The following is a 72,089-nucleotide window of genomic DNA, read 5'->3' as shown; positions in this document are numbered from 1 at the left end:
AAATTCCTTCAGAGTGATCAAGCTGTGTAGAACAGTTGTATTTTATACCAATCTGCCAATCATATTATGCAAATTTGATACAACACATTGACAATAAAGATAAACTTAACTATATTTGTATCCTTGTCCTACTCCCATGATCACAAATCATATCATTTCAAGGGAATCTGGTCAAGTAAATTGAATTATAAATTATGTTTACACTAATATCAGATGGGTGGCATTAGTATAACTAAGACATGGAGTGTACACAATACATTAAGATTATCCTAAAATAGCATCATTTTAAATAATGACTAATATTTAGGGGCATATGCATGTGTGTATATGTATAAACATGTATATTTTATATATAATATTTATATATTTGTTTTAATAAAATATATATACCACTTATTGTATATATAATAATTTTTCTACCAATTAAATTATGTTCTTTAAAGAAGATTCATTAAAATCTAAACTCTAGTGTCTCATAATGTGCTCTTATTCCAAACTAAGGACATTACAGAGGTCATCAAGTTAAAATGAGATCATTAGAGTGAGCCCTAATTCAATTTGGTATCCTTATGAAGAGGAATACTTTAGCACAGAAATTGATACAGATAGAAGGGAGATGATGATTGCCATGTAAAGATGAGACAGACCTTGGAATTATGTTGCCACAAACCAAACAATCTCTTGGGTTTCCAGAAATCAGCATTGAAATCAAGATAATAAAAATATTTACTACCAACAGACATTTTTTCATGTTACTTTGCAAACCTCTATTTAACTCCTTACCCCTTTACCCCTTCCTCAGGCAATTACTGGGCTACTCACAGGCATCACAGAATTGTCTATACTTCCTAGTATTCTGTAAAAACAAAATCATAAACTCAGGCACCAGTGTATACATATATGAAAATGAATCTAATTATGTACTTTAAACATGTAAAGCAAATTTTATTTCAATACATCTATTTAAAAAATCTTGAAGAAGCATTCATACAAGTGTAAAAACACACTTTGGCAAAAGTGGTTAGGGGTTCGAAGGTGGGCTTTGAAACCAGGCAGCCTTCATATTTAATGCCCGACTCTACCACACTGTCGGATGTGCCACACTGTCGGAATGTGAGTTCAAGCAGAGCCTATTACCTAAACTCACTGAGTTTCGATTAAAACGAGTAACTAAAATCTAAAAAAATTATTGTGATAATTTTTATATTAAGAATGTAATGAATACAAAGTTAGATAAATGTAAATATGTAGACTATATTTTTGAAGTAGACATTATCTTTCAGAGCACTTTTTAGGTTTACAGCAAAATTAAAGAAAGAAGATACAGACATATTTTTTCCAAACAAGAAAAAACTGACATTCAATTGTCTACACGCATTCAATTCCTATCCGCTCTTCTTTGATTATTTTACCTCCTGGCTCAAAGTCACTTTCTCTATCACTCATGCTCTCATAATTCTTGGTGAATTAAATCTTCATATAAATGAGACTTCTATATCTTGGCCTTCTTGATCTGGTGTTTTCTCTTATCTCAGTCATTTGTTACTATAATCATACCTTTTTTTAATTAGGCAGAATAAACCAGATTGTGCTAGGGTGACAAGGTCAACAAAATCTCAGTGACTTAACACAAGATTATATCCTTGCTCATAAAATGCCCCTTCAATTTAATATCTCCAGGGAAGCTTTCTCCATGTTAGTGAAACGACACTCCAGACCACTTCATTTTGCTGCAAATCTTTTTCAACATAATCTTTCACATTGTGCTGCATCAAGGAAAAAGAGCATGGAAGAATCATTTATAACTGTGTTTGCCTAAAAGTCAAGCTACTACATCCAAAGGGAAACATTTCTTTTAATAATATTTTCTTGGTCAAAACCACAAGCAGTTTTAAGTTCAATTGTTAGTCTACTATGCACCTAACTGTATCACTATAGTAGAACATGGAAAATGGGTCCTATATTAAATCCATCACTATTAACCTCTAGCAGATTCTCAGTGCCAACTGCCAGCCTTACTACATATTTATAGTTCCATGATCCTAAACTCTGTTAGACAATACCTTCAGACCTCTTCTCTTCTCAAACCTACGGCACATCCTGTCAGTACTCATTCTCAGCTGAGAAAATGTCCCATCCCCCAGCACAATAATTTTTCTTTTTCTTTTTTGAAAAAATAACACATACAACTATGTAAAAAGACTAAAGAGGTTTTCTTTTTTTCCACATGAAAAATAGAATCTATCAGAAAAAAAAAATATTCCATGAGAACCCACCACCACATCCACACTATTGTCTCCCTCATTAACTGCACCATTACATTCTCTTTTACAGAATTTCCCTCATCTCCCCTACCTCTGTCATCCTTCTGATTTTTGTGATCTTTTCTTTCTATGCTGACTCTTATCTATTGTAGTGGTTACAAATGAGACATATATGAAGAAGCATTAAAAATTTAGATTTCCATTCTGAACCTCACTCCTGATTTCCAGGCTTATGGAAGCAACTACCTATCTACTCCAATCGAATTTCTAATTGGCTTCATAAACCTAATGTGTACAAAATTAAACTCTTGATATCTGCCCCAGATCTCCACCTTGATCCATACTTCTACATCTTAGTGTGAAACAACTATATCCTTCCAGTTCCTCAGGATGAACAAACTTCGGAGTCCTCCTTGGTATGTAATATTCTCTAAACACTTTGAATCCAATCAATAAGGAAATCCTGCTGGCTTGACCCTAAAATTCGACCCCAGAATCTGATCATTTATCATGAGTTCTTTGAAGAGCAGTCTTTTTGATCTTGTGTTTTCTCTTAGTCATTTGTTACTATAATCACACCTTTTTTAAATTCGGCAGAATAAACTACATTGTGCTAACCCTAATATGCAAACCTTAATACTCTCTCAATTCTATTACTGTCGTAAACTCCTAACTAGTTTTGTTCCAACCTTATGATTCTGCAGTCTAATATCCATAGAGAAGGCAAAGTGATCTTTATAAACATCAACCAGATGTTACTCAGAACTTTCTAGTGACATGCTTCCCTCTCATTTTAAGTCCTCATAATGGCCATACAATTAAGCTCACATATTGCTACTCCCCATATTTCTACCTCTGCTTTGAGAACACCAGCCTTCATGTTATTTCTTAAATGCTCCAGTCTTTTTATAGATTTTTCTACAGATTCCTTCCCTCATAGATTCCCATATGATGCATGCTAAGAATACTGGAAATAGGAAGCATATATTTCAACATCAAAAAGGCTATCTATGACAAACCCAAAGCCAACATGATACTGAATGGAGAAAAACTGAAACACTTCCACTAAAATCAGGAACAAAACAAGGATGTTCCATGTAACTCAGATGCCTTGCTTTCTCTAGTGCTTTGTTCTAATATTACTTTCTCAACTCAGCTTTTTGTTCCTCTATTTAGGTATATTCTAACAAATGCCACATCCTATGGTGATCACGTTTTCTGTTGGAACATCCTTTCCCTCCCTGCTGTATTTTTATGTATAAAACCTTTGCTGCTATATTTTATTTATCATTTTTTTCAATATCTGGTCTAGACTGTCAGCAGCAGAATACTGGAAAATAAGGGAAAAAATTATGAATATATCACTACCACATAGGGAGTTTAGGTTAATGAGCCCCTGGTATTAAAGGATATGAGACAGAAATGGGGCTGTAGAACATGAAGAAAATACTGCATTGGTGTTTTGGCTCAATATTTCTCTACTGAAATTCATTCTTTAAAGTTGTAGATAATGCACAAAAGTTGGAAAAAAATAGAGCCTAAAAATTGCTACCATAGTATAGTAGTACGTAGTTTATATTATACAATTACCTCTGTTTTCCAGTATTTGGACACAAGAAAAAATTGAGAAAAAGCTTTCCAACATTGTAAAAAGAATGTAAGTTTGGGGAAAAGAAAATGACATTTTCTGTATCTGCCTTCATTAACAATCCTAAAAGTAGTCTTTCATCTGAATTATTTTTATAAATTGCTACTGGGAGAAGTATTTGCAATTGTGAGTATGACTGGCAAGCAAGCACCTCCCTAGACACTGTACAAATAAACAAAGCTGATAATAAAACAGAGGTGTTATGACTCAAATGTGCCAACAGTTATGTTCAGCAGAAGCAGCTTTCATTCATGCAGTGCAACCCGGCCATCATTTGGTAGGGGAAACCTCACATTCCTCCACACCTGGCTTTTGCTAATGATAATAAGCCAGATTCTCCTCAGCAGGATGGTGGCTTGTCATGCAACTAGAAAAAACAATTGTGTACTAGGTAAATTCATCTTTGGGATTTCTAAAATATCTCAATGAGCTTCATCACTACTTGGCATTACTGTGATGATTTTTTTTCAACTACAAGAAATCCAACTCCCTCATTGTTACACAAAATTACATATAAGAGGTTGTGAGAGGAAAGGGGGGGAAAAACAAGGGAGATAATTGAATAACAGCAGATGGGGTAGAGAGGGAAGATGGGAGGGGAGGGGAGGGGGGATAGTAGGGGATAGGAAAGGTAGCAGAATACAAGAGTCACTAATATGGCATTATGTAAAAACATGGATGTGTAATCGATGTGATTCTGCAATTTGTATTTAGGGTAAAAATGGGAGTTCATAACCCACTTGAATCAAATGTATGAAAGATGATACGTTATGAGCTTTGTAATGTTTTGAACAACCAATAAAAAAAAAAGAAATCCAACTCCTAAATTGTCCATATTTGTGAGGTATAATAATGTATTTAGCACAGTGTTTTGTTTATAAATACAGGTGTTTAAGACATAGTTATTAGTATGCTTTAGCGAATATTAGTAATGACATTCATTTGTGATTTTTAGTATTAAAGCAAAAATACTAAATGGCTTGACTGCAAATTACTTTAATGAGTAAGTATTTACTGGATAAATGAGACCTAAGAAGATAAGAAGGAATATGATAGTAAGTAATCTGGAAGCTCCCCACAGGAAGCATACATTTATGGGTCCTTATTCTAGACCCTTACCATGGTCTCAGTTTCCCATGTCCTCCAGCTTATCTTTCTCTTAACACCACAAGTCTCTTACAAATGCTTCTTATTCATCTAATTTGTAAGAGATTTTTTTGCATTTCAGTTGCATGGTACTTTCATTTATGAATGTTTGCATTTAACTCATAATGCAACCACAAATAAAAATTTTGGCCTTGCTTTTGTATGTCTGAATTTTTTTTTTAAATTTGAGACTGTGCTTTTAAATAAATTAATTGCAATGACTCTGACAAACTAAAGGGAATATGAATTCTCAAAAGATAAACCCTAAAATATCATATTTAAGAAAATATCACCTGAGATATTTTTATTGTTAGGTAGAAATCTTATCCTGAAGAGTAAACTGTTTATATAAAGACTTTGGGGAAATTATACTGATCTAACTATATCTTTCATTTCTCACAACTGACTAAGAAGAATTTGGGCTAGCAAAAATTCTCTATTCAATATACTTAGTGTGAATTGACTTACTTCACATTTTACTTCTCTACCATCACCATAGTCCCTAATAAAGGGAAAAGAAAAGAAGAAAAATGATTTGGAAATGTTTATTATGAATTTCCTGGTGACTTAAGTTTTCTAGAATAGTGAAAATTTTGATGATTGTGACTTATTTTGAACTAATCTCACAAGTATGCTGAAATTTTCAGTTAGACATATTTTACATTAAAAGAAAAGAGAAAGAGTGAAATGTGAAACTACAATTTCAGATACCTAACCAAATCAGAGGCATGAAGGCTCTTCTCATCAATAGAAATAACAAACTCTATGAATAACTTGTGTATCCTGGTATTGAGAATGAAATTCAATCCTCAAAGCTTTCTATCTACAACTCTTGCTTGATTAAATCTTTACAAAATCAAAATTGACTGTTAAAAGGAAAGGCCAGCTCTGCCAGTAAAGCTGGTCTCAGCTCTGTCTCCACTTGACTTTATTGTTATAGATGATTGTCTTTAACATTTGTATCTTAGTTGTTTTTTTAAATCTATTCAATGTATTAGTAAACTTTCAGACATTTCTTGGCACTTAAATTCTAGAATTTTCTAATCCAAGTATTTGAACAGTTCAGTGTCAAGGACAAATATCCCTTGAGGAATCTGATATGCCAGTGAGAACAGCTGCCTACACACTGATGAGTACAGATGTGAGGAGATGACCTCCATCTGGAAGTTCAGCAGGTCCTCTCTCCAGCAGAGCCCCATCTAAATGGCTGTCTATTTGCATTTCTCACCAGTCTCCCTTAGCAAACCTTGAACATCAAGGTTGAGCAAAGACACACTTGATCACAGACCCATCAAATTCTACTGCCAGTAACTAAGACAAGGGATTGCTAGAAAATGAGGGGAAGTAGGTTGCCCTAGGCTGGAGGAGCTTCTTATTCAGGAAAGTATCTATTGTTTCTTCTTGTCAGCTCTTTTATCTCATCACATTTGAATACTTTGGATAAGATACCTGGTGTGGTGGGTACCAAACCACTGCCTAGATAAATTCCAGCAGAGCCATAGCAGAACTCCAGTTCACAACACAATATTAATATGGCTATGTTCATGTCAGGAATCTGGGAGAAGCACCATATGTTGGCTCTTTTCTTATCTATCTGACCATTTATCACCATCTCCACTGTCCTAATTCAAGCCAGTATCATCTGTTGCCCTCCCTACACACATTTTTCCTTCAGGTAGCAGCTTTATGTTCTTTTAAAGTATAAGTCATCGTGTGCCACTCCCTTATTCAAAGTACTTGCAAGCTTCCTAACTCATTCAAAATAAAATCAGAATTCTTCACCATGGACTATAACCCCGCACATGGTCTGGCTCTGCTCTTCCTTCAGATATTATTCAATGCTTCTCAACTTCCTCACTGATTTAGCCCTTGCCATCTTGTAACTATTCCACAGAGACATGAAGCACTCTCCTATCCTAGGCCCTTGGTTTAATACTTCCTCCTTTCGTCCTTTCCGGACACTGTCTCCTCATTGAGTAGGGTTTCTGCCATTTTTGTCCTTGTGTATGTTCAAATGTCTCCCTGCAAGTTTTAAGTACTACCTAATATAAAGGTCCTTTCACTATGTTCCAAGTTGTCAGCATGATGATGCCCATCAAAGCAGTTTCCATCCAAAGACAGTCCAGTTTCCTCATACTTCAGGTGGGAGAACACCATCTTCACCAGTTCTCAAAAGGATTTGAGAATCCTTTGTCCCAGGAGGTCACAGGTCACTAGCATACTTGCACCCTATTCCAACAACAGAATTCCTTAAAGTGTTTGTTGAGATCGCTTCCCAAATAAACTTCTTGTACTCAAATATATGTTTCAGGGTCACCTTGGATGGGACACAAACTAATACAGTTGGTGACACATGTAGCTCTAAAAATCAGATTTTTACTTTGGGATTTTGGAATCTTTCAAACACATGCTAACACAATTACGATTGCAAATGGCAAAGTGTATTATGTTATCTCATGTCATGCCATACCAAAGAGGTTCTAAGACTTACTGATAGTAACCTGGGATGACAAATAGTAGAAGGGCTGTGTTCACTTTTATGGCATTTCTGGAGTTTATGATATTTTAAATTATAGGTAATTATAAGTCAGAGAAGTCCTGAAAACAAGGCAAAACAAAACAAACAACCAAAAAAACAGAAACAGGCTTAAGCCTTATAACTCAGTGTAAGTTTTATAACACAGAAATCCTCTTTGATAACATTTATTTCAGCCAGAATAGAAGGTGTGGAAATTCAAGATTGAGTAAAGCATATATTCACCAAGAGAATTTAAAAGAGCAGAGAATAAACAGATTTTCATATACCTTGGGTTAAATACCTCTTTTCAACTGTCAATTTTTAATTGTGATCAAGGTTAAATATCTAGATTACTTTGCTGATTAAGAGATATAGATTATGTGTTGATGGAGGTTGAAGAAAATCTAGAATGTGTAGTAAACTGCCTTATAAATATGTATGAACAATTATGTATGTAAAATTGTACCTGACTATGGTATTGAAAATTCAATGATAATAACCAGAGATCGTGTGAGATACACATTAATCTGAGGAGTGAAAGTGATTGACTGTAAAAGGAACTGTTAGCATCCCATTCATGTCTTTTGTTATTAATTTGTCCTTGCCTCAATCTGTTAGCTTTCTCTGATTAGAATATCATGTACTACCTCACTCTATACCAGGAATCTCACACCTCTGGAAAGCAACCCTGAAGCTTGACACCTAGAAAATGTTAGATATTTTTCTCAGCTTTTTGAACACTAAGTTGAGACAACCCTGAAGCATGTTTGATATCATCACTCAGAGATCACAGTGGGTGCGTATCCCAATTACCTGTAACAGTAAGGTTCTCATTAAACAGTATGTGGGCTCCCTTTCTTTTTTTTCTCTTACTTCACTCTCAAATCCAAAACTTCTAGAATCACCTTCCCAAGATCTTCACAGTAATTTGAACCAAAGATGACAAACGTTATGAAATTCTGATGTGACTTAGATTCCTTTATAACTTTAGTTATTCCTTTATTACTTTATTCCTTTATTAATAAATATTTCAAATACTTAGGGAATATTTGAAATATGAGACAGGCATAACATTACAGTGTTAGGAAATAAAATTAACAAAACATAACACTGATGCTTTATTTCTCTTTCTAAACAGGTATTCCAGAATTCTAGTTTTACTTGTCTCTCGTACTAAATATCCAAATATTTCTGAACCTTCTCAGAAGACTCTGAAATCTGTAATTACTCACAACCCACCAGCATTTACCCTTCTTGAATCCCCCTCCCTACTTACCCCTATAGGTCCTTAGTTATCAAGTTTTTTTGTTTTTGTTTTCCTTTTAGGGAACTCATAGGCTGCACAATAACAATTTTCTTTTTGCTATAATTTCACCTGGAAATTAACATGACTAAAAATTATCTCCACTATTGTTAGAGGGAGTTGGTTCTAGATGTTTTTCATAGGTTCTTCAAGTTTTTTCTATTCATTTTTTTTTCTGTCTAGGCCATAAAATTATCTATTGTACAATTTTTTTTTTCTCTAGGAACTATCACTTTCAGCCCTCCAATTCTGAAACTTCATTTCATTTCATCGCCATGACATCATATTTCAAATAAAATATATAGAATTATGGAACTTTAGAATTTGAGACAATTGATCTCCCTAAGTTATAGAGACTGCAGTTTGATGAGTTTATAAAAAAGGGGATTTATGCTAAAATAGTTTCTGTGATTTGCCTAAAGAAAAATAGTAAATTATGGACACAGCAAAGATACAAAACAGTGTTTCACTATGTTTACTGTGTTTACTATGGTGGGGAAAAGATAAACATGTTAAAATAAAAAAAGGAATGGTAACATAGCCTCTATAGGATTTTATTCATTCTGAGACAATCTAGAAAAATAGCTGTAAGTTAAATTAAGATGTAATAAATGTAATTGCATTGACCATAATAAGACTCAGGCTGATTTTAAAGATTGCAGTACAAAAATGAGCATTTTAGAATAGGAAACCATAAAGATAATAGTAAGAATGACATTTGACATTTATAATGTTTTGTTCATTGTGACACACATGTATTATTTAATTACCACAATTCTCTTCAATCTGTCCTATTACAAAATTGATTTTTTGCCCATACCAGAACTCAGTACCAAAATACATGGGAATTTTTTATTATCTTAAAGAACCAAAAAACAAAGTCTTTTCTATTGTTTTGCTACAGAAAAAAAATTAACTCACTAGTTCACACATTTCACTTTGCATAAGCATCATCTGGAGTACTTACTAAAACACAGATTCTTGGATTTCCCTCCAGAGTTTCTGACTTAGTAAAAACAAAACAAAAACAAAAACAAACAAACAAAAAAACCCATGGTATGCTTTTCTGAAAACACTAGTATTGTTGCTGATCTTCAGATTATGCTTTAATTAAATCGATTAAAACTGTTCTTTTTTCATATTTTCCTCTCCCCTGTGTTAGCATTTTTAAGAGTTAAAAACTCATTGCATGAAAGGTTTGTCTACTTTGCATGTTCTTTAATTTGAATTGGGAGACATATACATCAGTGCTTTCTCTTGGAATGGAAACTAAAAGTTATGACATGGTCTAGAGTCACAGGATAAGACTCATAATAGTCAACCAAGCTTGAGTATCAAGTACAGAAGCAGGACAAATTTCTGAAACAGAAACTTGATGTAATTTCAATCATCATAAATGTATTATGATTTACATTGTAGCCTGTGAAATGCCTAACCTGAAGAATGCTCATATGTAGTTGAGAAGACTGTGTATTCTACAGGTGTTGGAATGAATGCTCTGTTAGGTTAATTTGATCTAGAGTGCAATTTAGGTCCAAAGTTTTCATTTAGATTTTCTGTCTGAATGATTTGTCCATTACTAAAACTGGGGTGTTAAAGTCCCACTGAAGCCAGATTTAAAGATAGGTAGTTAGTGTAGTTAGTAAATCAGGTCTAATATCAAGTAAGATAAATAAAATGGAGGCCATTATAGAGAATGGAGTCCTGGAAACCAGAGCAGCACTTGGGGAAATTGATTGTCCCCAAGGCCTGGAACCCATTCTAAGGAACTGTTAAGGAAACAGCTCCCAGCAAACAGGGAAATGCTGATCAAAGCTGCCTCAGGCCCTTCCTGCCCAGATTATTCCTTCAGCCCACCTATCCCCCTCCTTTTGGGTCTTCCCACCTGCATTCTATCACAGAAAACAAAGGACAGGAGTGTGGGAAAGCTGAAAGAAGACCTCAGCTGTAAAAAAGGGAAGACCTCCCTCTTCCAGGATTCCACCTTTTGGGTCCCCTTCTTCCTCCAGAGAGAGGTCCTTTCTGCTGTCCTTTAATAAAGCTTCTACTTTCCACTCTAAACTTGCCAAGGCGTGCTTCTCTGGTGTTATACTTCAGCATTCAGGGAAGCAGGACTCCTCAATGGTAAACAACGGTAACACCACTATTATTGTATTGCTGTCTCTTTCCCTTTAGATCCATGACTATTTGCTCTATATATTTAGGAGCCTTAATGTTGGGCATGCATAAATAATTTTCACATCTTCTTGCTGAACTGGCCACCTTATTAAATGGCCCTCTTGGCCTCTGTTTTTTAGTATTTGACCAAAAGTCTCTTATCTGATATTAATATGACCTTTTCTTTCCATTGTACTTAATTTCATTGTCATGGAATACCTTATTCCATTCCTTCATTTTTGTCCTAAGGGTGAAGTCTCTTGTAGGTGAATATGGTTGGGTCTTTTTTACTTATCCTTTTGGTTACTCCATGTCTTTCAACATGAGCATTTAACCTATTCTTGTTTAAGATAATTATTGGTAGGTAAGGAGTGACTACCAATATTTTATTCATTGTTTTATCCTTGTTTTGTAGATCCTTTGGCCCTTTGTTCCCTTCTTGCTATTTTCCTTTGCAGTTATAATATTTTCTCTGGTACTTCATTTTGGTTCCTCTTTCTACTTGCAGTTATCAACTATAAGTTTTCATTTTGTGGTTGCCATGAAGTTTACAAAAGTAAATTTTGTAGTTCTGATACTTTTTTTTTCTAACCTACCTGATACCTCATACTTCTACACCAGTTTCCTTCCTAGCTTTCTTAACTTTTATTTGTTTAGGAAAGCCTGGGTTTTACTGTGTTGGGACCAGTGTTACCCACCAAGGCAAAATCCAGTGCTTATTTCCACTTCCTCCAAGGGATTGAATTTCTTTTTCTATTGTGATGTTTAGGGTTGGGAGGATTATGAAATATTATTAATCTGTTCTTTCTAGCCACTTAGTTTCTTTTCTTACTACTGTGCTACAAATTCTATGACATCTCCCTTAATTTCTTTAACCCTTGTAAAGATAATTTTCTGTATGGATAATAGTTCAAATTTGTTTTTGTATGGGGGATAACACTGGGGAATTGTATTTTGCCATCTTGTTCTACTTTTCTTCAAGTTTACTCATTTTTTACATCGGGGTCTTTGTTTCTGAGCTGTACTTCTCTATACAGCTAGATATTATCAGATATAGGTGTGCCTTCCACAGATTGCCTTTTCATTCTGTTTGATAGTACCCTGTGTTGTACAATAGTGTTTCTGTGAAGTCTAGTTTGTATATTTTCTTTTTGTTATCTTTGCTTTTAGTGTTTCCTTTCTTTCTCTTTTTCTTTTCTTTTGAGAAAAAGGAAAAAGAAGGTTTATTGCTTTGCAAACAAAGGAGAAACATCCTGTCCCAAAGGCTATGATTCTGCCCATCAGCTGAACAGGGGTCTTTTAAAGAGGTGATTCAAAGGCTACATTCCACATGTTCTCTGTAGTTGTAATTCACATATTAATTTGGCAGGCAGTCATTTCTGAGATCTGGTGGTACCATCCCCAAAGTCTAGATTAAGTCATTCCTATGGTGGGTGTGTACGCAAGGACAGAGAACTCTGCCTAGGATGGATAAGAAAGGTAATCCTGCTTCCCCTGAGATTAGTAATGTGGAGAGATTAGGGAGAAGTGCTGAGAGAGAGAGAGAGAGAGAGAGAGAGAGAGAGAGAGAGAGAGAGAGAGAGAGAGAGAGAGAGGAGAGGGAGAGATCCATTTAAAAAATAAGTTGTAGTGGCAGTGTTTTGTTTTCTACAAGAAATTATTGCTGAATCCAATGTTGAGCTTTTGCCCTATGTATTCTTCTAAGGTTTTTATAATGTTAGCTCTTACATTTAGATTTTTGTAGTTTGAGCCATGTCTCTTCTCATAACCTAATTGTTCATTACTGTTGATTATCTCAAGTACCGATATTTAGTTGCACTGATTTTCTTCATTTTTAAAAATATTTTCCATTTTGGTTATTATAAGGTCCTTGCTTAGCATCTGGATGGCCATCTTAAGTGACAACTGCCATTTTAAGAAAAAAGTTTCACTTCCCGCCCAAAGGCCTTTCTGAGAAAGGCTCCCCACTTCCTCATACCAACCCTTAACCTCTTGCATTAGGACCCGCCCAGCTCTGATTCCTGAGCCCCACCCCCCCATAAAAGTCCCAGAACTTAAGCCTGTTTGCCTCTCTCTCCTATAGAGAGATGACCTTTATTTGTCAGATCTGACAAATAAACTCTCCTTGGTATCTCTGCCTGGTCTCCATCTTTCATTTTTCGTTTACCAGTCTCTCTTTCCTCACTTTCCCTTCAGTTATTTTTACATTTTCATCCTTCTGCTAGAATTGGTTTAGTTTGTTCTTTCTCTAGTTCCTTAAGTTCTAAAGTTAGGTTGATTTTATCTAAGTATTTTATAATCTCCTTTGATTTCTTCTTTGAACCATGTTTGATTTTCACAAATATGTGAACTTTCTAGCTTTCTTTCCTATTATTGATTTCTAACTTCATCTTGTGCTCAGAGAAGATACTTTGTATATTTATTAAAGTATATTTAAAAAAGATTTAATTTGTGGTCTATCCTAAACCATGTACTATGTGCAGTTGAGGATGATGTGTATTCTGTGATTGTTGGGTACAGGGCCTGTTAGATGTAGTTTTACTGTAGAACTACCTATTCACATTCCAGATTTGCTTCTGATATTTTGATGGTCTTATTGGCTACATAAATGTTTATCGTTAGTGCTGTATTTTAATGTTTGAATATATAATGTCCTTTTTCTTCTATAAACTTCTTTTGGTTTAGTCAAAATTTGATATAAGTGCCCCCTGCTTTCTTTTTGTTGCTATTTATATGGAATATATTCCCCCATCATTTCACTTTTAACCTATCTTTCGACCCCATTTAATTTCTTTGTCACAGTATATAGTGAACCTTGGTTTTTGGTTTTGCTTTTAATCCACCTTATCAATTTTTGCTTTTAAGAGTTTTAATCTATTTTCTTTTAAAATAATTACTGGTGATAGAAACTTAATTCTGTCATTTTGCTATTTGTTTTCCAAATTACTGTCTTGTGTGTTTTGTTGATTTTCACAGGAAATATTTTCTTGCCCTTTTTATTTCCTTTTATGTATAGTCTACAACCAATTTCTTTTTGATTATCATGATAACATTTAATACCCTATTTATAACACTGTGACTAGAATTTATACCAAGCTAACTTTAATAACATTCCACAATTTTGTATGTTGAGAGCTTAGTCCCCATTGCTTACAGTTCTTGATATCAGAAATTTACATCTCTACACATTGTTTCCAAAAACATCAACTAATCATTGTCTTTTGAATTAATTCATAAATTGTGTAGGAAGAAACATGGAGTTACACTGTAGACTGAGAAGTGAAAATTCTGGCTAATAATTCTTAGTTTTTAATTCACACTGATGAACTATTTAAAAATACTCATTGCAAAATTAATATTTTACTTGTTTTCCAATTTTCATTCACACTTTTCATTATTCAACTATTTTTTCTACTGATACTGAGCAGAAGGTGACATAAATTAACTCTTTTATGTATGAAAATATTGGACAGGAGGAAAGCTAATGGCAATTTATAATATTGTAAATAAATGGTAGAGCTCATTAGACATTTATAAAATGTAAGAACAGGCTTGATGGCACACACCTGTAATCCCAGTTATTCTAGAGGCTAAAGCAAGAGGACTACAAATTCAAGGCCAATGTGGGCAACTTGATGAGACTCTGTCTCAAAATTAAAAAAAAAAAAAAAAAATGGGCTGGGGCCATAGTTTAGTGGAAGAATGCTTCTGGATTCAATTCCCACTAGCAATGAACATTCTCTCCAGGGAAAAGTCCCAGAGATGTGATCCATTTTACCTTCAGGATAAGTTTGCAGACAGAAACCTATAACATTCTCAAAGGCTTGAGCATGCATGTTTCAGAGTCCAATTCTGTTGTCTTAAGTTCTAACACTTTATCTTAATGCCTTCTTTGCTATTTTTACAGGAGCTTCTTTGTAACCTAATCCAAGATTCTTAAGGTACTGTGATTTTAAGCTAAATACAAATAAAAATATTCTAGATGTTTATGTTATTGTATGTAGGTTGAATTACTATTGCAATATAGAATCACAGAGGATTAAATATATAAGGACCATTAAAAATATTTATTCTAACATTCTTTATTTTACAGTTGAGCCAATGGAGTCCCAATGATATGAGTGTTGGTTTTCATCAGGTTTGGAACATATGAATCCATGTTCCTCAAAAGTCAAGTAGTAACTCTCTTCCCTAAAACACATTGCCTTCAATGTGAAACGCTTACTTTATTCATAGAAAGATAAGAACTATATATTAATGACTGACTTAGTGGAGTAATCATATATACCCAGTGCTGAAAAATGTAGAAGATATCACTTGGCTCTGGGAAAAAAAAGAAAAGTCAGTTCTTCTTACTGGATTAACTATTGTGTCCTTTTATCATCAATTACGTACAGGACATGTCCAAAGGCATTTACATTTGAAATTTTCCTTGGCATCTGTAGAAGTCCCTGAGGAAAAACATGTTGACTTTACATTTTAACAGAAGTAAACTATATTGGTGAACAAAGGCACTTATCCAGAGTATTTTAATATTCTATGTGTGTACAGTTTTTTATTTTTCCTCATAGTGGTAGTGGGGCAAAGTTTACAGAATACTATAATTCAAGAATACCCTCAGTAATAACATTCCAATTACAATTTTTCAAGTTGTACACCTAAAAAAGTATGTGGTTTTGGATACGTTGTGGTATGTATCACTCATGAAAAAATGTACAAAATGCCTCTGATACTCATTAATTGCATATGAAAGCACCATGTACCTAGTATATTTAAATATCATTTTATCCACTAAGTGATTAGATGATTTTATAATCATTGACCTTTTTTGCAAGATAAAAAGGAAAGCATACTTAAAGAATTGGAATATAATTTTGTCACATATCTCCTCACTGATTTCTGACTTGCAAATGCATGTTTTCTTTGATGATGGCTTTCTAACAATACAGCTAAGAAGAGTATTCAGTCTTGGGATACACTTTTATAGGAAAGCAATTCTGGCCCCTCAGGCAGTGATAGACTGTGGTCAGAAGTTGCTGAGAGAATTGATCACAAGTGATCTATTTATACAAATAAATTTATATAAATAAAAACTAAAAAATGGGGAAAGGTAGAAGTTATGTTAATAACACAGAAGCAAAAATAATGAAAGAGTGACATCGGCAAGATGGTGGATTGAGAAGTTCCCTATCCCCATTTCCCTCCCTTAAACATTAAAACTTACTAAGTTAGAACACGAAGAAATAGAAAATGTAAATAGTTACATAACTATCAGGGTGATTTTATCAGTCATCAAAATCTTCAAACAGAGAAAAGCCTAGGAAAAATGACTCCACTACTAAATGATAGCAAACATTCAAAGGAAAATTAATATCAATCCTGAAACTCTTCCAAGAAAGTTGAAGAGAGAAGAGTCCCTAATTTATTTGATGAGGCAAGCATTACCCTGACACAAAGTCAGGCAAAGACATTAAAAGAAAATAAACCTAAGACCACAGACTCATATACCTTATAAATATTAATGAGAACTCACTGAGGTCCTGCAAGAATTACATTATCTCTTCTGAGAGTGATGCTCCATGACCTAATTATCTTGCACCAGATACTACCTCTTAAAGATTCTACACTCTCTCCCCCCATCTCTACTGGAGATTGAACTTCCAGCACACAAACCCTTAGAAGACACAATAAACAATATACAAACTACAGGAACAACTGCGAGGGATTAATGCCTAGAGTGCAGCATGGTGTGGCATATGAAAACTAATTAATAAAATGTACCACATTAAAGGAATGAAGCAGGGAAATACTACACAATCTTCTCAATTTGTAGAGAAAAAGCATTTGACATGACATCATTTCATGATGAAAACAATAAATAAGGAACAGAAAATATCTTAACACAATTGGGATCCTTATACAAAAAGCATTCAGTTAACAAAATACTTAATGCTGAAAAACTAAGAGCTTTTCCTCTACAATCAGGCAAGGATGCCCACTCTGACACATCTAATTCAACAAAATATTAGAAGACCTATCCAGAACAATTATGTAAAAGAAAGACAAAAAAGGCATTCAAATTGTAATGGAAGAAAAAATAATTTGTGTTCATACATGGCATAGTTTTAGAAAGAAACTTAAAGATGCTACAGGAAAAAAAATCTTAGAAATAATATATGAATACAGCAAAATTGCAGGATACAAAATCAAACCAATCAGTTGTACTTCTATACACTGTTTGATTTGAAAAGGAAATTAAGAAAACAATTCTATTTATAATAGCATCAAAAATAATTAAATACTTTTAAAAAAACATGGAGGAGAAAATTCATTTGATTTTATTTGGCACTGCCTTCTTGGATATGACACCAAAAGCGAGGTGACATGAGAAACATATATACTGATTTTCATCAAATTTTGAAAATTGGTGCATCAATGCCATAATCAACAGTGAATAGGTACATTGTAGAATGGGAAAAAATATTTGTGATTATACATCTGGTAAGAAATTTATATCTGGAACATAGAGAGAGCTACTATAACTTTAAAACAAATCCAATGAAAAATAAGCAAAAAACTTTTTAATTGACATCTCTCCAAAGAAATCAATTTCATAGAAAGGCAAATACAAATCAAACTTACTTCTTACCTATCAAGCTTGATATTATCAAAATAACAGAAAATAACATATGTTGGTAAGGATGTGAATTAATTGGAACTCTCCTGCATTACAAATGGGAATGTAAAAAATGGTACTCATTATGAAAACAGTATGGTGACTTCTTCAAAAATTAAACACAGAATTACCATATAATTCAACAATTCCATTCTAGATTCTGTGATCAAAAAAAGTGAAAGCAGGGACTCAGATATTATATACTAATATGCACGAAGTAGCATTGTTCACCACAGTAAAAAGGTAAAGCAACACAAGTGTCCATTAGATGAATGAATATTAAAAATGTGGTATATACATACAGGAATATTTTTCAGTTTAAAGGAAGGAAATTCTGATACATTCTACACTATGGATGAACCTTGTAGATGTTATACTAGGAGAAATAATCAAATCTCAAAAGAACAAATAGTATATGATCCCACTAATGAGGCACCTAAAGCAGTCAATACAGACATTAGAATGGTGGTTTCAGAAAAGAATGGTATGCTATCGTTTAATGAATATGGGTGTTTGTGTAGAAGAAAAGATTCTAAGATTGATGTCGATAGCTATATAATAATATAAATACACTGTTACTGAATTGTACAGTTAAAGTGATTAAAATGGTATATTTTGTTATATCTTTCCACAATAAAAATACAGCATCTAGATATTTCAGGATGTCACACTGTGATTTGGAATAAACATCCCTGAATCATTTGGAAATTACCACGAAGGTTCATCTATCTGTCCCTGTTTTTTTTTTTTTTTTCAATTATGAATGTATCCTCACACAGTCTGATGTATTCAATCCTAGCCACCGGAATATAAGATTCAAGTGTATAAGAACAAATATCATATAATGCAAAGAAACAACTATCATGTTACAGACATTGTACCTGGTAGCAATAACAACAGGGGAAACAAACTAAAACTGAAGTAGAAATATAAATAGTAATTTCTATAAAATGTGATGCATGCCAGCTGGATTCCATGCTCAGAGTACAAGAAAAGTACAAATGAACAAACCTTGACTCTTTACTCTGAAATATGTTCAACATAGCTGTGATAAATGTATTGCATTTTAATGATCTGTCAAGATATTAAAAAATATTTCATACTCAATATAAAAACTATGTTGCAATAATTCTATCCACAAAACAATTTCCAATTGATGGTAAACTTCTCATTGTTATTAAAAAAACTAATAAAATCATGGCAATGAGAAATTATATATCAGGAACAGAATCAATAAAGAAATTTCTTAGCTAAAGTTTTGGCATTTGTACTTCTAACAGGTATTGCGATGGCAAGTCATCTTGAGATATTCAGATTATACGAAAAAATCATACTGTTGGAAAATCAACATTTATTTTAATTATTAATCCTACTATTAATATAAAGATGACATTTGAGATTTCATTTTATTTGACTAAAAATAAGAAGGCAGAAAAAGATGTCATTCATAAAGCCTTCAAGAACAATGAGTTCAGGGTCAAAAATGAGGAAAACAATCTTGTGAACTTTGTGATCTTACAGTTCTCATGAATATGTGTTTGCATGTGTGTGCTTTCATGAGAGAGTAGATATCACGGTAGTCTTTTTTTTAAAAAAAAAAAGCTTCCCATTTAAGCATAAAATTTTCAACAGTAGGATCCAAAATAGTTAATTATGGTATTTCTTAATATTTTCAAAGCAGATTTTAAGAACTATTTATGATGGTGACTAACTCACCTTTTCAACAGTTCTTTAGGCTACAGTAAGATGACATATAAATAAAAGATAGTCATATAATGATGTGAAAAGCAAAAATTGGAGCACAAATACTGATATGAATGTACATAATTAAATGACCTAAAAGCAAAGAAAATGCAGCAATAGAAAAAAAAATTTCTAAAAAAAAATCTAGAAAAATTATTTCAGACTGAGAAATAACATTAAGAAGTGTCCCTGATTTCACTGCTTGAAATTGGATGTGTTATAAAACCACCAACCAAAATTTTGGTCTGGTCAGGGGTAAGGAAGAATTCATTAGTCACTCTAAAATTGTTGAGGATTTATTAACTTTGGATATCTTTCCAAACATGAGGCAAAAAGGATTCAAACTTTTCAGTGTACCTAGGAACATGGGGATATTTTATGACTTATCATACATTTTAAGCTATAAGCATCTCAGCAATTGTTTCTTCAAATCTGATATATCTTGGGGCTGAAGTCGAGAATAAAACTGGTTGAAGGAATAGTGGTGGAGCACTATGTGGAAGCATATTTACATCTTTGGTATAAGAAATAAGAGAACTTAATGTAACTAGATTCTGTGCCTTTAACCAAAATTCCACTAAGCCTACAATTATTTATTTTACTGGTGATGAAGATCCTTCAAGAAGCAGTTTTTCAAATTCAACCAATATTTCTCTTCATTCTTTTCAAGATGCACATCTGTCATTCCAGTCTTAAAAACTATTCCAGTGAGTTAGTTGAAAATCTAAAGTCTTAATGGGAAATAGTGTAGTGCTCGTCACAAAATGGTCACTAAATCCACTGCATCAGAATCCCAAGACATTTGATAAGTTTTCAAAATCTAAACCTGGAATCTCCAAGAGGAAGAAATCTCCACTTTAAAAATCACCAGCTACTGCACATTAAATTTTGAGATCTAAAGGCTTAGTCTTTTTAGATAACACGTTTTGATTACTATAGTGACTTTATAGAAAAAAATATAAATTTAAATTGTGGTAATCATGGCATATAAAGGAAACTTTGAACATAATGTCCTTGAATCTGAATATCACAGCAACTGATAAAATTTTATTTTCCTTAGAAAAAGCATCTGATCCTGTTATTCTGTAAATGCAAAAAAAATTTAATTACTTAATGCCTGAGAGCACAAAAAATGTTCAATACTTATGAGCTATTAATTTGTTCAAAAATTGTGAGCTGACAAAAATTTGTTACTTTCACACTGAGAAGACAATGAAATAAGCAACAAATCAATATTAAGATAAACAGGTAAAATCTTAAGTTTCAAAAAGTATTTGCTTTTGCTGCTTTCTCCAAACTTCTTACTTAGGGAATCATTTGCCGTAACTTTCCAACTAAGTGCCTTACAGTCAATCCACAATTCTCTCCCAGCCACACAACCACATACAGTATAGCCTTGTTTTCACTCACATCACTATTTACTGTTGCTGGGAACACTGACATTCTCTCTCTTAAATTAGGGATTTTTCTCAGTTTAACTTTTTTAGAATATACTTTAATAATTCCCTGAAGAAACATAGTCTCTACCAAGGTTTATTTCAATACCTTTGTTTCTATTTTCTGAATCTACTCTATCTTATATGAATTTAAAGCCACTCCCTCAAATTTCCATATAATTTGTTGATTCTAACCTATTTCAATAGGTTTCACAAAGATTTTTTATATGAAAAATATGTAATATATAGTAGTGGCTGAATGGGGTAGTGCAGTGAGATGAAGCAATCTTTCACTTAATATCCTTAGAAAAGATGGACAGGATTGAGTAGTGATGTCTGCTATGGGAATGGGAGATGAGAATGGACTTTTAATATGGAACAATTTAGATGAATGGGATCAAAGCCAATCAGAATTTGGCACAATATGATACTGCAACCTTTCATCTAAACTTAAATTACAAAACCCTGCCATAGGTATTCAAAGATGTTTGTGATCAAAGGACACATGAATTGTTTGATTATACCACAAGTGGTTAACTTGCTTCTCTCAGATCTTCATTGGACTAGTCCATGAATGCCAAGTGTATATTTGAAGGGCCATTTCATGAAGGGAAATATGATGCTCAAAGAGTCTCTGATCACCTCCAAAGGATTATTCTCATGTCTGCTATATTTAGGATAATATAGGTTAAATAATTAGAAAAAATTAGCAAGTTCAGCTTTCACTTTATTCTCCAAGGTATAGGTTGTTTAACAAAACAATCATAAAAGTAACCAGTGCCCAGCATCATATGAGAAATATTAAGAGCTTCCTATTAAATAGCACAAGAAAGATAAAATCAGTGAGGTATCTGGCCAATCCAAGAGGGATAAATATGTAACATAAAATGGCTCAAAGGGTTAAAGAAATTTCAAATGAAGAATATATTTTTTCTGTGAAGACAGTGATGCCTAGAGAAAAAAATCAAATGTTTAATTTTCTAATAATTTATATATTATGAATCACATATATAAATTCATAAACTATATAGGAAATATTAGAGACTTCAATGTGCCTGAAGAAAACAAGTACATCTTCTCCTTGCAAACTTATAATACTCTTATTATTAAACTAATACACATATCCAATAAGCAAACATTTCTTTAATTCTAAGACAGCATTAAATGCAAAAACTGTTCCTGATAATAAAATTCTAAAATGAATGAGGCTATCACTTAGCCTTTTTATAAATAAACAGGAAATGCAGGTAAAAATATAGCAAACTGTTGATAGCAATCAGTACTGCAACAAAGTTAGATGAGATTCCTGTAGCTTCCAGGTGTCTTCGTGATTGAAATAAATGACTCCTTAAGAAATAAAGCAAAACAAATTAAAGTATGAGTAGATGCCTAACTTCACCATACAATATATATGTAAATGCACATGTATATTTGACACCTAGATACGTAGCTAGATAAAACCAAAAAACATCAAACAGTTCAATAAGTTAAATTTAAAAACTAGTCTCACAGTTTTAAACGAAAAAAATTATTTCATGGAAAACTTATTTATCGCCCGTATTTCTCTTAAATGACATCCCACTTATTGAGAATTAAGCTTCCAGGGATATATAAATGTAATGAAAAAGGCCAAGTAATTTAATTAGATATAAAACTTACACTTTCAGGTATATGAATCTCTATGGCTTTAGTTTTTCTCCTACACAAAAGATAAATATATAATGATTATTAGAATGATCTTAATATTTACTATCACTTTCTGTTATAACATTTTTTATCAATTTTTCAGATCACCACTACCATACCACCACCACACTAAGAGTTAAAAACTCCTGAGGTAAGAAGAGTGATAACAGTGGAAGGGGCAAAAGAGAAAACTGTTTGATTTCAACCAAACCTTTTATAAATCAAATTAAGTTTTTTACTATTTACTATTATTAAATTTAGAAGAGCCCAGTGCTAGTGCCAAGGATGATATAAGTACCTAATATATAGTTCCTCTTGCCTTTAAATTCCAGGCATCTATAAATATTGTTGCACATAATTGTTAGTTTTTGATAGTAATAGGGTGTTGTTGACAAACCACTCATTTTGTCAATTAATGTAAAATATATCACTATTTTTATTAATATAAACATTTTATATTACAAGTGATTTTTCATTCTTGTTTTCAATAGTTTGTCCCTAAAACCTTGATAAGTTAAATATTATTCAGGCATAATGATTTTTCATTGCAGAAATGCTTTCCAATGTTCTCTGAAAGTCATGAGCCCTTGGTGACTGTTAACAAAAAGTAGTAAACTGTAGGATAGATGATTCATTATTTTCCAGTAAGTTTGCTCTTGTTTTGATTGGTAACTGTCACCATTTAGGGATACGAATGCCAATGAATTCCTTTGGTGTTTATTTCTGTGGGTGTAATATGCAGTAGTTCATAATTACAATGACTGCATTTTACCTATTTTTATGGAACATTCCAAGAGTTCCATCTTGGTGCCACACCACCATTGCTTTAATAAGATACATAATGGCTTTAATGGATTTCAGCTCTTTAGTTGTCACTTATAGCAAGTTCCAATAATACACAGTAAGGAAGAATTTGTACTACCTTCTAAAGATGTTTTCTGCTGAGAACTCAGGATGTGCTCACAAATGGCATGATTTCCCTGGTAGTTTTATTTCAATGTATTGAAGTGCACTTGGAGATTTTTTTTTTCCCAAAGAAAGAAAGAAAACATCAATCGTTTTCCATGGCTTCCAGGTGAAGGCATTGACTCTCAATAGCTATCAGGGTAAAGGTAAAAAGCCCTTGTGAACTCAGCACTTTTGTATCTTCTGTAACAAGCTCTGCTTTGGCTACTTGTACTCTTGATTTCAGGAGTCTCTCATTTCCTATACTTCACCCAGGATGCTTCTTTTGACTAGTAAACATGATCATCTTTGCTGCTGACATAATATTCTCTTAGTCTTTAGAAATAGCAAAATATTTTTGTTACAAATAGCCTTTCACATTTTATTTTCCTTAATTTCTCCACTTAGAAAGGGCAGGGCTACTGTCTTTTTATTTATTTATTTATGATTCTTAGGTCTTATGTTTAGCATATAGCTGACATTCAATAAATATTTGATGAACTCTGTCTCTGGATAATTGCATATATTTAAAATGACATTCAAAAGGCAGCTTTTGGGAAAGCCTTCCATTAGTATTATCCAACAAATGTTTAGTAAACAATTTTCAAGTATGAAGGAACTAGTATACACTCATTAGTGGATGCAATGGTAAGTATGTTCCTGTACTGAGGAATTTACAAAGCAAATGTTTGATGACAGGATCTATATATGATAAAATAAAAAGTCATTAATACATATCAAGCAGTCACTATTTTCATTAGGTCATTATTGTTATATCTAATATAGGGAGGGGTTCACCAGGTTAATAACCATGGAATATAATACGTTCCAATTCAGTCCATAGTACTTCTTTCCTTCCTTTTCCTGATGTTCCTTCTATTTTCAATAGTGCACGTGTGTATATATATATATATATAAAATGAGAAATTCATTGTGACATATTCATACATGTATATAGGAAAGTTCGGTCAGATTCATTCCACTTTTCTCCATGTTCCTAACAATCCCCTTCCTCTACTCCACTGGTCCTTCTTCTATTTTCTTGGAATCCCCACTCATCCGTTTTCTTTCCCCATCTTATTTCCATTCTCCCTACCAGTTTTTTTTTTTTGTGTGTGTGTGTGTGTGTCTAGATACATACCACAAACATGTACATGTATTACGTATTTTTTGGTTGAATTTCTATAGTGAATTTACCATTTCTTTCCTTTTCCTCCTTTTTTCTCATGTTGAAAATGACATACTGGAAGAAAGGCACTGTAATCATTACTAACAGAGTTTTCAAGCTAGAAACAGTACATTTTACCTCAGCAAACGATTATCTTCATTTGAGTAACCAAATGAACAAATCAGAAATAATGCCATATTTCAGTAAACAGATATTTCAAATTAGTCCTTCATTTCTGACTATCTGGGCAGGGCAACCCAGGCCTTACATATATGGAGATATGGAAAGTATATTTTCCCTCAAATATACACATAAAGCATAAATTATTTAATGATTAGTTATAATATATTGAATTTCAATATAATTACTTAAAAAAAAAAAAACAACATTTTGTGATGCTGGGAATGGAACCCAGGGCATCACACATGCTAGGCAGGTGCTTTACCTCTGAGCTATAGTCCTAGCACCAACATAACTATTTTTTAACTAGTTCAAGTCCCCCTGGCAATTTAATATTTAGAAATGCATATTAAATAAGCATCTAAAAATCTAATGTTTATATACTGTAGAGTGTCTTGAAGATTCTTATTATTTTTTAAATGCCTTTTTTTTAAAATGTGGTGCTGAGGATCGAACCCAGTGACTCACACATGTGAGGCAAGTGCTCTACTGCTTAGTCACAGCACCAGCCATTGAAGATTATTTTTAAAACTTTGTTAAAAGATTTATGTTTAACTTAACAACATAAGCTGAAGAATTTATACTGCTTAAAAACAATAGTTTAAAAAGTCCTCAACACAAATATAAAATATGTTAATTCTAGAACCAGGTCATTCAAGGTTTCAAGAGCAAGGTATTTCAGAGAAGCACATTAATTAATGGGTTACAAATCCAAACACTAAGTTTCTCAGTGCCTGATAATTCTAAGTATCAAAGGGTTATTTAAAGACTGAACTACAAATAATAATAAAGTGAATTTATTTAATTTCACACTCAGTATTAATTTTTTTTGCACAAAAAAGGCATAAAGAGGTTCAAAAGGGAGAGAAATATTTTACAAGTTGTGTTGATTCTATAACATAGGATTAAGATGTGTCAACCTCAGAAATACTCTAAAATAGGAGAAAATTTAACGTGTGAATCATTTTCAAACTTAACAGAAATTTCTCAGATATTATGACTGGTAATTCCATATACTTTATAGATATTTGTTTTAATCCTCTTTGGAAGAATATGCTCATGAAAATGATAAAATACACAGACCATTTTCATATAAATATGAATTCATGACAAAGGGGGGAAAAAAGGCATTTGTTTTTAGGGGACGGTCAACACATTCACTGATTGCCATTTCCATAAAACACAAAATTTTAGTAATGTAAAAAAGAGAAGCAGAAAACAGCCTTTTTTATTAAATTATAAACAAGGTAAAATATTAGAAGTGGCTTGGTTTTATAAATTTTTAAGTTGTAAAGATAGAAGGAGAGGGATTACCTTTGCCAGAAATATCCAGAATATCAAGAATATTTACCTGACAAAAATCACACAAATAAAGAATATTTAATAAACTGTTCCATTTCTTGCACCAGGCCCAGGCAGGCCTACAGAACAGTTTATTGACATTGTGACATCACCTGGAATTTTAAAAAAATGTTTATTATCTTTTTAATATTAAAAAAAAAAACAACTTGAAAAATAGTACCTTAAAAAAGTTTTATCTTTTTTGTACGGTTCCTTTGGGAATTAATACTCCTGACTGGTGGGATGGACGAGGTCAGTATGAAAATGATGTGTTAAGAGAATATTTTAATATTTAGACCTCTGTCAGAAAAAAGGAATAGTTTAGAAAAGGTGGATGGAACAGAAGTTGAAACATGTAAGTAAAATGCCTTTTCTGGTGTAACTTCTGTGAAACATCGTACAAATTCTTTTTTTTTTTTTAAAGAGAGAGAATTTTTTAATATTTATTTTTTAGTTTTCGGCGGACACAACATCTTTATTTTATTTTTATGTGGTGCTGAGGATCGAACCCAGTGCCCCGTGCATGCAAGGCAAGCGCGTGGTTACTGCTTGAGCCACATCCCCAGCCCCATACAAATTCTTAAAACCTCATGTATGTGTTATGTTCCTTTTTCATTTTTTTTAAACTATTTATATTTTCAACAAATATTTGTGTATCTTTCCTCTTCAAGCACTATAATTACATATGCACATACAAAATGCATACATAGGTGTGTGTGTGTGTGTGTATATATATATATATAAAACTAATAAATATATAATAAACGGGTTATAGGTTTCATCATTTAATACAAATGAAATAAAAATTAACAGTAAAAATCACAAAAATTAGTGGAAGAAAAATGATAAATAATTCTCTCAAATTCATTTAGAAACTAAACAGTATTCTAAAGACACTTGAAAAGTAAAAGCAATATAAGAAACTTCCTTGAGTTAACACTAAAATTACAATCTATTTAGTAATAATGTATAGATCATGTATTAAAATATGAGATACTCTTAGCATGGTACTCAAATAAAAATGGGCATGCTAAAATGTATTTATCAGAAGAAAGGGGCATTAATCAAATATTATTTCTATTATTTTTTAATTATACAAATATTGAAAAAGAAACCAAAGAAAGCATAAGAAAACAAGACAATAGGAAAATAATTAAAGAACACAGTGAAAGCAGTATTAAAGCCATTTTGTGCTTTTTAAATGAAGTAGTAAAAAAGGCAAAAGTCCTCAATAGAAATAAAAAGTGGGAAAACATACAGATATAAAGAACAATAAAACTACATATTTTATAATTTTTCTAAATGTTTCTAAATAGTATCAATGAGTAGATAGAAGTGAACAAATTCCTCCTGTTTTATATGAGAGTTCAATATATACTTATAAAGTTTAGAAAACAATGAACAGTTCATTGTAAGACTACAACATACAAATACAAAAAGTACGTGATATTGGCCCACAAAATTCTAAATTATAAACTCTTCCACCAAGTAGAACAAAGTGTTTACATATATTCGGTCTAAGGTAATAAAATGCTGGCTCAAAATATGATCCTTGAGCCACAACTAAAAATATAACCCCCACCCCTGCTCAAAAAAAAGACTCAGGTCTAACTTCTTGAAATTAAAAAAAAAAAAGAAATTAAAACTTAAGTTAATGATTCAACAATTAGATTAATTACAGGCAATTAACATAACGAATTTAAGGAAACTAGAATGCAACCTAGAGAAAAAGAATAACGATAAACACAAAAGACAGTTAATATGAAAAAAAAAAAAGAAAATCTCATTGAGGTCTTAGAGGAAGGTAATATGAAAGGGTGATAAGAGCACATTTTAAAGCCAATCTGAAAATACATTTTATTTCTTAAAAGACTGACAATTGCAGACTTAGAAATTCCAGTTAATGCCAAAAGAGAAAAATGAAAAAGCACACCTCAAACTATTCATAAACACAATACTATACTCTTAGTACAACTCCAGTAAAGCACCAAAAATAGAAGAGTTGTTTAAGTAGCCAGTGGATAAAAAAAATATCACAGAACATTAAAACTGATAGCTAATTTGTCATCAGCAAAAATGAAAGTCAGATCAACATGGGAACATATATTTCATGTTAAGTGAAAGTGCCTGACTCCAATCATTTTTTATATAATGAAAGTATTTTCAAGAATTAGGGTGAAATCACTTATTTTTAGGTACTGGGAATTGAATTTAGGGACATTCTACCACTGAGCTACACTCTCAACCCTTTTCATTTTTTAGTTTGAGACAGCATTCCATTAAGTTGCCAAGACTGGTCTTGAACTTAACAGTCATGCCTCTTCAGCCTCCCACAATGCTGGGATTACAGGAGTGTGCCACCACTAGCAGCGAAAATATTTTCATATTAAAAACTAAAGTGTTATATAGGCTACAAACACTAAAGGAAAATCTCCACAAGGTGATATTATTTCATATGAAAAGTTCAAAAATGCAAAAATAAAACAGACAAGAATGGTAAATAAATGAATAAATTAAGCAGTGACTAAATAAAACAAGTCTAATTTGTGAAAACAGGCTACAAATAATACACTAGGCAAAAACAGCAGTTAATAATGGGATGATCCGTCAATAGTAATGGCCTTCTAGACTCCATTTATCAGTGAAGAAGATCAATATTCTTTACACTTAAGATTTTGTTAAGTATGAAAACTAAACTAGTGGAGAAAAGCTTCTAAATAAGAATAAGGGTAAGAATAATAGGATACAAAAAAACCAAGATATAAATAAAAGCACATGAAAAAATGACACAAATATAAAAACCAAGATATAAATAAAAGCACATGAAAAAATGACACAAATATAAAATCGAAAAGACAAATATTATAGAACCTTATTTTTTTATAAAATAGTCTTTTAAATGCTGCATGAAATGGTAAATTTAAGGATGAAGAAAGATTGAAACAAAAATGTTCTACTTGAAAAGTAGGAAAAGATATGCCAGACAAAGAATAACCAAAAGAGAATCAGCAAAGTTATATTGATATTAAAAGTATTTAATTTCAAGTCTAAAACCATTGGCTTAAAGATTAGAGAGCAATGGCACAATAAAGGTAAAGTTCTGGCACAATTAAGGTTCAGTTCTGAAGAAAGATATAAATGTCAACATTTATGTACCTTAACAAAGCAGCTATAAATCACAATAAGCAAACTTATCTACTAAAAGAAATAAACAAAGCCACTATCATAGCTGGAGACTTGAACACACCTCTCACAGAAGATAATACTCAGACCACAAAAATCTAAGTATATAGAAAATTATAACCAAACAAACACATACACAAACATAATCTAACAATTCTAAGAGAAACATTCTTTTCTCATATCAGACATTAAAAAAATAAAATAAAAATCGAGGCTTCTGTTTTCAAATTTAATTATGCGGGTAACATTCTCTAGCCAAATCAGAATTTATGAAGATTATCTTCCCACAAAGATATAGCAGAAAACTTCAAAATTATTATTCAAAGAAATTCAGGAAGAAGAAAAAAAGAGAAAATTTAAAATGGCATGAATTGGATGATTGTGAAAACTTAGAGGAAGAAATTATAATATTAAGTGTTTATTTGGGAAAACAAATACTGAGAGTTATTATCTGATAAAAATGAGAATTTACAAAAGTAGTATTCTCCACCCAAAGTTACAAGCGAGGAAATGATCCAGAAACCACAAGTCAATGAAACATAACATTCAATGCCGGACTATAAAAACCAATCTTTCAACGTAATAAAATGAACAAGCATCTGAAGAGTAACCAAGGAAAGTATTAGATAACACACAAAGGGGTATCAGGAATGTAAAATTAGGCCATTCTTAAAAAAGTTAAATGAGCTCATCACTGTAGCTCCTCCAGTTCACATCATGGGTCCTTAGCACAACACAGGAACTCAACAAACATTTGGGTTAATGAAAAACAATATCTTCCCAAATTTATCCACCTGTGTAAATAGTCTTCCCCTTGAATTAAGCTCAGCATGTTTGCTTCATGTGGATTTTGGCAAAAAACTCAAGGCCCTGGCCATCTACACGATCTAGTTCACACCTGTCCCAGCACCTATCATGTTATTAGCCTTTGAAAATCTGTAGTTCTTTCTATCAGCTGTGAAGATGAACAAACAGGTAACTGAGATAGCCAGGACTTTTAATTGACAGACTTCAACCTAGGTCACGGTCAGAAATCAGGCTGTACTCAAGCATTCATAATCCAATCTGCTGGGGAAGATGGAGAGAGGGTTAGACCAGATGGGTCTGGCATAGGGATGATGTACCAAGCTTCACCATAACATCTCTTTCCTTCTTCCCACTTCCAATCCCATCAATGGGTAGCAGAGCTCAAATGCAGTAAAAGGCACACCAGGGGTTCACCTTTCTTCCACACCTGCAGTTCAGGGACACCAAAGTCTGAGATGAGCTGTTGACCTGTTCTAGGATCTTGCCCAGACTGCTTTCAGCCAGGCAGGCAGAGCAAGTTCATGTCTACAGCAGATAGAGGGCTACTGGCCTTGGAGAAGTATGGTATGGAAAGTGAGGTATGGTATGTCAAGTTAGCAGCTCCTCTACTGCCTTCCCATTTGTTACAATTCTCATTCACTTTGGAGGACATACCAATCTCTTCCATGATGTCCCCAGTGTTTACCCTCTGTCCAGGGGTTGGGACAACTGCTGGGGCTTACCCTTAAGCAGTTACATGTGGAAGGGTAGCTCCTGTAGTAGCTCTGCTCTCAGCCTCTGCCTCAGGGACCAGCTGCTTACCCTGCAGGGTATACAGGAGCTGAAGGAAGGTCTGGTGCCTGGAAGGAAGTATGTGTAAGGGGAGAGAATCTCAGCTGGATTACATCGATTTTCAGCCAATGTTCCCATCTCACCTCTGCAGTTTATCCTGTTCCCATTCTGCCTGCTTTTTCAAGGTTCCAAGTTCCTGATGTAGCTGCTCAAGCTTCTGCTGAATTCCCTTCTGACGTTCCTTCAGCCCTGCAGAGACTTCTGCCAGACTCTGCAGATGTTTCTCCTATTGGGAATGAAGGTGTAGACAAAGCTCATCCAATGTGGAAGTCTTGGTGCCATCTCTCCAATCCCACCAGCCTAGAACTAGTTCACTGATGAAAACAGAGACCTAGTCACTTCCAATTAGAAACAGGAACCTAGAGAAAAGGAAGGACTCACCTGTTGTAGTTTCCGCTGCTTCTGGGCGGCTTTGAATTTCTCCATTACTGCTTGCTTCTGCAGATAAGCAAGAGAGATGTAAAGAAAATATTTTTTCAGATAGGGTTTTTGGAGATAGCAATCAGGTTTAGTTTACTCATTCTTTTCCTCTTCATCTCTTCCTTCCCTTCCCTCCCTCGAGTTTCCTCATAGCACCTTGGCTTGGAGCTGCTCAAAGGCCTCCTGGAGCTGAACACGCTTCCTTTGGACCTCCTCCATCTGGGGCAGGGCCTGGGTCGTGATGCTTGTTATGGCGTCTACATGCTCTTGATAGGTAGCCTTCAGCTCTTTCCATTGTTCTTTGGCTTCAGTTGCCTTCTGTCCTGAGATGAGCCACCAAGAATGAAGGTATGAGCGAAGTTGGCCTGCAGCCTCCCTCCCTGAAATAGTGGGCCTCAGTCTTCTCTATAGTCAGTTAGCTGACCCAATCCACTTCTTCTCTCCTTGCCCCTCAGGCCAGCCCCTACCCGAATCCTGAATCCCTTGGCTACTCACGGCTCAAGTCTTCAGAAGCCAAGGGGCCCAGGTCCTGGGCAATGTCCTCCTGAGCCAGGAAATTCTGTAGGAAGTATACTACCTGAAGTTGGCTGCAGAGCAGCTTGTCTTTCTTTCGGGAATTCTGTTCAGAAGAAGGGTAGAGGCAGGGAACAGTCATACCTACTTGCAACATAGGCCAACAAAACTGCCTTCCACTTCAGTCTTCATCAATGCTGCCCAGCATCTCAAGAGAAAGCTCTAGAACCAGACCCTGCCTTCTGAAAAGTTGGCTCCCATCAGTGTACATACGCTCAAAAACTCAGCCAGGATCCGAGCTGGCAGCTCCGCCTCTTCCTGTAAGCCTATAGGTTCCACAATGTCTGCCACTTCAGCCAGGACCCTGAAGGCAAGGAGGCCAGGAAATGGGTGTTTGCAGTTTTCTGGGCTGCCAGCTCTACAGTTCACATACACAGGTAGAGGAGCTATCAATGCTGAGTCTCACCCTGACCAACATCTACACAAAGGCCTGAAGAGTCTATAGCCTAAGACCGCTCCTGGGGTGTGTGTGTGTGTGTAGAACATAGGGTGGTAATTAAGTGCGTGAAGCAAATCTACAGAGCAAAGGGGATAAAGGAATATGGGAAGAGGGCTGAAACTTTAATGAAAAGTCTCACTAAGAAACTGAGTCAAGAGCTGGGGATGTGGCTCAAGCGGTAGCGCGCCCACCTGCCATGCGCAGGGCGCTCGTGTCCACCTAAAGCTAAAAAATAAATATTTTTAAAAAAAAAAGGAAAAAGAAATTGAGTCAAGATGTGAAAGCAGCCAGGGAGAAAGGCAGGGAAAGTTAAGAATATGGGCAGAGCTCTGATGGCCCTTGGAAGCCCTCCTTGCAGGGAGCACTAGTCTTAGAAGAGGGTATGAGAATACCTGAGGAAGGTCTAAAGACATAGGGCAGGGCATCTTGGTCTTGGGTCTCAGGTTTTTCCTGGCTAGGGACTGAAGGAGGCCACCAGGGAGCAGAGACGGGGAAAATACCACATGGGAAAATGGTTATTTAGGGAGAGTAGACTGACTAGGCTGTCTCAAGAGAGTGGAAATTCAGTTAGAATGGCTAATAGGAGTGAGGGGATTTGGAGGACGGGGATGGAACTGTCCTCCTTCTAAGGCACACCTCTGGGGAGAGGGCGAGGCAGGGTGATGATGGATGGTTTTAGTCCCTCAGAAGCCGCACTCCTGGAGCCTGCCAAGAGGCACTTCAGGAAACTGAAACTGAGAACTGGGATCAGGACCAATTCGTAGAGGAGTCGAACTCCAACAGCTGTTCGGAATCCAAAGAACCAAACATGTAGATGGGGACCTACAGGTTCTCCTCCACCCGGCTCCCAGAGGCGAAATGCTAGCGAATACTTACTCTAAAACTCGAGCTTCCGCCTGCGTCTCTACCGCCTCCATGACGGGGCCGCGCCGCACCACGCTGCGCCTAGTTTTCTTTGGTTTTGGATTCACCGCGGACTGCGCGCCAGAGCAGGCGATTGAAGGCTGAATCCGTGGGCGGAAATTAAGAACACAGCGCGCTCTAATTGGCTGGTGCGAATTCGCGCCGCGCGGTTGACGCAGGCGCAGTTGTGGCCAGGCCGCGGAGAGCGCGCAGGGTTTATGCGCCTGCGCAAGAGGTCGTGGGCGGTGGAGGACCAAGTGCGGGTGAGTTTGTTTGGCAGGTCGGGCTTTTCTTATTTTAGCAGGAAAGCGGAAAAGCCTTGTCTTCACTTTCGGTTTCAGGAAAAATAAAATTCACGCTTTATTTTAAAAATGTACGATTTCAGTAGAAAGAAAACAATGGGGCTGTGTTCCAAGACACGGAAGACTTGATCAGGGAGCAAGTGATATAGACTCAGAGAGCTTACTGCCTTCAAAGCCTTTTGAAAGATGCAGTGCAAGCAGAGCCCAGAGGATCATCTGTTGACAAGATAAAGCTGAAATTCCGGAAGGTAGTGTTGCGTGCAGAATACAGAAGATGGAACTGCTCAGAGAGAGAAATTGAATTCTGCAGTTTTCTTGAATATTCAACTGATGAGCAGAATGTCTAAGGAAACTTACTGAAAGTTTTTTTTTTTTTTTTTTTTAAGATACTGGAGCTTACACAAGGTCAGAAATAGTAGTTGTTTTAAGTAATCGTAATCGGGCTGGAAAACCACACAGTGTTTGGGGCATTGGATAGAATACACAGAGGAGTCTTACTCTAGTAGTGGCAATAATTAAGCCTGGACTGATCGTTGCCTTAGTGCCTCTTAACTTAAAAGCAAAACCCATTAAATATTCATAAATAAACAAAAAGCTCCACCAACCAATAAATACAATGTGCTTTGGCATTCAATTAAAATTACCAAGCTTACTTAAAAGAAAGCTCACATTGAGGAGCAAAGTTAGTTGTTGATCACTATTGAAATAGTAGAATCAACAAAGACAATAAAATGATTATTATAACTATATACTATATGTTCAAAAAGATAAGCAGAGCTATACTTAAAAGTAACAAGTGACGATAACAATTCAGAGATAGAGGAAGTTTCATGGAGGTTGGGGGAATGAAAAATGGGTACATCTGCTTTGGAAAACAATCTAGCAGATCCTCCAAGTGTTACATGTGGAATTACCATAGGAGTCATAATTGCACTACTAGATGCGTATTCAAAACAAATGAAAACACATGCACACAAAAGCTTGTACATAAATATCCATGGTAGCTTTATTCACAAGGGTCAAAAAGTAGAATCAGTTGAGTGAATGACTGTAATCACAGCAGCTGGGGAGGCTGAGACAGGAGGATCAAAGCCAGCCTCAACAAAAGCAAGGTGCTAAGTAACTCTGAGATCCTGTTTCTAAAACGCAAAATAGGGCTGGGGATGTGGCTCAGTGGTTGAGTGCTTCTGATTTCAATCCCTGGTACCTCCCCCCACAAAAATGTATTCTACTGTCATGTCTGAACTAATTGGGACAAATAAAAAATAGATAATGGACTGTACAAATAAAAATAACAGTAATGTGATTTTAACACTTTGGAAAATAAAATGGAGCAAAAGCTAGTAAGTTGCAAAGCTAAATCTAAAACAAATATGTCTGACACCAAAGGCTGCATTACTGAATGTTCCAACTAGAGTGAAATCTGAGGTGGTGGTGGTGGTTGTTGTTTTTAATAATAAAACTCAGCCTTTGTTCAAGGCCTGTTTTTTCTTGAATAATGAACAACTTACTCTTGACCTGGTACTCAATATATGTTTTTAGAATTGATTTGAAGTGGCTTAATGTTCCTTTTTGTTACTGTCCTACCTACATGCAATATAGTGTTTTACCCAAAAATGTCTTATATTTTGTTTATAAAATCTTAAATACTTTATTGAAATTTTCACACATTAGAGCAGTTGAGAGAGGGCATATCTCAGTGTAAACATTTTTTTTAAATACTTTTCAGTCACCCCAGTCACCAACAGTTTTAGAATTTTACATCTACAATTATATTTTCTTTTTTTCTTTTTTTTTTTAAAGAGAGAGTGACAGAGAGAGGGCGACAGAGAGAGAGAATTTTAACATTTATTTTTTCTTAGTTCTTGGCAGACACAACACCTTCGTTTGTATGTGGTGCTGAGGATCGAACCCGAGCCGCATGCCACCGCTTGAGCCACATCCCCAGCCCTACAATTATATTTTCTATGTATGTTTTATATGGAAGATGAGAGATTTGAGGAATGCATTTAAGGTGATGAAAACCCAATCTTAGCTATGAAAAGCATATTTCATCAGAGAAAAGGAGTTGCCCCTAAAGATGCTTCTAGTCAAATTTCTTACAGCACAGTTCATGGAAATGTAAATATCATGATTTTGGAATAAGATTTAAATTTAGTCTTAGTTTAACTACCTGGTCCCTTTGTGATTTTTTATCAAGAATTTAATCTTATAATTTATTATGTAAGAATAGTAATGATGTGATAATATTTCTTGAGGAAAACCATAAAAAATAATATTGAAAAATTCTCAACCTTTGCTTGACACAAAGTGAATGTTAGACATTTTAATTTATGTTTCCAAGAGCCCCTTTCGAGTCATATTTAAATAAAAGCCAGAATATGAATAACTTCAGAAGCGATTTGGGAATAATCTGTTATATAAGAATTAAGGAAATGCTTAATGTATAAAACATGCATCAGACTAATTCCAATAAGCTTATCTCTTCCATTTACATTAATGTTTAGTATATTTTATAATCTATACCTTTTACAGTTTCTGATCATTCATTTTTCAGTGTCAACTTGCAGTAGACTTATGACTCTAATTTGGGGCTTTACTAAAAGAACAATTAAGAAATTCCATTCCAGATGCTTAACATTTAGCACAGAAAGCCATAACTGCTCTTGCATGAGCTATGATGCAGAGAGTCGGTGTTAGTAGGATGTTAGCTACAGCTGTGCTTTGCTGGAATTTTCAGATCCAGATATTGTATTTCATTTCAGGAAGAATCTTCATGTTTAGCATCTAAATTGCAGATCATAAGGCAATTCTTGCCTTGGCTTGCTAGTTCCAGATGGATAGATTCTGACTTACACACTGTTCAATTCCCTATTTAGTCTGTCATCCCTCTAACAATGCTCAGCATCCATGCAATTTGGACACGGACCATCTGAACTAAATTGCAAAGCCCTCATGAGAAAGGATGTCTCACTAGGAGAAAATGCCCATGAAAGCCTATTGAATCTTTTCTAATCACAGCCAAAACCTCCAGTTTCTTACTCTTTGTTTTCTGACAGTAATGAACCAAAACACTATGATGAAAACTTAGACACCGTAGGGATTATTTTTAAGTCTTAAACTTATTTTTATGTATCTTCTACTTGTAATCATGTTTAGGTTGTTCCCATTGCTTCAGTCTAATTCTTAAGGAATATAATTTTGCCTTACCAGTACAAATCTTCCCTTTTCAAGAAGAGTAATATGTTACTCTTCGTGGTTCAAGGTAAGCAATAAGTTGTTTTGGATTTCCCATTCAATAGTCATCAATATGTACCCAGAGAGAGCAAGCATTTCATACATACATAAAATGATTGACTCAGAAAGAAAAAGAATGAGGATGTAATATGCTGATTTTGCCCCATACTATTTATATCCCTCTGGTGTATAATACTGCAGTATTACTATAGAGATCACCCTTTGAAATGTTTAAAGATGATTATGAAAAAAAGAAAGTCCTAAATCCTCAAGTGAGTTTGTATTTCTATTATATAATGCGCATTAAAAACAAGTTATTTATTAACCCTTTTATCTCTAAGTACCTATGTTTGAAACCAATATGATTTGGACAGTTATTTTAGTTTTCCCAGTGAGTAACTTTTTGAAAACATGGTGATTACAGCATTTGCTTTCATTGTTTCATTGTCAAGATGTACAGTACTATTGTAAAAATGATGATATTTAAAGAGGTTTTATGGTAGTTCTTTGCTTAGTTTATTTTTTACATTTTAGTACTATTATTATCTTCTCAAACAGTCTCCTATTTCTCAGATTCATCTTAAAGTTATGGTTCAAGTGATCCTCCTGCCTCAGCCCCCTCAGTGCTAAGACTAAAGGCAAACACCACCTGCACCCAGATCTTGCAATTTAGAATATATAGATGTGAATTTTTATTAAGAGATATAAAGATACTTACTTTCCATATTAAAATTTTAAATCAAATAAATTGACATCAAAAATCCTCCACTAATTAAAATTCTTTCAAGTTATAGCATTATTTTAATTGCATTATTCTGGTTTTCTCATGAGATTAAGCATCTTTCCTTAGTTCTGTTAATGGTTCGTGTTTTTTCTAAGAGACAATTAAAATATCTATCTAATTATAGGACTTCCTGAGGTTTTCCTGGTTCTTGGTATAACAAGTCATTTTTTTCATGTATCCCAGACATTTTGACAATTTTGTTAGGAGATTCTATCTCTAAGTCTTCTTTTTTCGTAGATAGTCACTCTTTTAAGTTTAATATATAAATTTTAATATACTTACATGAGATTTAATTCTCAGAGTTTAGTTTCTGAACCGTTGCAATGCTAATTTTGTCTGCTTTGTTTTACAGTGCTGCTGGAGTTCCTGCGTAATGCCAACTGGTTCCAACTAAGGGACCTCAGGGCATTCTTTTAGGGTAAGGAAGAAGCCATTGGACTTAAGTCTCTCCTTTCCCTGGGTTAAAGTCAGGGAGACACAGGGCTTTGCTACTGCTGTGGTTTTGTTCAGAGGGGATCACTCTTTAAGCTCTGGTTCAGGATAAGGAATGGATAGCTGGTATGAATAAGAATTTACTACTGCCATTACTGTTAATGAACAGGACCAAAAGGAGACCCTTTTTTGAGGGGAGGGGGCGGAGAAGTGCTTAGATCTCCACACTAGGTGTGTTGAATTTCTGTTTTCTCAGGACTTCTGCTAGGATTGAATGTGTTTCTCCTTTTTTATTTTTCTTCTTATTTTCTTCTCTATTGGTTATTCTTGTGTCAAGCTTCTCTACTACCTGGGTATATGAGAAGTAAAAATAAAACCCAGGGAACTCACCACATCATTATTTATGAAGTCCTACACTCTCTAGCTTGTCTTCCTCCTTCCTTTGAGATATTAGAATCCTCTTATTGTTGTCTGTTAAATAAGTTTCAGAATATATAATTACTCTTAAAAAGGAGGTACAAAGAAAAATGGATCTATACTATCTTTTTTCTAAATCCTTAGCTATTAATTTTATAACTATGTTTATATTTTCATATTATAAAAATTAGCAATTATACCAGAACATGTTAGGTACTGGGAAAACAAAATTGTGAATAAGAAAATTAGTGTGTAAGTAGTTATATACATAAAGGAAGAAAGGGAGGAAGGAAGGCAGAAAGAAAGGAAAGAAGGAGGAGGGAAGAAGAAGAGCAAATACAACATCCTGTTGTCAGTGTACTATTTTAATAACAGTATTATACACTGGAAATTACAACACTCATGTTACTAACCAATGCAGAATTTTTGGTAACTGATTTAAATTCTATAAACTTACATTTTTTGTTTATGTAATTAAAGAGTTTGCTTATAATTTGTGATTTCTTGTAGTTATAAATGTTCTGGTTCTTAAACAATTTCTCTAGAAGTCATAGTTAGTACTCTATTAAAAATGGTTTACTATTAAGCTTATAGTTGCATCTCCCAAGGCAGCATGCAGGCCCTTTGACACAGCTGTGCAGTAGAGGGAAACAGCAGCAAGTCAATTGAATTGGTGTAAAACAATAGGGGATTTTGTATATTTTCCTAAGAAATGGCATATGTGGGGCATGTGTCAAAGAGGTTGAGCTTCCAAATATGAAAGGCTCAACAGAGTTTACACCTGTGAGCAGCTGGTCACACACCTTTGGTTTTCCAAATACGTTCACATGTTGAGAGAATCTCACCCAGTGGCTATTATATTTGAATATCAAGGACAAACATGTCATAGCTAATGCCCATCCAACTGTTAATGCAGTCTGTTCCTTTATTGGAACTTCTGTCCCCAGTCTAAAGGATATTTCATTGAATTAATATACTCTGCCTTGATGATCAAGAAAGTATGTAGGTTTGCAACCATTATCATCTAAACTTTTTTAAAAAAATATTTTTTAGTTGTCAATGGACCTTTATTTATTTATTTATTTTTATGTAGTGCTGAGGATCGAAGCCAGTGCCTCACACATGCTAGGCAAGTGCTCTACCACTGAGCCAAAAAACCCCAGTCCTAAACTTTCTGATTATGCTAAGGGTGTATATTTTTAGTCTCTTGGCCCAAACTCACTAGTGACTATATATAAAGAGTATTAAACAAACTTCTTGGAATTGAGATTAAAATTATCAAAAATATATATATAACTATCATTAAAATGCTATTGAAGACAATATCATGAATAGGTTCCACAAACACATGGAAACACACATATTTCTGTATAGGTATAAATTTTACATTGCCCTTAACAGATATATATTGTTCTACCTGAGTGTGTGTGTGTGTGTGTGTGTGTGTGTGTGTGTATGTATGTGTTTTCTCTATCTCCCTTTGTACACACACATGCACAGGGCATGTGGTGCCTGTTTTCAGATACAAGTAGGAAAACTCAGGACTTTGTGTTGAGTACTCACTCCACGCTGAGATTTGAGCCCCAGAACTTTACTAACTCTTTTAATACATATTTTGAAGACCTAATGTATGCCACATCATATACATTGTGGACTGCATCATATAGTGTATAAATAAAATAAATGTGGAAGTTCATCTATTTGGTAAAAACTTGAAAGAGCAAATCTCTACATATTTTACTAGTTCCAATATGATGCTGACTCTGCTGGTACCTTTTTTCTCTTTATCCACTTTACTTCTCAGTTTTCACTATCCCATACTTCCTACCCCAAAGTAAAATCTGCTTTCTATTACCCTTAACATTTCTCACATCCTCTCTCCTTTTACTGAAATACTTACTACCTCATCTTCTGAAACTTGACACTGGGGTACAAATTTTCATTTAGTCTTTTCTCTATCTTTGACATCAGTTCTTCTGGAAGGTCTTTTCTGGTGACCTGGTAGCCATGGAAGGCTAGAAAAATGCTCCTCTACTTTTCTCCCATATCATTCTCTATGCACCATCTTAGACTATTTCTTATTATATAGTTATGGACAATGTTATATGGACAGAACTACATATTTAATGGCTTCTAGCCTGGAGAGATTTACAACATCTTTTTTAAAAAATCTTTAAATTGTGGTAAAAGCAAAAATCATGAAATTTACATTCTTAGCAAATGTTTGAGAGAAATACATTATTGTCAGCTACATATTCATAGTTGTACAGCAGATGTCTAGAACCTTTTCATCTTCTTAACTGAAGTTCCTACACATCAAACAACAATTTTCCATTTACCCCTTTTTCCAGCTCCTGTCAGCTACAATTCTACTTTAAGCTTCTAAAAGTTTGAGACTTTTAAGATACCTTATATAAATGGAATGATGAAATATTCATCATTCCCTGGCTGGATTATTTTATCAAACATAATGTCATAAAGATTCAGTTACATTATAGTGTGATAGAATTCTCTTCAGTTCTTAAGGCGATCCTCTGGTAGCCCCTTGAAAAGTCAGAATTTTGGATGCTTGTTCCACTCCTTTTTGTTTCCCAAGGAAGAAGCCATAATTTGGGTGTTTCTTTCCAAACATTATCTGTGCAAGACTTGAAGAACCGATGCAATTTAAATGCAATGAATTTTCTTATTCATTATTAGGAGATTCTTAACTTTCAGCACCATCTTATTTCAGGAATTATGAATTATCTTTGGAAAATGTATTTTTAGATGGTGCTTAGGTGGTGAGAACCAGGGCTTTATGTTATTATTTTGATATCTTGCTGACATCACCCTTAGACCTTAATCATTTTGAGTGGCATAGTTTTCTTAGTACAAAGCCTAATAAACAGTAGATGCTCAACAAATATCCATAAAATCTGACAAAAATAATCCCAGTGAAGGTTTAGAATACCAAATTTATTTTTAAATGACATATAATCTTGATATAATTTTAATATATGATGGTAAAACAACATAAACAACAAAATCTAGTCTTCATCTGTTTTTCTGATGCATAAATATAACAAAGAAAACTAAAGAAAAAAAAGATAAAGGAATCAAAGCAAACCTAAAGAAATGGGTATAAAAATTTTTGGTCAGTTCAAGACAATGTATTGCATCCCACCCAAATTCATATGTTGAAGCCCTACTCTCCAAAGTGGCTGTATTTGGAGATAAGATCTTTAAGGAGGTAATTAAGGTTGAATGAAGTCACAAGACCAAGTAAGAATAAAGCAAAAAGGAGGTAGATTGGAAGTTAAGGAGAGAGGTCTCTCCAGAAACTAACATTGTCAGATCCCTGGTTTTGGACTTATTTATTATTATTTTTGCATTTCCTAAACTCATTTTGGTATCATGTTTTATTTGGTCTTAGGGATTGAAATAACATTTCCTGTTATTTGGATAACTGGAATGCTTTATCTCATTGCTTGTGTCCAGAAGAATTAATCATTGAAGAATATTAAAATTAACTAATAATATAGGCAAAAAATAATTTATATTTAAGACTGAGGACCATATATTGCATTAACAACTTCCCTTTACTTAATCAGTGCTTCTTTATATAATAAAACAATGTGTACATAGAACCAGTTAATAGAAAAGAAGGAAAGGCAATTTGATATGTTTCTGCATATGGAATATTTACTTAAAAGAACAAAAATTTTAAAAACTAGAACATTTTAACTTAAATGTAACAATATATAATCATACATAAATACTTTTGAAACTGCACTGTTTCTTATGAAAAAAATCTGTGTATACAAAATGAATGTAATAATTTTAAATGAATAACAAAATGCAAGAAGGAATGTATGTGAGTATTTCTGTTACTGAAAAAAAATTAAATTGAAATTCAATGTGTAATTATCCACTTTCCACTAATGGAATTTTATGCCTGCTGTATTTACATTGTATCTGGGGCTTGGGTAGCTAGTCACATTCTTATATGCTGAATGTGTAGGTTTCAAGATTATTGGAAACAATGAAAATAAAACCTGAAAATGAAGAAAAAGAAGGGCAAAATTACTGGAATTCAAAGAACAGAAAAGGAGAAAATCTTCTGCCTCTGGACTAGGGAAACTTTACTTGTAAAGAAAGGGAAGTGGGGCAAACAGATTCTAGTGAAATTTTGATGATCTCAGTTCTTTATTAAGTGAAATTAATTTTAGCTTTAACATTATAACAAGGTACTATCAAGTATAGAAAAAGAACTGAATCCATAATCAAGATACCTAGTCTTGGGTTCACCTTCATCCAGACATGTGATTTTGTATGAGCTGATTCACCTCTACAGGCTCAAGTGCCTTGTGTAAAATGAAGGAAACATGCTCAATGACTTTAGAGCACCTTAAACTCTATGATAACTGATAATGTTACTACACTTCTTTATTTCCTATCATGATCGCATTTTCTCTTTAAAATACCAGAGTGGAACTGAGTGCAACGAGAAACACATTCTGAAACTCTCTGGAGTTGTTGCAGATCTTGAACTACATAATATAAAATTATCTGCTGAAGTTTGTCTTTTAGCCAAGGGATATAAAATAAATTTTTTAGTGACTCTTATTTTCATCTTTGTGCAAAAGAAATTTTGTTACATGTGCCTAAAAGAAATTACTCCTATTTATATCAATCCAAAGCTCAGGAAAACCTGTGATGGGCCTTTCAATTAACACTGCAATCATCCATCATATGTTAAAACTAAAGTCATTAACACAAAGGATCATGGATAATAAATTAACTATGCTGGATAGGACATAAATATATTTTAGATATTTTCAAAAGTATAAACACTGATGATGTAATTTTTCTGTCTCCTCTTTTGCTGGCCTTTCTGTTTTTTTTTTTTTTAACCTTTCCTGAGAGGAAGAGTGGGGTCAAAGGTGAAAAGCTTTTTGAATCCTAATTTGACCTCTAGTTTTCTCAAGATCCTACCCTAAATGCAATTTATGCCAGTAGGTACCTTCCTCATAGATACAATAAAGATTAATGAGCTGTATTTTTAAACTTACCATTATAATTTTCCCACATGTTGGGCTGTTGGCTCATCTCTAGAGAAACTATAGCTATAAACCTTATCAAGTGGAAATAATAATGTGTTTGGGAAAAAGTTAAAATGTTTTGCATTTTGGCAACTTTTTCCTAATTAACCTTTATTCCTTTTAAGAAGGATGAAGCATCACTTCAAAAAGATTAAATTAATACACCTTGTATTAGTGTTAATTCAGTACATAACTATTCTACAAAGCTCCCAAATAGATTTAACACATCTGAATATAAATAGGAGAGTAGGAAAGAATTTCAGTTAATAAGTAATAAAATGGAAAAGGGAACCAAGTATTCAGGATCTCAAATGATGACTTATTAGCTGTGTTCTTATATCTGACTCATTTTGTATCTCTAGGTATTCAAAAAATGGGAATCTTGATTCTTTACTAGACTTAGGGCAACAAATTGTAGCTACTCTTTTGAGGCTCCAGGTAGTTTTGAGAGCCAGGATTCACATGGTAACATTTAAGCCCAGTCTAGTATAAGGCTGGCAGGTAAATATTGAGAAGGGAAGCTGTCAGAGGACCAGAGAATCGCATGTGAGAAACTCCAAGATAGGAATAATTTTAAAAACACTAAGACTAAAAAAGTTATGATGTGGTCACAGTATGGACACAGGAGAAGATGGCTAAAAGTAGGAGCTGGATCATACATAGCTAATAGGTCAACTGAAAGACATTCTTCCCCCATAGGTAATTGTACAACAATGAAAGATTTTAATCATGAACTGTACATTTCCTTTTAAGTTTCTTTAAGTTAAAATAAGCTTCCTGGTTACTATGTGGAGAATGAATTAATTACAAGCAAGTTTGTCTCCCTAATCGACATACATGATTTTGGAGGCTAAGTCCAAAATCTGAAGTTTGAGTCAGCAGGCTAGAAACCCAGAAGAGCAACTATATGGATGAATCCTGAAACCAACCAGTCTGACAGACTGGTCTTTGTGTTCTAGTCCAGCCTTCAATTGATTGGATAGGGACCTACCCAAATTATGGGGGTGGAGGGTAATCTGCTTACTTAAAGAACATCAGTTTTATTGCTAATATCATTCAAAACACCCCTTAAATTCAAGCTTAAAATTAAACATCTGGGATCCTTTTCCCAACTATCTGTAAGGAGTGAAGCACCAAAATATGGGTAAATGCTAAAATGAATCCCTTAAAGATAAGCAAATATTTGCTAGAAATCTAGACAAAATACGTTTACACACATGGGACTGGAAAGCACCTAAACTGAGAGACAGAAATTTTGAGGCAGGGGAACAAGCATGAATTATTCCAGTTGCTCACTTTGTGTTATAAGTTAGCTTTTCATGGCAGTAACACTACTTAACACTTCTATACTTGGAGTATTCAGTGTAATCATTGAGGGGCTAGACCTTTATTGTGGAATTAGCCAAATTTATTTTGTAGATCCTAGATTTGAGGGTCTATATGCAAAACTGATTATGTGATAAATAAGAGGTACTTATCACATCTTTTATTACTCTGGAAAAAAATCTCCCCAGATTTGCCACACTGGAGTTTCAGATTCCCAAATTAACCTCAGTAACATACAAAATTCGCCTGTGCTCATAATTTCATCAACTTTCATTAAGTTGCAATTGGAGAAGGCCCACTGGAAGTACATAATCATTTTAGTAAATTTCTCTTCACTTCCCTAGATATATAGCTTCCTTTGAAATCAAACACTTATAGAAATGTTGATTATTTGATTGGCATAAAAATGAGGCATTTTTTGAGTGGTTCCTTTCATTTTTCTATTTCTCTGATTTTCACACAAAATACTTTAATCTTTCCTCTGGGGAAAACTGTTATATAGTGAATAACACAGGCTTTGAAACTTCAAAGTACTTATACATGTTTTTAGTGATTTTATGAAAAGTCTAACAAGTTTCTGTAATCCAGAGTATACTTTTTTAAAAATAAAAAATAAGTAAGTAAATTAAAAGAGAAAAATTTGCATACCAGGAAATCCTACAGAAGCGTTTTCTTCTTGCTATGATGTAAAAGAACTGAGAGTCACACTTTGCAACATAGAACTGAGCCACCATATGTGAAAAATCTTATTGATGTGGTCTCCATCTCTTTACCTGAGGCACTTTGGTCCTGAAAATTTATGTGTATGAGTCTGCAGACTAGAGTGGAATTTTCTAATAATGTAGCTTTCCTGATCATGTACTTAAAAGTATTAAATATGACAGTTTCTCCTTTCTTTCAATCTTTCTTTATGGTTGTATGTAAATGCCCTTACTAAACATAGCAAGAAGGGCATGCTCTGATGAAGTAAGACCAGTGATTTGAGATTTAGAAGTTCCTTTAGGAACGAATTTCATACTTTATAAACTATTTATTTATAAAAAAATAATATTTATTAATGGATAAATAACTAGCACATGCAATGTCATTAAAAAGTGCAAATGGGAGGTGCAAGGCCTTCAAACATGATGTGCTCCCTGCCTGACCACTCTTCCCCTTATTTCTCACTTGATACATTCCTTTCTTTCTGGTCTCAATGGAAGAACTTCAAAAAGCCCTCTCTAAGCTATTTTTGTATCACTTATGAGATGGCTGATTTTTTTTTTTTTAAAGAGAGAGTGAGAGAATTTTTAAATATTTATTATTTTTTAGTTCTCGGCAGACACAACATCTTTGTTGGTATGTGGTGCTGAGGATCGAACCCGGGCCACATGCATGCCAGGCGAGCACGCTACCGCTTGAGCCACATCCCGGCCCACAGATGGCTGACTTTATATGTCAGCTTGACTGAGCCATGTGGTGGTGACCAGAGTTTGGTTAAACATTTTGGATGTGGCTGTGAGGGTGTTTCTATACAAGAAAAATATTTGGATCAATAGACTTGAGTAAACCAGATTGTCCTTCCTAAGGTAGATGGTCCTTATTGATCAAATCCAGTGAGTCCTGAATAGAACAAAAGGCCATGTAGGGGAATATTCACTTCTTCTGCCTGGAAATTTTAGGGCTAGGACATTGTCCTTCCCTGCATTTACAGGAATTGCTTCACTAGCCATCCTGGGTCTATAGTTTGTGGGCAGACTCAGCCTACATAATTGCATGAACCATTTCCTTATAACTCCTCTCTTTTTCCATTTATATGGTCTCCCATTGGTTCTGTTTTCCTGGAGAACCTTGAGTAATAACAATATTTCTTTATACAATACTTTCTGAAAATCATAATTATATATTTATTCATCTGTTTACATTGTTAGCATATCTCTATAATATAAAATAAATCTTGTGAAGGCAAATTGCTTGTCTTTGCTCACTACTGTGTAACTAACATCTAGCACACTGCTTGGAATGTAAAGGTAATAAATAAATTTGTGTTAATTAAAAAATTAGGGAGAGGGAGCATGGGAGGAAGAGACAAACTCTAGATAGGGCAGAGGGGTTGGAGGGGAAAGGAGGGGGCATGGGATAATTAATGATGGTGGAATGTGATGATCATTATTATCCTAAGTACAGGTATGGAGACATGAATTGGTGCGAATATACTATGTATACAACCAGAGATATGAAAAATTGTGTTCTATATATGTAATAAGAATTGTAATACATTCTATTGTCATATATAAATAAAAAATAATTGATTTTTAAAAATATATTTTTTCAATATTGGACTAATTAATCTTTGAGCTTTAGTTTTCTTATGTTTAAAAGAGAAAATTATATTTTTCTTTTTCTGTTAAATCAGTTTATGTGGGGATCAATTTGGAAATGCATGAGAAAGTATTTTCAACTTCAAAATGCCATAGACATATTGAAGTTTTTTTCAAATACAGTTACATCTATCAGATTATTAAATCTACATGGTAAGCAGTGTGGTTTTAATAGCTAATCATCACTTTTTTTAAGTATTTGGTCTTTCCAGTGTTTTTCTCCAATTTATTCAGCAGAATTTTACTATTTACTATAACTTTCTGCCTTAATTTCTCATCATTTCCAATATAGTGGGTGGGTGTTCCAGAGTTCATTTGCTTTCTTAGAGGAAACTGTGGCTCATAGAAGTTACAACCTGTTTCATATTCACTGTCTTTAATAAATGACAAGCAGAATGTACCCTACATGCCATGATGCCAAGTCCTTCTGTTAAGTCATAGGTGGAAGACTTAGCCAATGAGGTTACTCATATTCCTTGAAAGTAAGATGAAATTTCTGTAACAATTTGGTTAAAATGTTTCTTTGCTTACCTACTTAATAACACAATTCAAAGGCAGATATTCTTTGAATTATTAATTACATAAGTGAGAGTTCAAAATTGAAATAAAGTTTGCTTTTCTCTAATATTTTTTGAACTCTATTAATTTGTTCTTCACTAATTTGTAGAAATGCCTGCAGCACAATTTCAAAAATGATGTTTCAGCTCCAGAAATTAAGACATTTCAGTAAAATATCATCTCCCTGAATTACTTATGTCATTCTCTCAGCTACATCGTAGTTTTTATTCATCTTATTTTGTTCTGCCAGAAGTTAACTTGCCTAAAGGAATAAGTGCAAGAAAAATAAAACTGCCTTTGTTTTATGTCTCTGAAGCAATTAATTTGTGATTACAACTAAGGTTGCCTTTCCAGATTAATATTTAATAACATTCCTAGGTGAAATGTATTCTAATTATTGTTCAGGTATAAAATGTTATTTTTAAACAACTTGAGTTTTAATACATTGAAAGGAAAACATTAAAAATTAAATCTTTGATAATATATATATTAAGATATACTTTGTGTTATAAGTTACCTGTTCATGGCAGTAACACTATGTAACACTTTTATACTCGTGAGAGTAACACTTTTATACTCGTGAGAGTAACACTTTTATACTCGTGAGAGTATTCAGTGTAATCATTATGGGGCTAGACCTTTATTGTGGAATTAGCCAAATTTATTTTGTAGACTCTAGATTTGAGAATCTATATGCAAAACTGATTATGTGGAATTAGCCAAATTTATTTTGTAGACTCTAGATTTGAGAATCTATATGCAAAACTGATTATGTGATGAATAAGAGGCATTTATCACATTTTTTATTACCCTGGAAAAAATCTCCAGGGTATATCTTAAGATGTGTTATAAAATATAAAATATTAAAATATAAAGTATAAAATATCAATTATATATAAATATATAAAATATTAAGTATATCTTTTTTAAGTATATTTTAAGATATAAGATATGCCATTATTCCCTTACCCTTAAATATCTGCATATTAGAAAAGGAGCGAGAGTAAAGGAATATTACTGTGTGTGTGGGTATGTGTGTGTGTGTGAAGTTACATGGATAAATTTGCAATGTATATAATCAAAACAAATTTACATAGTGTTCTTCTTCTTCTGATATTCTAGATAATCCATAGGTACTTGATCAAACTTTAGAGAGTGGTCATCACCATCGATTATCTTTTGGGCAGTTACCTTAACACTCCTAGTGAAGCTTTGTTGAAACAACCCTGACACAGTTCCTCAAGCACTGTCCTCCCAACAAAATCTGAAGTTATGCTACAAGTAATTCCTATGTGTATTAAAGGGAAAGTGTGGTAGAATATTGGCTTCCCAAAGATGTTCATTGCCCTGATGCTCAGACTTTCACATATTTTCCTTTTCATAGAAAAAATGACTTTTGTAGATGTAATTAAATTAAAGATCCTGAGTATGAAGAGAGAGCCTAGAGGATGGGAGAAAATCTTTGCCACTTGCATCTCAGATACAGCCTTAATTCCCAGAATATATAAAGAACTCAAAAAACTTACTCCCCGCCCCCTCCAAAAATACCAAATAATCCAGTCAATAAATGGGCAAAGGAACTGAACAGACACTTCTTAAAAGAAGAAATATGAATGGTCAACAAATATATGAAAAAATGATCAACATCTCTAGTCATTAGAGAAATGTAAATTAAAACTACACTGAGATTTAATCTCACTTCAAGCTAGAATGGCAATTATCAAGAATACCAGTAACAATAAATGTTAATGAGGATGTGGGGGAAAAGATACATTCATATATCACTGGTGGGACTGCAATTTGGTGCAACCACTGTGGAAAGCGGGATAGGGATTCCTTAGGAAAACTTGAAATAGAACCACCATTTGACCAAATTATCCCACCTCTTGGTATGTATCTAGAGGACTTAAAATCAGCATACTACAGTGACGCATCCATATCAATGTTTATAGCAGTTCAATTCACTAAACTATGGAGTCAACCTAGGTGCTCTTCGACAGATGAATGGGTAAGAAATTGTGGTATATATACACAATGGAGTATTACTCAGACATGTAAATATTGGAAATGTATTTCTAACAATTATGGAGGCTAGGAATTCCAAGAACAGGGTGTGAGCAGGTTCAGTATCTGGTGAGGGCTTACTTTCTCCTTTCTAGATATTGACTTCCACCTGCATCATTATATGGTGAGAAGGAAGGGCAGGTCTTTGGGGCCCCTTTTTAAAGGGCACTATAAAGGCATGAGTAAGTGATTCTCCATCCAGAAGAAATTATCTCTGGAAGACCCCACCTCCTAATACAATGACAATGGTGACAGGTTTTAATGAATGAATTTTAAGGACACACAAATCTTCTGACTATAGCAAGCAGCAATAGGAATTGAATACAGAGTCACCTATAAAGCTGTGCTACCTGAATTATGAACTGTTAATTTTATCCAATCACATAGAACACAATCTGATATTGGCAGTGAGAAAACATTCATCAAGTATTCAAGAAATACTTACCAAGCACAAATTAAGTTCCATACACCTATAGATGCTGGAAATAAATATAAAGGTAAACAATGTTAAACCCCGACCATCGTTCCCTGCTTCAGAGGACAAATTGAAGAAGGTAAACCAATATGGGTTTCTGAGAACAACAAGGATTGGGAGAGCTATATTAAACCCATATTTTTCAATGATAATATTGGTAAAATGTTTCAGATAGGTTACCTTTAAAGGTAAATCAAGTGTCATCTTCAAGGGCTTCAGTGAGAACTAAAACCTTTCAATAAGAATTGCTGACCCTCATTCATCATTCCTGGAAGAAATGAATCTGCCTCAGTTTTTCTCACGCAAATAAAACCATTTCAAGGATTGGCTGTTATTTATAACTTCCTTATTTGTGTATTGGTAATGTTTCCCTTTAGCATTAGGGTAGGATATATATCAAACTATCCAGGCAAGTTAAACTACTTATTGAATCCCCAACAAAATGGTGCATTTACTTCCCTTGTACAGATTAAAGCAAGATACTGTCAATTTAAAAATAAACAATCGTACACTTTTAAAATCATCAGTGTTTGATCATTACTGTGTAAGTGTGTGTTCTGGAGCTATCTCTCCTTAAGGTGTCTCCAAAAATTCTCATATACTGTTTGTAATAATGCCTAATTTTAAAATGACATGTGATAATTTAAAAATATACCTTTCTCTATTCATTTTATTAGATCCTCTCTTTTTTCATAGAATTTATGGAAATTACTACAATATTTTAAATTTTTCACCAGGGTAAACGTTAAACCTAAAAAAGTCATTTCGTTTAGAATTAAAACTCAGAACTGATCACATTTCACCTACCTCTGTTGTTAAAGCATCTCTCTGATATCATATAATTTAATTTATATTGATATAAGTATGTATCTCTAAAAGATAAAATTGCTTTAAATAGACCTAGCAATTATATCCTCATGGAATCTGAAACGTTAATTAATTTCAAGTGATTTTTCTTACAGAGCTGTGCTTACTGTGTTACATTGTCTCCTATATTACTGGGGAAAAGAAGTGATAGTAACAATTCAAATTTAGAAATTATATTTCATGATCAGGTCCATTTTTTGCAAGAATATTTACTGGATGGTATGTATTACCATCAGAAAACATTGCATCTGATTTTCTCTGCTTAAGGGATAGCAGTCATTGATGATCTTTCCTGGGAACCATTATATTATTGGGAGTCAGTGATGATTCTATTTCTATCATTTCCTCATTAAGATGTGATTAGCATAATTTTAATCAAAATTACTTTTCCTAACAAGCATTCAATTGCATTGAGGTATAGTTTTAATAGCAGAAAAAAACCTGTTATTTCGATTATTCATATTTTAATTAATACAATGAGATGGTTGCCTGTTATTCTTCAACAGTGACTAATGAGCTTTTTAATTTTGTCTTAGTTTGTTCATTTTGTTGGTTTTGGCTTTTTGCTCTTATTATGTATTCATGCATTTAAAATATTTGATGAGTTCTAATCTATTGAAAAGAAAATTAGCATTCTTATTGTTGGTCAATTTGTCACAAATGTATCAGTTATAAAATCTTTCAAGTTTGTCTCTGGGATTTTTGACATGACCCTAGTAGTCTTGTATCATTTTTATTATCTTGTTTTACAAGATGTTCTGATATGATCTTCCACAGTTTCCAGAACACACTTTATTTATTCATTAAAAAAAAAAAAAAAACCTTTTTCGGGGAGTACCAGGAATTGAACTCAGGGGCACTCAGTCACTGAGCTACATCCTCATCCCTATTTTGTATTTTATTTAAAGACAGGGTCTCACTGAGTTTCTTAGTGCCTCCCTTTTGCAGAGGCTGTCTTTGAACTCAAAATCCTCCAGCCTCAGCCTTCCAAGCTGCTTGGATCACAGGTGTGCACCACTAAGCCCAGCTTGCATACACTTTAATCAACCATCTCTTCAGAGAGACCTTCTGTCCTTTATGCATAGAACTGTATTCAAATAACCACAATCTAAGTGATTAGCAGAATCAGGGCAAATAGATTGCTCATTATCTCTAATTTTTTTTTTCAGTGGATCTTATATTCATTTCCTATTGCCTCTGTAACAAATTACCACTAACTCCTCCAAGAACTACCTCCTTCAGTGCTGAGGTCAGAAGTCTACATAGGTCATTAGGGCTACATTCCTCTAGGAGGCAATAGGGGAGAACCTGTTACCTTGTGTTTTCCAGCTTCCGGAGGCCATAGACATTCCCTGTCTCATCATCCCAGCTTATAAATTCACAGCATCTTCGAACCTCTGTCTCTTTTTCCTTCCTTCTCTCTCTCAAATTCTATCTTCACTCTGCCTTTTGTGTGTCTCTAACTCTATTGTCTATCATATAGAGACCATTTTGATTATATTAGACTCACAAGGATAATATAGGATCATGATCCTTAATTTAATTGTATCCTCAAGTCTCTGTTTCCATATAAATTAGCACTTATATTCTTGGATTAGGGAGTCAAGATCTTTGGGAACTACCATTTAGCCTAATACAAACATTATCAAAATCTTAATTTTTTAATAGTAAAATACAACTTGAGTTCAGTGATATTAACAATTCAAATTTAGGATTACGAGGTTTTTACTTTCACTTCTTCAATCTTGTATCCATATTTGTATTTTATCTTATGACTAAATCCCATATTCCAAAAAAGGTAACATTATTTTGTGTTAGGTATGGTTTGTCCCAGAAAAGTTCATGTGTTAGAAGTTTGGTCCCTGGTATGATAATTTTATAAGGTGGTAGAACATTAAAGAGGTGAGTCTTAGTAGAGGACTATTACTGGCTCCTCCCTGCACTCTGGTTTCTGCCTTGAAATATGATCTCCCTCTCATGCAACTCTACCATGATGTCATTCACCTTGAAGTGATTAGCTAGTGGGCCCTCACCAGAACTAACACCATGCTTTTTGGACTTTTAAGTCTCCAAAATTATGAGCTGAATGAACTGATTTTCTTTATAAGTTAGCCAATCTCAAGTGTTTTGTTAGAGTAATGGAAAACATTCTCTAAAATGTATAAACTGTATAAACAATTATCTCAATATAATAATGTCAATACTATCACCATCAACAAAGTAATCAAACTAGTTTGACTTTATGAAGTCCTTTGTGTCCTACTCATCCAGAAATATAGAGTTCCAGATTATATGAAACAAATCAAACCTAGTGCAAACAATGTTTTTGAAAACACATTAAGAAGAAAATTGAAGGGAAACAATATTTTTAAAATGTCTCCAGCAAGCATACTTGTATATATTTCATATTTTGAAGCTGTTTTGTTGGGTGGTATACAACCAACTTACTGGAAGCTCAATTTTTATTCTTTGCCATTTTCAATCTTACAAAAATTAAAATAATCTAAATGGCAAGAATTGAATTAATGGTAATAAAATATTAAATCTCTCAATTTTATGATTTGAAGGTCATCTTGAAAAATTTTTTCATGAATTTCTTTGTGGACTTCATTCTTTTAATTTTTTTAGTTGTGGATGGACACAATATATCTTTATTTATTTTTTTACATGGTGCTGAGAATCAAACCCGGTGCCTCACACATGCTAGGCAAGCACTCCACCACTGAGCCACAACCCCAGCCCCTGGACTTCATTCTTTGGTTACTCCTGCTCTTGACTTCTGGAAAACTGACCACGAAGTTTTTAATTGTTATGGTTATCCTAATTTTTTGGTTGAGACTACATCCTCCAAGGAGCTTCATCTATTTGATTTTTTCTTATTCTACATTATCAAAATACAGCCAAATCATTCACCAGTCATGCACATCCTTTTGAGACTTTAGATTTCCTCCCTTGTTCATTCAACTCTGAAGGAGCTGCAGTCAGTTCTCTAATTGCAGGTTTTAATGAAGCCTCAGAGTAAAACAGGGAAAATACCCATCATATAGACACCCACCCAGCCCTAAGTCTCTGTCAATATATTTCATTTTTTCTAGCTTTATTAATTTCTTGATCCTCTCCAAAACTCCATTCCCTTATTTTACTTTGTAAAAAACACTTATTCTCTGCTTTGTGATAAGCTCAGACTTGTATTTGTATGTTCAGTCTCATTAATGCCAGTGACAAAAGATCTACACATTGATACTCATTTTATTTTTTGCAAATTTAGAGTGACAACTTCATATTTTGTTATTTCTCTCCCTTTTCACCTATTTTCACAAGTAGGTTTATAAATTCATTTCACATACCTATGAACTTTGGCCATCCACACTTCAAAATCCATTGGAAATAATGTAATACCAAGAGATAAAGTGATTCTGCTTTGTATTCATAGATTATGACTATAACTTATGTATATTTATTTTGTTTGTATGTTACAAATGTTTTTATTTTTGTTTCCTTTAGTGGCAGTTTATTGCCTTATGAAAACATAAGTATTTGAAAATAAAATTGTCTAAAAACATTTTTTACTTATGGGGTTTGCTTATTTTTTGAGTCCTTTTCTTTTTTTCTATTTTATGTCAATAGCATTATATTCTGTTTTCTTATTTTGTTAAATTAAGAATTTATAGAAGACGCATTATCAACAGGAAATTTTAATTTCTTTTAATATTAAACATGCCATTTTGTAATCCATCACAATTTATTCAGAAATTTTTATATTTATATTTATGTCTATTACTTACATTGCTTAGCAATTACACAGGTTTTTGTTATTGTATATCAAAATTTTCTAAAAATGTTACTATTGTAAATAAAGTACAGAATAACTACTTGCTTAACTATGAATTTATAACAAAATAAAAAAGGAGAAGAAAAGAAATTACCTGGAAAAAAAAAAGTCAAAGGAGTTGTCTAAGGTTGAACTCACTGCTGTTTCTAATCTTTTGGGCAGTGTCATCACATAAGAGGTAAAACCAAAACTCAGGATGAGAGAAGGCTGGCCACCCAGAGAACAAGAACATAGAGAATTGAGCAGTTACAGCAGGAGCCTGGTTCACCTGAGTGGAAAGGTAGAGAACACAGAAGGTACCACAAATATTTGCACAATTGGCCGCAGAGCCTACTAACTGGCTATATTTTTGTTGTTGCAGCAGAAACAAATGAGTGTCTTTGTAGAGAAGAGGTTTACTTAAGCCCAAAGCCACAGGGTAAAGCCCAGTTAAGGCTGTTGGGACCTAATTTGTTTCCAGGAATTTAGTATGTCTAGGTCAGATATAACAAAATATGAGTGGAAATTCGATAAGGAACGGAGAGTCATTTTCTGATTGCCAAAGGAAAAAATCTGAGAAAACAATATTCCTTTTTCTTAATCAAAAATATGAGGCAGCACATAGAATTTTTTTTCCTTTGAATTTCAGTTTTAATTGGGACTCAAAAACTAAAAGCAAATTTTCACATGGTCCAAGGAGAAGTGTCTGACTATGCAAGTAATACCCACAAAGGAATTCAAACCTGGTGTGCAAAGCAGTCCATATCAAATCCTCAGGCAAGGAAGATGATTGGACAAGATTAGAGAGGGGAGTTTTCAGTCTCCTTCATACCCCACACCTCAGCCAAGAGTCAGCAGCTTCAAAGGAACTCTCCACAGCCTGACGTGGGTCCTCTGGAGTTTGTAGAACCCACATACTGATGCTTGGCTTGAAAATTTAAAATACTGGAGACTGAACGGAGCTGATCCTGATGGAAGAATCAGAGGAAAAAAGCAGTGGTGAGCTCTGAATTTTCAAGGAAGAAGGGAAGAAATGCAGTTTCTAATAGGGCAGAAGAAAGTTGTGAGGCATCTATGAGGGTCAAAGTGATCCCACCTAAGAGAACAACCTGCAAAGCATCATTCATTTCTCCAAAAAATATTAAAAAGTGCCATTTGAGTGTATATTGGAACAGCAGCTAAGAGTGACACATAAAGCAGTCCACTTGGGTTTGTTTGACATGTATCAGAGAACACTGCATAGAGACCTGTAGAACTTATTGAAAACTGCAATGCCGGAACACAAAGACAGCAGTAGTAGAAGCCCTTCTCACTCCTATCTTTCTTCTTCCACTTTGGTTTATGCTTGAAGGAGCCAGAGGTAAGACAGGGACTGGCAAAGAAGGCAAGGATAGAAAGATATATTTTACAACTGAGCAGCTCCTCCATCTTCATCTTTTCCATGCCAGGTTTAAAAGTACATTCTATCTTGAATGTTAAATAAATAGAAGCATTACAATACTAAACTTGGCCTTTTTAATCATCAAAACAACAGAATGATTAGTAATCTCTAAGAATAGGATGGGTATTTAGCTGGATGTTCTATTACAGTAGAGTTGATGGTTAAATACAACAAAGTCTTCCATAATGGTTAAAGAGTGTTCTACCACCCTAGCCATGTCAGAAACATTCCTGAGATACTCTGGACACCTCAACCACTATTTAGCAAGCTACTAACTTAATGCCCAGCATAACTATTTTCCAGAACTACAGTGTATGTTGGCACCCAGGTTGAATGGGTTATTAAATATTTTAATATCACTCAGGCCAGAAAAATGTCCATAAAAGCTGTGTGCGGACTGACACAATAGGGAGAAAGATATTTATTCTGATGATTTTATGAAAACAAGTGTAACTTATTTGTTAAAAATGGTCTTCGTGAAAAAATACACAGTATTGAATTACATTGTATCATCTGGTTTTAGGTATTAGGTAATATATTACTTAGAACACTTTTCTGAGATAAGCGTTGCAGAACCCATTTTATAAATGAAGAAACTGAGGTTCAGAAAAGTGATTTTGTTTCCCAGTTAACAAAACCAGTAATTAGCAGTGCTTGATTCTAACTTACTAGTGTGCCTTAAAGACCATTTTTAACTTTACATATATTGACATTGAGTCAGTCACCTGAGGTTTCTCTTCCACCTTTATAACTTGTATATAATGAAGCTTATTTCTTTGGTTACATTTAATTTACACTAGTAGGAGCTTCAAGTAGATTTATCCCCCTCAATATTCCTTTCAGGTGAATGTGTTTTAGGCAAGAGTCTGGGAAAAATCTAATGTGAAGGGCAGGAGGCAAAAAGTTCTCCTTTAGTCAATTGTGTATACAGTGAGTTTCTGTAGGGATGGTTCTATTTTATCTTCTTAATAGCCTACCTTTTGCAGAGAATAAAAAAAATGATAACATTTTTAACACCTATTTTGTGAAAAGACTTAACAACCCTCAATGTACATTACATGTCATAGAGTAAACATGAATTATCTGCTAATTATGTCTGTGAATTCTTGATTCTTTTGAGAATGTGTTTTTAAAGTACTTTATTGACATATTTTCCCAATACACAGAATTTCAAAATATTTTTCTTTGCATGTGACCATTGGTTGAAAAACTGGTTAAAATTAATATTTCTCATTGAATCACAAAGGAATTGTATTTTAAAACTAAATGAATAAGTAAATAAGCAATCATTGGCTACAATGACTGTACCAAAGTTTTTACTCATTTATTCTAGGTATAAAATCTTGTCATTTGAAGGTCAAAAAGCACTTTTGGAAGGCACAAATACCAAGAATAAGGCTGGGCAGTTGAAAATTAAAGCCACATGCAATACCTTGTATGACATTTAGGATGTTAAATGGAGCACAGTTCATTTCAGATTGCATGGCCATTGTCAATCCAGATCACTGTTTGATCTGCAATTTGTATTGAGATGAAGCAGAAAGAATTTTTCTGCCTCAGCTTCTTAGCTATTAACACAATGTTTCACAGATGTCTGACCTTTGGATTTTAATGTAATAATGCAACTTCCCCCGAAATAAAATAAAATCCTAAAAGCTGATTGTCAAAGCAGAGTTATTTTTCAAAGGAGAATGATCTCAAATTGAGTATAAAAAAGATATCATGTATTTTTTTAAATAAGTACACATAAAATGTAGCTGTTCCTAGGAGCATTTCAAAAATTGATTGGAAGTATAAAAGACAGTATATTAAAGCATTATTAATTTACTTTTTAGTTAGTATCTTGAGAAAAATATATCTGCTTTTCTCCTTGAGATTTACATACATTCATTTTGATTTTTATTGAAATACAGAATTTCAAGTTATGTATATTATAGTGTACATCATTGTCACGTGGGTTTGTGACTCTTAAGATTTTTTGCCACCCCTCTTTGTATTTAGTGCCATTTAACTGCACATTGAATTATCACTAGCTATTATTTTCATATTGCTATCAGTATCCTTAAACTCTCTTCTATAGTTTATCTGCTTAGCTTCACTGATATTTTCCTCCACCTTCTCTTCCTAGATTTCACACTAACGGTAAGGGAAGGATGGTCAAAGCTATTTTATACTAGTTTGGCAGCTTTTTCTCAAAAGGAACTGCTGTGGTTTGTGTGTACTGGAAACTTGGTTCCCAGTACAACAATATTGAGGTCTCAGAATCTTAAGCAGTGGGACCTGGTTGAAAATGATTAAGTCTTGGGGGACGAACTTCTGAAATGTTCAATGCTTATTTTGCAGGAGTAGAGTAGGTCTGAAGAAACTGGATTAGTTCTAGAGGAAATGATTGTTTTAAAGTGAGGCTACCACACATTCTTGGCCCCCTTTTCATGAGGCAGGTTCACTTTGTGCTTCTCAACATGTGGTGCCTCAGCAAGGAGCTAGAATGTTTGGATTTGTGTTGGTGGGACCCTCCAGCTACCAGAATCATAAGCCAGATAAAACTCTTTGTAAGTTACCAATATTCAGATATTGTGCTAAAGCAACAAAAAATGAACTGAAAAGGGAACTAATTTTGTATAGGAATGAAAGATATTTGTACTATTTTTAAAATCTTAAGTAACTTTTTATTATTGGTAGTGATGTATTTGACCACTTATTGTATTACTTTTTGAGTGTGATTCAATGATCTATTCTCTCTTCTACATAATTATTCTTTTAAGGGTTCTGATGTAGGTCTGAGTTGCAAGTCTTTATATTATTTCTACCACTGCTAATACATTATTGGCCATTAACTGAAGTTCTGCTCTTTGTATTTGTATTTCCTATTGCTATTTTATGAGTAGTTTCTCTAGCCCCATTATAGTTTATTTTTAGATTTCTTTCTTATCTGTCTAGATGTATTTTCCCTTGGAACTATAAAGTAGTTTTCTGTCCATAGAGGCCCCTCCTTTTTATTTTTGTCCAATAGTGATTATGAACCTCAAAAGTCCACCATCCACATAAAATAGGCAGATGATACAGGTTTTCCTTTGCTCTGCAGACAGAAGAGTTGCTTCCAATACATCACTTGTGGGTTTTTTTTTCAGCCATTTGACCCAGCTACTATTTCTCGATATTTCCCCTTGACCTTGAATTCACTGCCTCCTGTATGCCCCTCCCTTCCTTATCTCTCACTGGCTTCAGGCTCTTTCCTCCTGCCTAACATCTTTATTTTTTTTTATTGGTTGTTCACAACATTACAAAGCTCTTGACATATCATATTACATAGATTAGATTGAAGTGGGTTATGAACTCCCAATTTTACCCCCAATGCAGATTGCAGAATCACGTCGGTTACACATCCACAATTTTACATAATGCCCTATTAGTAACTGTTGTATTCTGCTACCTTTCCTATCCCCTACTATCCCCCCTCCCCTTCTCTCACAACTTCTCTCTCTACCCCATCTACTGTAATTCATTTCTCTCCTTGTTTATTTTCCCAATCCCCTCACAACCTCTTATATGTAATTTTGCATAACAATGAGTGTCTCCCTTCATTTCCATGCAATTTCCCTTTTCTCTCCCTTTCCCTCCCATCTCATGTCTCTGTTTAAAGTTAATCTTTTCTTCCTGCTCTTCCTCCCTACTCTGTTCATAGTTGCCCTCATTATATCAAAGAAGACATTTGGTATTTGTTTTTTAGGGATTGGCTAGCTTCACTAAGCATAATCTGCTCTAGTGCCATCCATTTCCCTGCAAATTCCATGATTTTGTCATTTTTTAGTGCTGCGTAATATTCCATGGTGTATAAATGCCACATTTATTTAATCCATTCATCTATTGAAGGGCATCTGGGTTGCTTCCACAGTCTAGCTATTGTGAATTGTGCTGCTATGAACATCTTAATGCAACACTTCCCTACTCTATACCAACTGAAGGGCTTTCATCCACAAGATGCTCCAGCACCTCTGAGAGCACAAATGCAATCTTTATTTATACTTACTTGTGTGTTGTTCCCCTTTCATCCCAGGCACACTTTACCACTGAGCTATATCTCTAGACCTTTATACTTTTTTATTTTGCTGAATGTCTCACTAAATAATCTAAGCTGGCCTCCAATTTGTGGTCTTCCTGCCTCAGCCTCCAGACTTACTGGGGTTACCTTATGCACCACTATGACCAGCACCTTCCACCTTATTCTTAATACTCTATCATTTCAGAACAAAAGGACATGTAGTGCCAACCATTCTGTTTCCTCTTATGTCACCCCATCTTGGGTGACAAAAGGACTTGTAGGGAGGAATTAGTGTTTGTCCAGAATTCACTTAAGCAAGAAAAACTCTTTTTTTTTTTTTTGGTATCTTTCGCTTTTCTATTCCTCAAACTCAAGTTTCCATATTTTCATTTAATCATTTCTTATCCTTAATGTTCCGTACGTACTAAATCATTGCCATTTTTCTCTGCTGGACTAATGCTATATCACCATTTCTCATCAGCACTCATCCATCCTGCAGTACTTCATCTCTGTGCTTTGAGTTGTGTCATGTAATAGCTGGATTCTTGGTGTGGTTAACATTCCACTTATTTAATCTGTTTCCTTAATTTGCCTACATTTCATGTTACCTTGTTTCATTGTGTGTGTGTGTGTGTGTGTGTGAGAGAGAGAGAGAGAGAGAGAGAGAGAGAGAGAGAGAGAGAGAGAAAGAGAGAGAGAGAGAGAGATTTCTTTGGAAATATTATACACTTTTATCTTCCTCTAAGGTTTTTTCAAATTTTATATTAGATCTAATTTATTACAGAAAATCCTAGCCATTAGTTGTTGTTTTATAACCCTAAAGTTTTGTGCATGTGAAAATTATCATTACATATGATGATACAATAATATATCTTTAGAAGGCTCTTCTAAATTCAACATATTTCATATGTAGGGAATGAAGATGCAAATAATTTAGGCACTGTCCTAAGAGAGTTCATTATACATCAAGATTATAGGAGAATTAATAGGATATTGACAATAATTTGATTAGTGTTAAGATAGAAGTATACAGAGGAAGCAATGGGAACTCAGAAGTTTAGCATTCAACCTATTCAGGGGGGAAAATAATGTGTGTTTGACTACTTAGTTCTTGGAGAACAGAGAGTACAAGTACTTGTTTAGTGTTCTTTTCCCTATCCCAGTACTTCCTGTGCGCACTGATGGTGCCTAAGAAACACTTAGTGAATGAATACATAAATAAAATGGCATGTGTGTAGCTTTATGGAATGTGCTTAAAATGTGTCCAAGATTGTCAGATCAGGACTAGAAAAGTCAGTGAGGATTAGGGGAACTACAGGGAACTTGGCATGACAGGTTTCTATATGCTGATATTTCATCCTAGCAAGTTCAAAACTGATCAGAAGTCACTAAATGATTTAAAGTAAGACAGTGACACGATCAGACATATGGTTTAGAAAAATAATCCTGATCTGAAAAATTGATTTGGTTGGTAGAGAAAGAACTCGGAGAAGGGTGTGAGGTCAACCCTTAGGTGGCACAAGTTAGAAGACATGATCATCAAATGGACAGGACTCAGTAGCAGCAAGGATCACCTCCATTTTAGGTGGCACAGGGACTACTAGGGAGGAAAAGCAATTTTGAGACTTGTTGTGCCTCTAAATGACTTTTCTGAATCCAAGGGATTTTGGTTTGCCTCTGGATATCATGCTAGTTGGAGATTTCTGTTTATTTGTCCCTTTACAGATACCCAGAAACTTCATGTTCCCTTTCACAGCATGCAAGTGTAAAAGACAGAAGTTGGTTTTTTTTCTCAAGGTTAGTATACATCTCTGAGATTTCTTTTTTCTTTTTTACCACTTGTAAAGTGGATAAAAGTTTGTGTTTTCTTCTTCTCCTTCTCCTTCTTGGGGGTTAATCATGTCCAACTTCCCACTCATTTTCCAAGGCATAAACCTTTCCACTTCTATTCAATTATTTGATCTCACTCAAATTCATCAGTAAATTTCTATGAGGGGTTTTAAAATAAATGCATATCTGTTGGAGGCCATGTATAAAGTTTAGGTGTGTTCGAGCCATTAAAGCAGGGAAGTTGCTTCTCTGGGAACTCCTGGGTGAAATTTCCTGGTTTGAGAAATACCAGATCACACTGGTGCCCAGTCTTAGCTTACAGCCTGAGATCAAACAGCCTCCCTGAGATGGGCATAACCTGACAAACAGTCTGTTTACTACCAAACCCCTGCCACAACTAGAAACAAGCACTGAAGCAAGACTCCTCCCACACTGAAACCTTATCCCTGCCTTTGAAGTACTCCCCATTACATAAAGAATTGGGACCTTTTTCAGTTATTTAGCTCCAGTTCCTATCAGGGATGGAAGACCCATCAGGAGCCCCACTTTTTAAATCTAATCTTTGGCTTTGTCTTATTTGTTACTGATTATTTTCGACTTTTTATTTTCCTAGGCAGCTCATACCTCCTGAGCAGGATCCTGCTCTGTTGGGGTGCTGGCTACTCATCACATATCCATTGACAGAATCCTGCTAATCAACATCAATGACTAATTCAAAATGAGATGCATGTGTTCAGATTATCAACTTCAACTTTCATTCATATTTCTGATAATAGCTGTCAATAAATATTCATTGGCCCCTAGTTTTTCCATATATTTTAAGGGAAATATATGGAAAGAGGTTAGAATATTATACTCTACTTTCAGTTCTAGTACAGTGAACTCTGTACTACAGCTACACTGTATGAGTATAATTCTTCTCTCACCATGGAAACTCAGCAAAGCCTCATTTATTCGCCCTCTAAAACTGCAGTCAAAGCAGTGGAGTATTCATCAAAAGGAAATACACAAATAAATATACTTGCTTATTAACAAACTTGTGTTTGCATAATTTAGTCACACTGTTGGAATTCACTATTAACATATCAACAATTCTCTTTTGACTGAAAACTACATTTACAAGAGAAAAGGTAATAGATTTTATCAATCAGGATGTATCTGTATAAGAGATCAATATAAATTTTTGAAGGAGCCATTTCTCACTGTCTCCAGAGAAGGTAAGATCAACATTTTCATGTTATTAACTGTTTTTTAAAAAAGGATATTTTTGAGATTTGCTTCTGGGAGGATAAGTGATGTGATGTCAGACATTTGTAAATACAAAGATTTGCTTTTATTTTCTTGTAGAAATTCTAGAAGGGTTCCATTTATGGCCCTTTCTAAATAAATAAAAAAAAATAGGCAGGCAAGTTTTTCTCAGATTTCTATTTCCAGTGTATTTCTTTTCTGTGAGTGAAAACAAAGAAGCTTATTCTGACAGAAAATGGAGTGCTTTCCTAACCAAACAGGGAGAGGAAGTCAAAAGCAATGAAGGTGACACACATGACTGGTTGCTATGAAGTCGTGATGTCACTCTCGCATGAAGATAGGGGGCAGGATGATAAGGGGAAGAGGAGGATCTACTGAGTAATAAATAGATTTCAGATTGAGATGCCACTCAGAACAGCTCACAGGCAACAGGACATCCTTATATTTAGTTTGATGGTGGTTTTCATTTTCCCACATTGGCTTGATGTTGAGTTATTGCCCAAGCCATGGTTCCTCACTCTCCCACCTTTAATGAATCCCAGTTTGGACAAGAAATTATATCATCACCTTAATTATGCATAATAATATAAAAAAGTAATTTCATAACAATTTTATACCAATAAGTCCAAGGTTTAACTCTAAAATTTGATATCTACCATGAAAGGTATTTATTTTATCAAGGTATTTGGTTTGAAAGGGTTAAAATGTGCTATTCTTTCTTGTTGTCTATATAAATTAAATACACTTTGAAAAGCAGCAAATACAGAGGATCACTTTGACATTCATGCTTTTCTTAAAACCTGAAGATGAAATTCCCATGTGAAAGATGTCCTCCTTACACATACTTAAAAGACCAATGTCCTCTTGCTTAAGGACAAGCTGCAATAGAAAATTCTCTACTGACCTTGTTAGAATAACTTTGTCTCTTAAGTCTCCACATAAGATGTAATCATGTTTTCATTTTATAATTATTTTTTCAATTCAGTGTATAAGTAACTGACTCTGCATTTTCAGATCTTCATTTCTCTCTGTGGGCCCCTCTACTATTGAAAATTACACTGAAAAAAAAATTATGCTTTTTTCCTGTTAATTTATATTATAGCAATAAATTCTTTAAAAAAAAACATTTGGGCTGGGGTTGTGACTCAGCAGTAGAGGGCTCACTTCACGCATGTGAGGTCCTGGGTTCGATCCTCAGCACCATATAAAAATAAATAAATAAAACAAAGGTAGAGTGTACAACTAAAAAATAAAATATTTTAAAATATATTTATTTTTTATCGATTCTTCTGTTATATGACAGTAAAATCCATTTTTATAAAATTATAGAGGCATAGAATATGTCTTTTTCTAAGTGGGACCCCATTCTTACGGGTAGGCATGATGATAGGATTCACTTAGGTATTTTCATATGTGTACATAGGAAAATTACATTAGATCTAATTCTTAAGCCAAACTGGGACCATAAGAGGATGGAGGTTAAGTTTTTCCACCCCTACATATTCTTTTTGACTTCTAATACAACATGCTTCGACTAGAATACTCACAAATATGGAAGCCAAAAATACTCTATTTCTTTACAAAGTCTCATTTGATATTACTCCTAAATGAGGAAGAAAACCTTGGGAAAAAAATCAAAATAGCATGCATCTCTGATTTTCAAAACAGATTGAAAGAATAAATGTGTTCGAGAGATCTTTTCCCTTGCCAACTCAAAGTAGAAAAGCTGTTTTCCATAAAACTGAAAAAAAAATATATAGTTACTTCCTACTAAAACTAGAATTTCACAAGATCTTTTAGTCAGCCTTTTTTTTTCTCTTAAAATCTTCTCTGTTTATATTTAGTACTTTCTTTTAAGTATTCCAGTCTCCTAAATAGGAGAAATGACTTTGATTTCTCAATTCACACTTTCAGGTCTCTGCACTCTGACTTGAGGTACAGCTCCTTCAAAAAGAATCACAAAGAAGCTGGCTAGTCAACTTTTCCTTTCTTTCCCTGAAAGTCTGATTCTACTTTGACAGAAGACCATGAATGGCATCCTACACCCATAGTATTAAAACATTTTTTTTTAGAAACCACTAATAGTTTCTGTTGATTTTTTCATTATCTTTTTCTTGATCTGGATTTTAAAATCTTTATTTCAGAAAGTGATATCTATGTAAGCCTCAATGTTGGTCACATGTAACTATTTTTATACCATTGTTTCTTCTAAGTCCTAATATCCACAAGCTGTCCTCCACTTCAATGAACAATAAGTCCAAACCTCTGTTAGTAGCTGTTATCTGCACACAACCTGGTAGGATACTGATGAGTGTCTGGAGATGCAGAAACTGTATTTTTAAATTAGATTGATTTATTTCATTTGCTGCCTGTTCTATCTGGAAATACACAGGCAGCTTTACATACACACATGCACACACACACACACACACACACACACACACACACACACAGGAGGGTTCCATAAATAATTTGGAAATTACCTTTTCTATGTTTAATTGTTAATTTTTATGGACTTGGTACATACAGTTGATGGCTTTTTTTTTTTAATCCAGGCTTTAACATGGAATTTTATAGTTACATTTAGGAATCAATATTATACAATTCAAACACATAAAAGCCATAAACAGTCATCTGCAAACTCACACAATTAATGTGATTTAAAAAGAAAAAAAGAGGGTGTTTGTGTGCATTTATGGTCTCTGTGTGTGTGCATGTGTTGGGGAGGGGGACAAATGCCAGCTAAACCAAGAACAAATATTTGGAAAGGAGTAATGAGAAAGATGTGCATCCACCCTGTTATTTTTTTTGAGATTTTTATAAAGCAGCTTTCTATCACAGCTCCATGTGCTTTCTTTCAAATAATAAATAATATTATTTATGGATTTAGGCTATTTATGAGTAGGAGCATTATGCTGTGTTTCAAATGGAAGGAAGAGGGTAATAAAACCTAAGATCAGGAAAACTGCATATGAATAAACTCTGAACAGTAAAAGGTCAGTTGTATCTTTGGGAAAAAATACTTCTAGTGCAGACACATAGAGATTCACAAATTGTCACAAAAGAAACTAAAGTAGTCATGCCAAAAGTTATCATTGTGATGTATTACTCCTCCTAGGTTTTATTTTTCAGTCTTTTCATGTCAAATCTAAAAAAGAATACATATAGTCAGACTATGCAATTTGTAAACATGGGCAGAACTGGTAAAGAATATAATACAGCTTATCAGGTAAGATCTTTATGATAGCGGTTATGGCAATACTACAAAAGCTAATAGGTTTGGGGGTTCAGTGAATTAAATGAGAAACTTAGCAGCCTAAATTTTAAGCAAACAGTTGTACAGTAGCGAAAAATTTGGGGAAATCAAAGTTACTATTAAATTAAAATCATAAATTTTGTCAAATTATCAGCAGGGTTTTTTTTTTCTCTCAGGTACAAAACTCTTCTCTGAACTCCATATCTAAGACATATATGTGCACTAGAAAACCATATCTGAACCTTTTTCATTTCCCAAATGTACCAGTCTCTTTTCCACCAGAAGGCCTTTACATATACTGCTATTTACCTGGAAAATTGTTAATGATATATGGCTGCCTTCTTTTCACATTTAGCTCAAATGTCTTTTCCCATTATGCTATCACAGGGAGAACTGCATCTTTACCCAATCAGAGGGCATTGATCCTGCATTGTCTGGAGGCACCACAATGGCCTTCCCTGAGGCAGATGCCAAGCAAAACAATGCAATGTCTTCTCAGGAACCACCTTACCCTTCTTTCCTTTTAGAACTGTAACTAAATTCAAATTATAGCAGTCCTCTAGAAGTAACATACAATTCTGTTTACTGATTCTTGCTATATTGGAGCAATGAGAGTCATATTCAGGACTTCACTGTGTATAACTATATCTTGAAGTGTTTCCAGTTTTCTTCTAACTGCCTTACAGTTTCAAGTCTTAAACATGGTTCTTTGATTCGTTTTGAACTGATTTTTATAGTGATAAAGAGGGATAGATTATCATTCTTCTACACTTGGATATCCAATTTTTTCTCAGTTCCATTTGGTAAAGACTCAGTCTTTTCTCCAGTGTAAGTTTGTGGTACTTTTGGCAGGAATTAGATGACTGCAGCTGTAGGTTTATTTCTGCATCCCTCTTCTGTTCCATTGGTCTATATGTCTGCTTTGAAGCATATGCTGTTCCTTTTTTGTTACAATGGCTCTGTAGTATATTTTAAAATTGAATATTGTGATGAAGTGCATCATTACACATTTTCTCAGGATTGCCATGCTATTCTGGATGTTTTGTTTTTTCCACATTAAGTTTAGGAAGTTTTTTTTCTAGTTCTGTGAAGAATGTCATTTGTATTTTGATGGGGAGAGCATAGAATCTGTAGACTATTTTTGGTAATATGGCCATTTTAACAATATTAACTTTGCAAATCCGTTAATACTGGAGGTTTTTTCATCTTCTTGTGAGCAAATCATAGGAAGAATTGATAAATAGTATTGCATTAAATTAAAAATCTTCTGCATAGCAATAGGTCCAATTAACCATGGCGAGAGAGCCTACAGAATGGGGGGAAAATGTTGCCAGCTACTCCTCTGAAAAAGGATTAATATCCAGAATACATAAAGAACTCAAAAAACTCAAGTTGATGATGTAGGTCAGTAGTAAAGCATGTGCAAAATCCTGGGTTCAATACCCAGTACTATATAAAAATAATGTACACAAAACAACTTAACAACAAACAAATGAAAAACAATAAATAACCCAATCAACAAAAGAGCAAATGCATTAAACTGAAGAAGTATAAATGGCTGATAATTACATGAAAAAATATTCAACATATTTAGCCATCAGGGAAATGCAAATCAAAACTACATTGAGATTCCACTTCACACTCATTTGCATGAATTATTAAATACAAATGACATTAAAGGCTGAAAATGATGCAGGGTAGGTTGATGAGGGGAGGAGGCACTTACATTTTGGGTGGGAATTTATATTAGTATAGCCACTATGCATTTCATATTCCCAACTGTATATTACCCAGACGAAATATGGTTCTTCAGCTGAATGGCCACAATTATTATTGGCATGGTCATTCAGATAAAAATGTGCATCAGGACTGTAAAAATGTTCTTAGGAACTTTTTCCTTGTTTCTACATTTTAAATAATCACCGGGACTTTAGGATGTATGTGCAACACCGTATCCTTTAACATAAAATTTTTAATTGAACTAATTGCCACTTGTTAGATATTGTCCAAACTTGCTTTTGATCCTAAGTGGTTTTACCACCACAAACTTGAAGAAAAAAAAAGGGGTCATTGCTTATTTCTATTACTCTGCAACTATTAGAACTGTGAAGTTTTTTATTATCATTTTACCAACAAGTGGACAGAAGTGAGATGAGCACAAGTGTATAAGGGTGTAAAGAAAAGGATGTGTGTGAGAAAGCATTGGCTAATAGAAAAACCAGCGCAAGGAACCAAGACCCTTTCCTCAGGATGAGTGGCTACAAAAGTGTGCCTTCTCTGAAGCAGTTCTCTACACTGAAAATATGAAAATCCACCTCTGTTGTCCTTCAGCTAAAAGGAATAGAGTGGAGCACTCTCTGTAATTTTAACCTTGCTGTAACAGTGCTACATTAATTCAAGTGTAGCTCTGACTGCTTTGGAGCTGAGTGAAAAGCATCACTCCACCCATCACTGCTGCACCAGGGAATTAAAAGCAGAAACAGAAAAAGAGGATGCAAAAGGCACAAGTTCAGCCCTGGGTAGGAAGCAGACCCAATGTGGGGAGAAAGCAGTAAGTGTCTGTAATGTCACTGAAAGACCAGAAAATGAAGGAATGCGTAAGAAACCTGCTAAACCTATGTCACCTCAGGAGCCGATTTGTAAGAAATACAATTTATAATTAGCTGACTTGCAATAGAGTGTATGACCTTTATTTCCTTTCCTGCCTCCAACTTGTCAAAACCTTTGACCGATTTTCCTATGAACATGAATTACTGCTACAATATTTAGTTGAATTACACATATTTCTCAAAGCAGTCACACAATGCCACAGTGTATTTTAAACACTGTGTAAGTACTGGCTTGCTTATATTTAAGTTATTTTTATTTGACCTATACAAACACTCTCAAAGTGCCTGCTCAAGATTGTTTCCCAGGCTAAAAACAAATGATCAGAAAAATCAGGTATTGTGTTCTCATAGGGGTTTCTATTTCCAGATGTAATGGCTGCACGAGGCCTTTGCCTTTGTGGAGACAAACATGTTGATTTTTAACTAGCTCTGTGTTATAATCCGCTTTGTGAAAGGAAATCATGTTCTTGTTCTAAAAGAAAATTCAGACTCAATACTTAAATTTAGCACTTGCAACAAAGAGAACAACTTCTGTTGTTTAATAAGTGCTTTGTTGTTATTTTTTTTTTAGTTTTATATCTTTCCTTCTTAAAAAGGCTTTATTGTAGCATAAGTTGTATAAAATTTGTGCACATTTAACATCGACATGGTAATGAGTTTGGACATCTGCAGACACTTAAGATACTCACTGCAACAAAAGTACTAAATATAATCCATCATCTCCAAAAATTTCCTTGTGGTGTTTTGAGATAGTGGTGGATTTTTTTTTTTTTTTAGATTCAGTCTTTAACCAGAGAACTACAGACAGTACAATAACAAAACAGAATGTAAATGAATTGAGGGTTAGGTCTCACTGAGATACTGAAGTTATGACCAAATCCTCAAGGAGTTTGCAGACTGACGTTGGTTTCCAATTAGATATAGGACTTCATCACTCATTCACTTTTCACTCTTTCGTTCATTCATTCATTCATCTACTCATTCATTCTCAGAAGAAGGCTTCCATCCTTCCCCCACCACATGGAGGATGAGGTTTTCAATTTTCACCTCCTTTGCCATTAAGTGTGCTAAAGGACTGACCCTGGAGCTTGTAGATGATGCTTTTCCTTATACTGCTCCATTGCCAAGATAGTTATCGAAATACACCTCTTTTTATTTCTAAAAACTGGAGCACATTAAGATATACAATCCAAGGCCTGTTAGATTAAATTGTTAGATTTGTTGTCTAGCTAATGTTCCCTCAGAACAAGACAAATTAAACGGATTGGATTGTTGAAATTATTTTAAAAGATAAACAGTCATAGAGTGGAAATAAACTACAGAAAGTAGGGAACTTGGGTAACTAAATCTCCTAGGAAACATTCACAGCAGATGGTAAAGTATCTAGTCTCATTGTCATAAATAAATTTCAAAGATACTCAGAGCAGCCTTACAAAGTTTTACTACAATAACAAACGGTGGCTAACCTCTGCAGCAAACACAAAATGCTCCACCACCCTTTGTACCTCCTTAAATTAAGCTCGTTTCTGCTTACACAGAAAATCTGTCTGTGGAAAAGCACTACTTAAAATGTGCAAGCGCATTAATCTTGAAGCCACAATGGAAACCCGCTTTGGAAAACTTCATAATACTTTCCTTGTGAGTTATTCTCTTTATGCTTCACAGATTATAATATTACCAAGTATTCGTAATGTATTTTATTTACTTCCAGAGTAAGATAAGACTTTTGTTGTTGAAACCGTGCATTGTCTAATTATGTGTTTGCTCTCTGCCACGGATGACTCTGAAAGCATGCATGCAGATGAGATTACTGCTGTCAGACAACTGGGATCAAAACTCAACCCTCCTACTCACTGGCCATGGAAATATAGACATGATACTTAAATACTCTGAGACTGAGTTGACTCAGTGCATCCACACTTATCATATCAACTATGTGAAAGGATTAATTGATATAACATGCTGTGAAGCATTCCTTACAAAAAATAAATGATCATTATTAAAGCAATGTTTACCAACATGTGATTTTAAATCAGATTCTATTTGTTCATCCTAAATGTTCAATATTTAAACATTAGGATTATAGTTTCATGAAAAAATTTCATATTATGATGTCAAAAATTTAATTCTATATTTTTCTTGCATTATTGTCTTATCGGATCAACATTTACAACATATTCCCAAGTTGGACATATATATTTACTTATCCAGTAATAGTAAGATCTTTCACGCTGATCCAGGTTTGAATTGTGGTTGCACCATTTGGCATCTGTGGGTTATTGAACATGTTGCTTAATCTCTTGTGTAACTATAAACCCAAGCGCATTGCTCATCGCTCACAAACACCAGTGACTGGAGGACAAGTTGTTGGGGCAAGGAAAAAAGATTTATGTGTAAAGCTAGTTAACCAAACAGGATGAAGGCTATTTCCAACAATGGCCATCTGACTTAGGGGCTGCAGGTGCAAGGCTTATATAGGGAGGTATATCAGGTAGGTGGGCACCAATGTAGCTACAAATTTCAGGTGGTCTGCTATTCTGACCCATGGGCTGCTATTATTTGTAAGTCTCTATATGTTCTGG

At 34.2% G+C, this 72,089-nt stretch overlaps 1 protein-coding gene and 1 long non-coding RNA gene across 7 annotated transcripts; one reads left to right on the top strand and one right to left on the bottom strand.

Annotated features, from left to right (window-relative positions):
• Window positions 1–21,597: 21,597 nt before the first annotated feature.
• On the bottom strand, window positions 21,598–33,515 carry Zwint (ZW10 interacting kinetochore protein). 6 transcript variants are annotated; one of them, XM_005337730.5, is made up of 9 exons: window positions 33,341–33,508; window positions 32,239–32,329; window positions 31,948–32,071; window positions 31,609–31,775; window positions 31,414–31,470; window positions 31,116–31,258; window positions 30,924–31,040; window positions 22,551–22,590; window positions 21,598–22,238 (listed from the first exon to the last, which is right to left on the bottom strand). In XM_005337730.5, exons 1-7 carry the CDS (start codon window positions 33,379–33,381, stop codon window positions 30,926–30,928), a joined length of 738 nt encoding a protein of 245 aa, XP_005337787.2. In that variant the 5' UTR covers window positions 33,382–33,508; the 3' UTR covers window positions 21,598–22,238; window positions 22,551–22,590; window positions 30,924–30,925. The 6 variants fall into 6 exon arrangements, with proteins under 6 accessions (XP_005337787.2, XP_040128526.2, XP_040128524.2 ...); XM_040272592.2 differs by lacking the exon at window positions 30,924–31,040 and having other exon boundaries at window positions 33,341–33,515; XM_040272590.2 differs by lacking the exons at window positions 21,598–22,238; window positions 22,551–22,590 and adding an exon at window positions 26,639–30,462 and having other exon boundaries at window positions 33,341–33,509.
• An 87-nt stretch (window positions 33,516–33,602) lies between these two features.
• LOC120885409 (uncharacterized) lies at window positions 33,603–63,430 on the top strand. The gene is made up of 4 exons (XR_013436011.1): window positions 33,603–34,074; window positions 38,043–38,108; window positions 62,290–62,361; window positions 63,008–63,430. It is a non-coding gene; the product is annotated as an uncharacterized LOC120885409 (long non-coding RNA).
• The last annotated feature ends 8,659 nt before the right edge of the window (window positions 63,431–72,089 follow it).

The sequence above is a fragment of the Ictidomys tridecemlineatus genome, chromosome 1 (genome assembly GCF_052094955.1).
Source record: "Ictidomys tridecemlineatus isolate mIctTri1 chromosome 1, mIctTri1.hap1, whole genome shotgun sequence".
Classification (NCBI taxonomy): Eukaryota; Metazoa; Chordata; class Mammalia; order Rodentia; family Sciuridae; genus Ictidomys; species Ictidomys tridecemlineatus.
Note: the sequence above shows the minus strand (reverse complement) of the source record. Positions and strands in the feature narration are given on the sequence as shown.

Excerpts from the sequence above, each read along its gene's own strand:
- Zwint (XM_040272590.2), bottom strand. The coding sequence starts at position 33,381 with ATGGAGGCGGTAGAGACGCAGGCGGAAGCTCGAGTTTTAGA. Across the intron at positions 32,330-33,340 it reads GCGGAAGCTCGAGTTTTAGA|GGTCCTGGCTGAAGTGGCAG; the intron begins GTAAGTATTCGC and ends CCTTGCCTTCAG. Across the intron at positions 31,776-31,947 it reads GGCTTCTGAAGACTTGAGCC|GACAGAAGGCAACTGAAGCC; the intron begins GTGAGTAGCCAA and ends GGCTCATCTCAG.